The 71,845-nt window shown below is 45.1% G+C and overlaps 5 long non-coding RNA genes across 8 annotated transcripts in view; 2 read left to right on the top strand and 3 right to left on the bottom strand.

Annotated features, from left to right (window-relative positions):
- The window catches only part of LOC308472754, a 2,204-nt gene extending 1,251 nt beyond the window's left edge, over window positions 1–953 (top strand). Inside the window, exons 2-3 of the long non-coding RNA XR_013983710.1 lie at window positions 221–341; window positions 779–953. This is a non-coding gene — a long non-coding RNA (uncharacterized lncRNA). The remainder of the gene's footprint in view (window positions 1–220; window positions 342–778) is intronic.
- Window positions 954–7,182: 6,229 nt separating this feature from the next.
- LOC308474073 lies at window positions 7,183–11,909 on the bottom strand. The gene is made up of 3 exons (XR_013984484.1): window positions 11,660–11,909; window positions 9,993–10,119; window positions 7,183–7,368 (listed from the first exon to the last, which is right to left on the bottom strand). It is a non-coding gene; the product is annotated as an uncharacterized lncRNA (long non-coding RNA).
- A 7,012-nt stretch (window positions 11,910–18,921) lies between these two features.
- Window positions 18,922–28,835, bottom strand: LOC308474719. Of its 4 annotated transcripts, XR_013984889.1 has the most exons (4): window positions 28,467–28,835; window positions 26,202–26,446; window positions 24,272–24,401; window positions 18,922–19,143 (listed from the first exon to the last, which is right to left on the bottom strand). It is a non-coding gene; the product is annotated as an uncharacterized lncRNA (long non-coding RNA). The 4 variants fall into 4 exon arrangements; XR_013984890.1 differs by lacking the exon at window positions 26,202–26,446; XR_013984891.1 differs by lacking the exons at window positions 26,202–26,446; window positions 28,467–28,835 and adding an exon at window positions 28,002–28,238.
- A 100-nt stretch (window positions 28,836–28,935) lies between these two features.
- LOC308474706 lies at window positions 28,936–34,861 on the top strand. The gene is made up of 2 exons (XR_013984875.1): window positions 28,936–29,052; window positions 34,683–34,861. It is a non-coding gene; the product is annotated as an uncharacterized lncRNA (long non-coding RNA).
- Window positions 34,862–53,756: 18,895 nt separating this feature from the next.
- Window positions 53,757–55,325, bottom strand: LOC308474723. The gene is made up of 2 exons (XR_013984896.1): window positions 55,222–55,325; window positions 53,757–53,934 (listed from the first exon to the last, which is right to left on the bottom strand). It is a non-coding gene; the product is annotated as an uncharacterized lncRNA (long non-coding RNA).
- Window positions 55,326–71,845: the final 16,520 nt, after the last annotated feature.

The raw sequence follows: 71,845 nt of genomic DNA, 5'->3' as shown, positions 1-71,845 counted from the left end.
CCATGAAAAGGAGCACTCTGAACTATAAGCACTTTGTTGAAGGTCCCATTTCTGATGAAGTGATTCTAAAGCAGGAATGGGGAACAACTTCAGCTAATGGCTCAACATCCAGAGAGTCGCGGAATCCCCCATTCCTGAACTTGTGCCTCCCTTTCTTCCTCTTCTGAATTTCCTCTCCTCTCCGCAGTGGACAGTAACTTATTTTTCTTCCTCTGTGTAGGATCTGCCCAGCTAACACCAGGGAATAGTCAACAATGCGGTGGTGTTTGCAGATTTGGAGGTTGTATCTATCCCTTCATTCAGAGGGGGAGATGTGGATTTCTGAGGATATGTTGCGTAAGGTAACTTCAGCTTACCAGACAAGAGATCAAATGAGTAGCCAGAATATAAGTGTCATCAAAGTTTTTTTGATGCTTCCTAGACTTAACCAGACGTTTCTTTAGATGTCTGAAGGCAGCCCTGTTTAGGGAAGCATTGAATGTTTAATAGAATATTTTATTTTAATATTTTGTTGCAAGCCACCCAGAGTGGCTGGGGAAATCCAGCAAGATGGGCGGAGTATGAAGATATTATTATTATTATTATTATTATTTTGTGTAAAGTATGCATGTTTGCATGCATTACTGTTGGCCCATCAAGATGACTTCCCCCAGGGCAACTTCCAAATGGCAATAAAATTCTATACATAAAGGGATAAAATATTAAAATGGTTCGTAGTGCAAATGCTGCCTCTGAAATGGGAGTAACTCTGGTATTTTTGCGTTTCCTGATTTCTCAGGAAGAAATGATTGCTGCCTGCTTACCCAGGATCCTTTGAAAAATGGGAGATGTTCCCTCACCTTGAGAGCCACTGGATCCTGCTTAATCCCTTGCTGGGGACACCTTCTGCTTATTCCCCAAAGCATCCAGATAAAAATTAAAAAATGAAGACTTCAGAAAAATTCCATCAATTGTATGAGCTTGTTCCTTGCAAAAAAAAAAAAAAAAAACACAAACAAAATAAAACACTCCATCCCCTCTGTTTCCTATTTTCAGGTATGAGTGCTGTTGCTTTTGAAGCCAAAATGGCACATTTCACCTATGGGGAGGAATCCCCCCAAACAGCTCCAAGAGAAGGACTGAATGACAAGGAGGAGAAGAAAGGAGGAGGGAATGGGAATTAAGGAGTAGCAATTTTATTCAGTTCACTTTTAAAGGCATTCCAACCTTATTTGCACTTTCTGAAGCAGCAGGTGAACTGAAACAGAATGTGAATACAGTGGTACCTCAGGTTAAGTACTTAATTCGTTCTGGAGGTCCCTACTTAACCTGAAACTGTTCTTAACCTGAAGCACTACTTTATCTAATGGGGCCTCCTGCTGCTGCCATACCGCTGGAGCGCGATTTCTGTTCTCTTCCTGAAGCAAAGTTCTTAACCTGAAGCACTATTTCTGGGTTAGCGGAGTCTGTAACCTGAAGGGTATGTAACCTGAAGCGTATGTAGCCTGAGGTACCACTGTACTCTGTGCTCTGAATTTTTCAGTGCAGTTCTCCAGCCACACAACTTGGGGGGAAATGTGTACAATTGGGGAAAGTGTGCCTAAATAAGCATATATTAATGAAAACAAATGTGCATTATATCGGGGAATGTTTCTATATTGGGGAATATTTATTTGCAGAAATATGTATTTTGGGCAAAGTTTCATACAAAGAGGAAATTGCCACTGAAATGTTGATTTTTTTATATTAAAAATGCAAGTTTATGTGGAAATGCGGAGAACTGGATTTAAGACTGGAAAAATGAGAAGCCGAAAGAAACCACAAGGGAGAGATTCTCCCATCCCTAGAAGGAAGAGATGAAAGGGAAAGTCCTAGAGACGGACATGGCTGGCTTGTTGAAGCAGAGAACAAAGGCACTGCTCCATAGCAACATTTTATTTTGCATGTTGGTCTCTAATCCATCTCTAACCCACTCTTCTTCTCTTATATACGCTGGAGTATGGAGAAAGTACGAAGCAGACAGTGGAGTCTCTCCCAATGCTTGGGAAATGTTCTTGCTTTCTGTTTCTTTACACTTCCAAGCCACAGTTTCTGGGTTCTCCAGTAAAGATAAAGGTAAAGGGACCCCTGACCATTAGGTTTAGTCGTGGCCGACTCTGGGGTTCCAGCGCTCATTTCGCTTTATTGGCTGAGGGAACCGGCGTTCAGCTTCCGGGTCATGTGGCCAGCATGACTAAGCAGCTTCTGGCGAACCAGAGCAGCGCACGGAAACGCCGTTTACCTTCCCGCCGGAGTGGTACCTATTTATCTACTTGCACTTTGACGTGCTTTCGAACTGCTAGGTTGGCAGGAGCAGGGACCGAGCAATGGGAGCTCACCCCGTCGCGGGGATTCGAACCACCGACCTTCTGATCAGCAAGTCCTAGGCTCTGTGGTTTAACCCACAGCGCCACCCACGTCCCGGGTTCTCCAGTACGGACTGACAAAGACTTCCTTGGCCCAAGGTAGATGATAGCCAGCTTGCTGATATTTGTAGTTTTGCCTTCCTTCCAAGAGGTGGAGGCAGAGACTTGCTTTCCTTTGCGAAAAAGGCAGAAGCAGAAGGAAAGGAAAGGTTCTCCTTTGGTGGGTACATTTCGGTAAATGGTAAAAAAAGAGAAAAAGAGAAAGAGAGACAGGGACAGACAGAAAGCAGAGGAGCTCTGGGGTCTGGTTTTATTCTCTGTGTTACTCAGAGATGTTTAACTTGAACAACAATGAGTCTTTTAAAGGCTTGAGTTCTTAATATGGCATAAGCCAGGCTTCCCCAAGCTAGTGGCCTGGGTGGGCCTTATCATCCAGGAATTTATTTATTTATATAATAATAATTTTATAATAATTTATTATTTATACCCGGCCCATCGCACTAGATTTTTCCCAGCCACTTTTGGCGGCTCCCAACAGAATATTAAAAATATGATAAAAGACCACACATTAAAAGCTTCCCTAAACAGAGCTGCCTTCAGATGTCTTCTAAAAGTCAGATACTTCTTCATTTCCTTGACATCTGACGGGAGGGCGTTCCATAGGTTGGACACCACCACTGAGAAGGCCCTCTGCCTGGTTCCCTGCAACCTTGCTTCTCGCAGGGAGGGAACCACCAGAAGACCCTCAGAGCTGGACCTCAGTGTCCAGGCTGAATGATGGGGGTGGAGACGCTCCTTCAGGTATACTGGGACAAGGCCGTTTATATTATTAAAAGTGCAGGTAGGTAGCCGTTTTGGTTGGCCGGAGTCGAAACAAAATATAAAAATTCCTTCCAGTAGCACCTTAGAGACCAACTAAGTTTGTCACTGGATTGAGCTTTCGTGTGCACGCACACTTCTTCAGATAGAAGAAGACACATCTTCAGTATCTGAAGAAGTGTGCATGCACACGAAAGCTCATACCAATGACAAACTTAGTTGGTCTCTAAGGTGCTATTGGAAAGATTTTTTTTATTTTGTTTATATTATTAAAACAGTGGTTTGTTTTAAGAAAACAGCAACAACCAAGCAACACAGTAAACAATTTACAACATTAGAGTGACTTTGATAAAAGCAAACCTGAATTGATTTGAAAGCATTTATAAACCACTTAACATTTTAAAAATCTGTAAGCAGCACACAATATTCTAAACAACTAATGCCATTAAAACAGCAAAACATCCCAGAACCAATTAAGTATCAGTATAAAAAGATCTTTGGGGGGGTGTTTGAAATTAAATGAAACAAAGCAAAGCAAAACAAAACAAAATCATGGGATTCCAGGAGAGAAAGAAAGGGTTTTTTTAAAACACAAACACCTCAAAGCTGAATTACAAATATGTGAAAAACAAGGGGAAAATGAGAAAAATCAGTCAAATGGGGGGACCCCCATAAAACGTTGTCTTATGTGAACAATTTCAACGTAATCCATGGATTGACTATGCAGCCAACCATTTGATTTAATCTCATGGTATTTTTTAAAAAGCATTTTACAAGAACAATTTATCTGATAATCCAGAATTTCGGCATCTTGTCAAAGATATTATTGCTCTTTGTTGCCTACCTTAAGATGGTTAAACAATGGTACCTGTCAGGGCTGCCTCAAGTCTCAGCTCACAAAAGACCAACGCCTTTCTTTTCTTATATACAAAAGTGTTTATTGCAGTTCATTGTTTGCTTCAGATCCGAGGCGCGCAGCCCTACGTCTGCTAGGCTTAGACCGCTGAAGTCCCTTCTGAATCTGTCCCTGCCCTGCACCAGTTTAAGAGGCTTGCGCTGCTCCTCCTCTTTCTCTCTTTCCTTTTCCGCAGGGTCTTTCTGCCCGCTGGGGTTTCGCCCCTCCTGGATTCCTCCGACGCGGAATCAGACTGCTCTTGCCCCCTCCTGCGGGCTTTGGGACCTGGCCCCTCCTCCGGGCTCCCTGTACTTCCGCGCGCCTCTACATTTGAACTTGGCGCGCGCCCCCAACCTCTAACTTTCCTTTTGACAGCTACGCTACTCCCTTCACTACTCCCCTCCCCTTCCGGGAGGGTGGCTTGCTCCGACCTCCCTCCTTTCTCTACTGCCGGAGCCGCCTCCCCTGATACACTGGAACCTCCACCCCCTTCGCTGCACTCTGGCGGGGAGGCTGGTCCTGACGCCCAGCTGCCACTTTGGGATCCCCCGCTGGCCCCCTGCTCCTGACAAGTCCCCCCTGGGGCTCCCCTGGCCTTGACCACCGGCGCCCCCTTCTGGGAATCCTCTGATTCGCTGGAAAGACTCATGGAATCTCTAGAGTCATTGTCATCTTCTTCCTCGCTGTCCTGGGATTCATCCCCATCGCTCTCCATCTCCTGCCTACCCTGTGCCTCTGTCCCTGAACCCCTGACAGTACCTTTTTACGATGAAAATTACTTACTAGTTCTATTGTGTTGTCAGGGAACATAGAAACAAAGGACACTGATCATTTCGGATCGGTCTATCTAACTAAGTCAGTACAGTTCTACCTTGTTGTCATACTAAATAATAATAATATAATAATAATAAATTTTATTTATATCCCGCCCTCCCCAGCCGAAGCCGGGCTCAGGGCGGCTAACAACAATAAAACAGTACAAAAGTACAGCATAAACAACAGTCTAAAATCATTCGTTATAAAATTAATTAATTCAAGCCACTGGCAACTATTGGGCCAGAGCTCCGCGAAGATTGCCGAGGGAGGGAGTCAGGCTGTGCCCTGGCCAAAGGCCTGGTGGAACAGCTCTGTCTTGCAGGCCCTGCGGAAAGATGTCAAGTCCCGCAGGGCCCTGGTCTCTTGTGACAGAGTGTTCCACCAGATCGGAGCCACAGCCGAAAAAGCCCTGGCTCTAGTTGAGGCCAGCCTAACTTCTCTGTGGCCTGGGACCTTCAAGATGTTTTTATTCGAAGACCGTAAGTTTCTCTGTGGGGCATACCAGGAGAGGCGGTCCCGTAGGTACGAGGGTCCTAGGCCGTATAGGGCTTTAAAGGTTAAAACCAGCACCTTAAACCTGATCCTGTACTCCACCGGGAGCCAGTGCAGCTGGTATAGCACCGGATGAATGTGGTCTCGCAGCGAAGACCCCGTAAGGAGTCTCGCTGCAGCATTCTGCACCCGCTGGAGTTTCTGGGTCAGTCTCAAGGGCAGCCCCACGTAGAGCGAGTTACAATAATCCAGTCTGGAGGTGACCGTCACATGGATCACAGTGGCTAGGTCAGGGCGAGAGAGGTAAGGAGCCAACTGCTTAGCTTGGCGGAGATGGAAAAATGCCGCCTTTGTTATAGCTGCAATCTGCGCCTCCATGGAAAGGGAGGTGTCGAAGATTACACCCAAACTCTTAACGGACGGTGCTGGCACTAATTGCGCCCCCGCAAGAGATGGGAGTTGCCCCCCCAATCCCATATCGCCCCGTCCCAGCCACAGGACCTCTGTCTTCGAAGGATTTAGCTTCAACCGGCTACCACGTAACCATCCAGCCACAGCTTCCAAACATCTGGTCAGTGTGTCTGGGGCCGAGTCAGGATGGCCATCCATCAACAGATAGAGTTGGGTGTCATCGGCATACTGATGGCAGCCCAGCCCAAAACTCCGAACAAGCTGGGCGAGGGGGCGCATAAAGATGTTGAAAAGCATCGGGGAGAGTATCGCACCCTGAGGTACTCCACACACCAAGGAGTGGCGCGATGACAATTCCCCTCCAAGCGCCACCCTCTGTCCCCGACCAGAGAGAAACGAGCGCAGCCATTGAAGGACTGTGCCCTGGATCCCCACGTCGGCAAGGCGGTGGTCCAGAAGTTCATGATCGACCATGTCGAAAGCTGCTGACAGATCTAGAAGAATCAGCAGCCCCGACCCGCCTCGATCCAGCTGTCTACGAAGATCATCTGTTAGGGCAACCAGAGCCGTCTCGGTCCCATCCATTCCGGAAGTCCGTTCAACTTCCAAAACATTCGGAAACCAAGTTGCGGAAGCATATCAACCTACTCTCACTTGCTTCTCTCCCAATCCTACATTGTAACACTGTTTTCTCAGAGCATCCTCATCCCACTCCTGCTTTTAGAACCTTGGGAAAGCAGCCAATGAAAACAGAGTGACGCTGACTTACAATTTTATTCTATAGTAAGAGATAGAGCAATATCCTGTACCTCCTGTGAAGTACGACCTTTCCTCCTGACCCCATCTTATCTTCACAACAACTTCAAGGGTAATAATAATAATAATAATAATAATAATAATAATAATAATAATTTTATTCCTTGCATCCCACCCATCCGACCAGGTTGCCCCAGGCTCTTGGGGCGGCTTCCAACAAATTTATTGCACCATTCCCCCACTGAGCTCAAGGCACTGTACGTGGCTGATCCCCAGCTGATATCCTCACAATGTGCTGGCTGGGTTGAGAGATGGCGACTGTCCCAAGGTCCCCCCAATGTGCTTCATGGCTGGGCAGAGATTGTAACCTGGATCTCTGCAGCCCTCGCTTCTCATCACCATGACACAGTAGCTCTGGTAGAGAATGTGCATGGTCCAAAGTCATCTAGTAAATTTCATGGCCATGTGTGGATTAGAACACAGGCCTTCCTGGTCTAAAGCACCCTGGCCATAGATCACCATGCCCTTGTGATCTCTGGAAAGTATAAATAAAGATAGTACATTAAAGTCCTAATAAAAAGAAAAAAAAACTGGAAAGAGAGGGAACAGGACTTTTTAATTTGCTTTTATTGAAAGGGGCAAGCTGTTATAATCATGGAACATTTTGTGGTGGCTTATTCTTTTGATCCAGATGTTTTGGTGAAGAAGCAGAAGGTGTCTCTAACTGGGGATGAAGCAGCAATCCAGTGGCTTTTAAAAGATCCCGGGTAAGCAGGCCTCCTCCATCAGTCTAACCTGTTTGGAAACAAAACAAAATATACAGTTATTTCCATCACACCTGGAATCAGATGTCAAAATGTTGAATATAGGAAGGTGGAGCACTGCGGGGAATGAATGAGCTAAGGCAATCAACAATAAGTATTGAAGGGAAATGTAAACTCCTGTGGACAAGAATAAAGATCTTGTCATGGTTTTATGTATATATTTCCATTGTGCTAGTGCATGTCCAGCTCGTCTGAGAACTGGACAACACTACAAATGACAAATGAAGGACAATATAAACAGGTAAAAGAAAAGAAAAGAAAAGAAAAGAAAAGAAAAGAAAAGAAAAGAAAAGAAAAGAAAAGGGAGACATGCCTAGGACTCTACTGTCAGATTCTGATGAACAAATGAGGACAGATTCCAGTTACAGAATCAACTCTGAGTCTGAACAAATTCTTTAGAGATATTAACATGAGTGGAACAAGCTCCCATCAGATGTGAAGGTGATAAACAACTACCTGACGTTTGGAAGACATTTGAAGGCAGCCCTGTTCTGGAAGTTTATAATGACTGATGTTTTAATGTATTTTTAATCTTTTATTGGAAGCCACCCAGAGTGGCTGGGGAATAAATTATTATTATTATTATTATTATTATTATTATTATTATTATTATTTAAGAGGAGGATTACAGAGATCTTCCTTAGTTATAAAGAGAACCAAAAGTAGACAAAATTACAGTGGTACCTCAAGTTACAAACACTTCAGGTTACAAACTCCGCTAACCTGGAAGAGTTACCTCAAGTTGAGAACTTTGCCCCAGGATGAGAACGGAAATCGTGTGCCGGCGGCACAGCAGCAGATAGATGCCCCATTAGCGAAAAAACGCCTCTAGTTGAGAACAGTTTTAGGTTAAGAACAGACCTCTGGAACGAATTAAGTTCGTAACTCGAGGTACCACTGTACAGATCTAAAAGAAAAGGGAGACACGCCTAGGACCAGTGCTTTTTTGTGGGGTGGGGTCGCAGGGGTACAGGTACCCCTAAACATTTTTGTTGACATGCTTTCTGCAAAGAAGCAAAGCCTCTTCCAGCCACAGGAAGAGGCTTCTTGGGATCTGGCGTGATTGTCTATGCCATTTCCATTGGCAGCAACAGCAAAGACAGGAGGGGGGAGAGGCACAGCCCGGGTTTCCTTGCTGCTATGGGAACCAATCACAAAGCAGAGCCTTCCCAGCCACACGCTGGTAGCTCCTCTCCTCTTCCCTCAAGGCCCATTCGCGCTTGGAAAACTCCGCAGGGCTGCCCTGGAAACACCGTGTAGCTGCAGCTATAGACGCATTTTTAAAATATAGATTGAAAGATTCAGCACCGCGACAACGGCCGCGAGAGTTCTAATAGCACAAGGATGGAAGACTGTAGAAACCCCAAATAAAGAATTATGGCAAGAAAAATTGACGGATTATGCAGAACTGGCAAAACTGACATATAAGCTACGGGACAAGGATAACTGTGATTTTAAAGATGAGTGGGAACCCTTTACAAAGTATCTGAACAAAGCAAACTGGACTCCTTGGCTGGCTTTGAATAAACATTCACAAACTTTTTATTGATAATAATCAGCTGAATAGTTTGAGGGTCTATACAACTTTGTAACATGCAGAAAACAGCATTCTCAGAGAAACCAAACACTGGAACTGAGGGAAGCTGGGGGCGTGGTGGTGGGTGGGTTTTTTGGGGGGGAGGGAGGAAAAATGGGGGGGGGATAAGGATGATATGTTTTTGGATAATATGTTTTGTTTTAATTTTGAATAAAAAAAATTTTAAAAAAGAAAAGAAAGAAAGATACAGCGCCAGTTTCCCATGTGGTTCACCCCTCCCTCACACACACAAAAAAGTCGTAGCAAAGGCAAGGTGCTCATGCTGTTTTTGCACGTGGGTTTTATTAGCGTTTTGAAAGGCCCTAGACTCGTTATATGTGAGCTGTCAGCTGTGTAATATGAGGTCATGCATGTCCATTTACTGTATTTATTTCCCCCTATTTGACCTATAAAATGGTGATTTTCTTGAGTCAACATGAGACTACCCCTAAACATTTTTTTAGAAAAAACAAACCGCACGGCCTAGGACTCTACTGTCAGATTCTAATGAACAAATGATGGCAGATCCCAATTACAGAATCAACTCTGAGACTCTACAAACTCTTTAGAGATATTAACATGAGTTTTCAAAATGTTCAAAAGAGTTAGTTGTGTGAGGAATATGGGGAAATCCTAGTACTAAATTTGAGTTGGACCTTGAAGCAAAGAATGGCACCATGATTTAAATGATATGTTAATGAAGTGAGGAATGCAATGCATATGGCAATTTCATTAGCCCTAAGTGTTAAGTATATCTGAGCAAGAGCTACAACACTAGAAGATAAGAAGAGGCTGTAGTATTTGCAAAAGGATATGGGGCAAAACCCAAGTGTGTTTCCTTGGCTGTAACTCCCATTGTGGTTCACAGAAATGAGTCATTAGTTAAGGGCCTGAAGACCCTGAAATCAGAGGCTCCCTGACATGCTCAGCCTGGAGGGTTTGGGCCGTGGATGCTATTTGTGAAATTACGCTTATCTCTCATAGCTTGTTTGATCTCTTGTTTGGCAAAACAAGATTACTTTTTGCAACACTTCATCTTCCCCTCACAGCTTCCGATCTCAGTAAGATGGAGACACGTCACAAGTACGCATTTACCACCTTCAGCCTTGCATGCTTCCTTACTCTGTGGTGTCTCCCAGGCAAATCCTGCACAAAGAGAGAGAGAAAATATCACTGTTCACTGCAGAGAGCAAAATAAGGTTATGAGTTTTCAGGGGGCAAAGAAAATTCAGAAGAGGAAGGAAAAGGGGGTCCAAGTTCACTGGCACCTCAGGGTACGGTGGCATTCCAGCTCCCAACCCCAACCATTGACCACACATATTGTTAGATGCCGGTCAGCAGAAAGAAACACTTGTCAGTGAAGTTTAATTTTTATTCAAGGAATCGGCATACAACTCAAGTCACACGTCCCAGTAGCTCTTGTCCCTACTGAGCAGTTACCAGGACTGAAGTCCACTCCTTCTAAGGCTCCTCCTCTTTCAAACATTTCCCAAGCCTTATCTAAAGTCGTCTGACCACCTCTGACCTCTGTTCTGCTTTTCTCAGTGCCCTGCACATTCTTGGGGACCAGTGGTCAGGGGATCTTGTCACAACCGGAAAGGGAGACTCCAGGCATTCTTCAGCAGCCTCTTCACCACCACCCCTCCTCTGCTTCTGCCTTGGAGTGTGAACTGCTCCCTGCCACAGGTTTGTCCTGCTCACTAAACCCTGTTGCCCCTTTGGCACACTGCACCTCCTCCCAATCTTCTCCCTCTGAACTCTCCTCAGTGTCCCACCACCAATCCCCATTATCTGAGCTTTCTTCCTCTGGGATTTGCATTTGGGGGTTCCCAGCTGTCACCTCAACACCACTCCTCCTCGTCCAGCCAGTCCCTGACACATGTTCTCCATCCCTGCTTTGGAATCCATAGAAATGGCACCTTCAAGGTTACTGCAACACATTATACGTAAGCTGCCTCGAATGACAGTTTGGAAACTAACTGATGCAGAATTTGCTGGTCTGGTTGCTTACCTGGCCAAGACGGCCCAAGCATATTATACCATTCTTGGCCCAACTGCACTGGCTACCAGTTAATTTCCAGCCCCAATTCAATGTTCTGGTTTTGACTTATGAAGCCTTAAATGGCTCAGGGCTGCAAGACCTCAAGGTCTGCCTCTCTCCAGATGAACCAGCCCAGACACTGTGATCATCATCTAAGACCCTTCTTCATTTGCCCCCTCCATGTGAGGTCTGGAGGGTGGTAACACGAGAATGGCCCTTTCTGTGGTGCCTCCCTGTTTGTGGAATGCTCTCCCCAAGGAGGATCACCTGGAGTCATCATTACATATATTTGTGCAGCAAGTCAAAACTTTCCTTTATAACCAGGCTTTTGACCTTGAACTAACAAATTCAATAATAAAACAAAATAAGGAAGTGTTTATAGTTCTGAGTAGTGTTCTCCTCTCCATTCCATTCTCCCACCCCAGTCTCTCTCTCTCTCTCTCTCTCTCTCTCTCTCTCTCTCTCTCTCTCACACACACACACACACAGCACCGTCAGTTAGTTTACACAGTATTAAGCTAGGTGGACTTGGTAGAAAGCAGAAGGGTTAAAATACTGAGCTGTTCTCAAAACCTTTGAATAGTGCTGTTTCCCAGCCCCACTATGCAGGACCTGAAGACAACTGCCTTCTTCTGTATCACTTACCAGATGTAGCCAGGAGCAGCAAAGACAGAACAGCCAAACATAGCTGGAGGATCTTCATGGCTCTGTTAGGATAGACGGTGCAGTGAGACTCGGTGCAGGGCTACAGGCCAGAAGGTTGTCAGGAGAGAGCCGAGTAGTTCATATTTGCAGGATCTTTGGGATGCTGTTTCCTCCCACTTCCTTGCAAAGTCCAGCAAGTCGTCACTATGCCCTGAAGGAAAGTAGGGCTGCTGGTTCAGCCATCAGCACACTGTCTTCCCCAGAATGACATGTAGAGATGGAAAGATTAGAGGTTTTGGCCCATTGTGAGACGTGGAGGACGCTAAAACCAGAAGAAGCACCCAGGTGAGTCACAGAGCACCTACTGTTAGAACAAAAGCCAGTTTACTGGAAGAGGCAAAGGTCACCAGTGTGATCGCCGAAAAATGGGAAACACTGGGCTGTGAGCACTCCAAGTAGGATCTTCATGGCTCTCTTAGGATAGACGGTACAGGGCCACAGGCCAGAAGGTTGTGAGGGGAGAGCCGAGTAATTCATATTTGTAGGATCTTTGGGATACTGTTTCCTCCCATTTCCTTGCAAAGTCCAGCAAGTCATCACCATGCCCTGAAGGAAAGTAGGGCTGCTGGTTCAGCCATCAGCACACGGTCTTCCCCAGAATGACATGTAGAGATGGAAAGATTAGAGGTTTTGGCCTGTTTTGAGACCTGGAGGACGCTAAGACCGGAAGAAGCACCCTGATGAGTCACTGAGCACCTACTGTTAGAACTAAAGCCAGTGTGATCACCAAAAATTGTGAAACACTTGGCTGTGAGCACTCCAATGGGAGAACAGCCTTTACCAAAGGCCTCATGGGCTTTGAAAACTCTTAAACTCATGCCTAAAATAAAGTTATGCTTGTGGGAACCTGGGGGGGGGGGGGACCAGTGGCTGCACAGATGGTGAACAAAACATGATGTGCCAACCCAACAATTGCCACTTCTGCTGGGTGGGCTTGGGGCACAGAGGTTTAATGGGGCCACTCTGCAATGTCTGCCAATGCAGAGGGCAATCCAGTCGGCTGACATGACCCTTGGCACACACACCCTTCCAGTGCTGGCCAGGCAGCCATTCAGTGAGGCACCCAGGGTCAAGGCAACAAGGCCAGACTGCGTTCTGGAGCCTAGAGACCCCCAGCTGCAGGCAGGTTGGGGATCCTTACATGGGGGTGCCTGGCTCTCCCCTCCTCAAATTTATGCACCCAGGGCTATGGCCCCCCTGGCCTTCCCCACTCTACAGCCCTGCTCCAACCACTACCCATTCATTCAGAACACAAGCCCACTCTGTCAGACTTGTGTTCAACCGAGCTGGAAAAGCTCATCCTCCGGTCAAGTCCTCCGAAATCTCCTCCGACGATGATTAACGACCTGAGCCTTTGATAAGGCTCTAGGCATGTTCCCCATTCAGTAGAGTATCAAAGCAGCAGAAGAGACAAGAAATATGAGCTACATTACTAGGTTTTATTTCAAACTACACAGACAGAAAATAAATAAAACATCCCCTCTCTGTGAAAATCAGAGAGCAACTGGATACAAAGAAACAGGAAACCAGTAATATCAACATCTGTCTCCTGCGAGACTTCCAACAGTCTGGGATGTCTGGAATGCAAAACAGAGTCTTGTGACTCCAAGCACTGCACAGTGGCAACACACAGAAACCTAACACACTCACCCCTTTATGTGAGGCGGCACTGAGGGACAGAGGAGGCTTATCTTGGTCCTCAACATGGGAATTCAATCTGCTATGGCCTTCTTGATAGGCAGAGGAGGCTTGAACCCCCAACGCCCATCAGGAACTGAATCTTAGCTTGCCTTGGCAAATGGGGCTATGCCAGGGGCAGCGCTGATGGAGCCGAAAGTGGGCTTCCCTCAGATCCACCCTTGCCCATTTAAGTAGCCAGTACCTGGAGCTCAGTCTGTTTGTTCCTCCACCAGGTTTCCCCATCCGCCCGCCCTCAGTTTAAGCTGATACTCAGTGACTTTGCTATGGCTGTGGTGGCTGCCGTCCTTCTAGGGGCCGGGTAGGAAATTGCCCACCAGGGTAATTGGCGCTGACCTGGTGGTTTCGCCTAGCTCATAGCAATCATCACAACTGGTTGGACATTGGGGAGGGGAGGTTGTAGTCTCCGCCTGCCCCTTCAAATGCTGGGGTATCCTGTTAAAGGGATCCGGGGGAGTGGCCATGTCCGTGTGGTCAGGGGGGCCAGGGCCAAAAGCACTCTCTCAAACAGCTGTCCCTGCAGGGGTCACCCTATTGGATGTAAGTCTTAGGAACCCCAGCCTGGATTGACCACACGTCACTTCTGGCCGGCCCAAGCCAAACCTCTTTCATCTGTATTCAGTAAAGTTGTGGCCTGTTTTGACCCCATACCCATTCTTAATTTTTTATTTCAAAATTTATTTTTATTTTTTTTATTCAAAGTTATAACAAAACATATTTTCCAAAGCTACACTGCTGGAAAAGCTTAAAGGCTTGGGGATCCCACAGCAGACCCTGATAGCGACAGGCTTCGAGAAAGCTAGGACTACAATTCGCCAGCGTATCTGGGACGTAGAATTACAATGCCACATGAGCGAAATGATCAAACATCCAGCAATAAGGGACCATGGGAGAGGTTTCTCTCCAGCTAACTATCTGTCAGGTCTTCAGGTACCCAAATACAGACGGTCTTTTACCCTCGCCAGATTCAACGTTCTCCCTTCTGCCTTACTTCAGGGCCGATTTGAGGGTAAACCATACACAGCACGGGTCTGCCCCTGTGGCTCGTTGGAAGTTGAAACTGCTTCACATGTACTATTACGCTGTTGTCTTTATGAGGATATACGTTTGACTTTTATTACACCTGCTTTGCAAAAGTCCAGGAAAGAATCGGGACACCATAGTTTAAAACTACTGCTAGAGGACAAGAATCCCAAGACTACATTAAATGTAGCCAAATTCTGTGCGTCTGCAATTAATCGCAGGAAGCAAGTGGTATCCCATAGTGACCAAACCCCCAAATGTTAATTATAGGGGGCACGCTAATAATTAACTTAAATTTTTTATATTTAAATCCTTGTCATATTTATATTGTCCTCTGTATTTCTGATTTTTTTTTATTTTTTATGATCTGTGATATTGTGTGTGTTGACGCTGGTCTGTGACCGTACTAATAAATTCAAAATTCAAATTTTCCAAAAACATATCCTTATTCCCCCCCATTTTTCCTCCCCCCTCCCCCCACAAAACCCATCCCCCCACCCCACCCCCCGACTTCCCTCAGTTCCAGTCTTTGCTTTCTCCAATAATGCTATTTTCTGCATGTTACAGAGTTGTATTAATCCTCCAACTATTTAGCTAATTATTATCAGTAAAAAAAAAATAATTAAAAAATTGTGGATGTTTATTCAAAACCTGCCAAGGAGTCCAGTTTGTTTTGTTGCGTCTTCAAATACTTTGTGAAAGGTTCCCATTCATCCTTAAAGTCACAGTTATCCTTGTCCCGTAGCTTATGTGTCAATTTTGCCAGTTCTGCATAGTCCATCAATTTTTCTTGCCATGATTCTTTAGTTGGGATTTCTTCAGTCTTCCATCCTTGTGCTACCAGAATTCTCGCTCCTGTTGTCGCATACATGAAGATGTTTTTCAACTTTTTTGGCAGGTCTTTCCCAACAAAAATGCCTCGGGTTTTTTAACAAATGTTAAATGCTTAATGGTCTCTTATTATATGGGTTTGCTGGAGGAGACTCTTGAGAGTCCCATGGACTGCAAGAAGATCAAACCTATCCATTCTTTAGGAAATCAGACCTGAGTGCTCACGGGAAGGACAGATCCTGAAGCTGAGGCTCCAATACTTTGACCACCTCATGAGAAGAGAAGACTCCCTGGAAAAGACCCTGATGTTGGGACAGATGGAGGGCACAAGGAGAAGGGGACGAGAGAGGACGAGATGGTTGGACAGTGTTCTCGAAGCTACCAGCATGAGTTTGACCAAACTGTGGGAGGCAGTGGAAGACAGAAGTGCCTGTCGTGCTCTGGTCCATGGGGTCATGAAGAGTCGGACACGACTAAATGACTAAACAACAATAACAACAACATTATACGGGTTGGGGTATGGGGAGTTCGATGCCTGGTCCTGCAAGAAGAGTCTACTGGATCTGGCCATCTAGCATTCTATTCTCACAGTGGTCAACCAGATGCCTGCAGGAAGCCAGGATTCGAGCGCAAGAGCACTCCACCAACTGTGGCTTCCAGCAACTGGTATTCAGAAGTATTGCTCTCTCCAACTGTGGAGACAGAGCACAGCCATCAGGGATAACTGCTCTCATTAGCCCTCTCCTCCACGAAGGTTGTAGGCTCAGTCCTTGACATCTCCAGGTAGGGCTTGGAGAGACCCCTGGAGAGATGCTGACAGTCAGCTTAGACAGCAGAGTCGTACCTTGGATCTTGAATGCCTTGCTACTCAAATGTTTTGGCTCTCACAAACCGGGAAGTGAGTGTTCCGGTTTGTGAACGTTCTTTGGAACCTGAACGTCTGACACGGCTTCCGTGGCTTCCGATTGAGTGCAGGAAGCTCCTGCAGCCAATCGGAAGCCATGCCTTCATTGTCAAATGTTTTGGGTAGTTGAACGGACTTCCGGAATGGATTTGGTTCGACAACAAGGTACGACTGTACTGAGTGAGATAGACCCATCTGGCATGATCAGTGTCCTTTGCTCCTATGCTCTGTAGTAAGTCATTTTCATCATAAAATGGTACCATTGTTTAACCACCTTATGGTAGCTAACAATGATATCTTTGACAAGATGCAGAAATTCTGGTTTGTCAGATAAACTGTTGCCCTCTGTTAAAATGCTTTTAAATAAATGCCATAAGATTAAATCAAATGGTTGCCTGCATAGTCAATCAATGTATTAGCAAAAATACGTTGAAATTGTTCACATAAAGCTTTGCCAACCTATTTTCTTGCCTATAGGTTATTGTAAGACAAAGTTTTATGGGGGGGGGTTCCCCTTTGACTGTTTCCCCCCCTCATTTTTGTATAGTTTTTGGCATATTTTTAATTCAGCTTTGTGGCATTTTCTGCTTGATAAAAACCCTTTCTTTATCTCCTGGAATCCCACGATGTTTTGTTTGTTTGTTTTGTTTGATTTCCCCCCATCCAAACCTTTTTATACTGCTACTTAATTAGTTTTTGATATATTGCTGTTTTAAGGGCATTATTTGCTTTTAGTATGGTGTGCTGCTTGCAGATGTTTAAAATGTTACGTGGTTTATAAATGCTTTTAAAATCAATTCAAGTTTGCTTTTATCAAAGTGACTCTAATGTAAATTGTTTACTGTCATGCTGGGTTTTTTTAAAAAAATAAAAAAGCAAACCACTGTCTAGAAATATTTTTAATAACAAACAAACAAACAAACAAAAACAAATTCCTGGATGATAAGGCCCAACCCGGCCACTAGCTTGGGGAAGCCTGGCTTATGCCATATTAAGAACTCAAGCCTTTAAAATAATCATTGTTGTTCAAGTTAAACATCTCTGAGTAACACAGAGAATAAAACCAGACCCCAGAGCTCCCCTGCTTTCTGTCTGTCCCTGTCTCTCTTTCTCTCTCTTTTTTTCTGTTTACTGAAATGCACCCACCAAAGGGGAACCTTTCCTTTCCTTCTGCTTCTGACTTTTTCGCAAAGGAAAGCGAGTCTCTGCCTCCACCTCTTGGAAGGAAGGCAAAACTACAAATATCAGCAAGCTGGCTATCATCTACCGTGGGCCAAGGAAGTCTTTGTCAGTCCGTACTGGAGAACCTGGGGCGCGGGTGGCACTGTGGGTTAAACCACAGAGCCTAGGACTTGCTGATCAGAAGGTCGGTGGTTCAAATCCCCGCGACGGGGTGAGCTCCCGTTGCTCGGTCCCTGCTCCTGCCAACCTAGCAGTTCGAAAGCACGTCAAAGTGCAAGTAGATAAATAGGTACTACTCCGGCAGGAAGGCAAACGGCATTTCCGTGCGCTGCTCTGGTTCGCCAGAAGCGGCTTAGTCATGCTGGCCACATGACCCGGATGCTGTACGCCGGCTCTCTCAGCCAATAAAGCGAAATGAGCGCCTGAACCCCAGAGTCAGCCACAACTAGACCTAATGGTCAGGGGTCCCTTTACCTTTATCTTTACTGGAGAATCCAGAAACTGTGGCTTGGAAGTGTAAAGAAACAGAAAGCAAGAACATTTTCCAAGCATTGGGAGAGACTCCACTGTTTGCTTCCTACTTTCTCCATACTCCAGCGTATATAAGAGAAGAAGAGTGGGTTAGAGATTTCATGACCAACATGCAAAATAAAATGTTGCTATGGGGAGGTGCCTTTGTTCTCTGCTCCAGCAAGCCAGCCATGTCCGTCTCTAGGACTTTCCCTTTCATCCCTTCCTTCTAGGGATGGGGGAATCTCTCCCTTGTGGTTTCTTTCGGCTTCTCATTTTTCCAGTCTTAAATCCAGTTCTCCACATTTCCACATAAATTTGCGTTTTTTAAATAAAAATAAACAAATCAACATTTCAGTGGCAATTTCCTCTTTGTATGAAACTTTGCCCAAATTACATATTTCTGCAACTAAATATTCCGCAATATAGAAACATTCCCTGATATAATGCATTCTTGTTTTCATTAATATATGCATACTTAGGCACACTTTCCCCAATTGTACACATTTCCCCCCAAGTTGTGTGGCTGGAGAACTGCACTGAAAAATTCAGAGCACAGAGTACAGTGGTACCTCAGGCTACATACGCTTCAGGCTACATACCCTTCAGGTTACAGACTCCGCTAACCCAGAAATAGTGCTTCAGGTTAAGAACTTTGCTTCAGGAAGAGAACAGAAATCGTGCTGCAGCGGTATGGCAGCAGCAGGAGGCCCCATTAGATAAAGTAGTGCTTCAGGTTAAGAACAGTTTCAGGTTAAGTAGGGACCTCCAGAACGAATTAAGTACTTAACCTGAGGTACCACTGTATTCACATTCTGTTTCAGTTCACCTGCTGCTTCAGAAAGTGCAAATAAGGTTGGAATGCCTTTAAAAGTGAACTGAATAAAACTGCTACTCCTTAATTCCCATTCCCTCCTCCTTTCTTCTCCTCCTTGTCATTCAGTCCTTCTCTTGGAGCTGTTTGGGGGGATTCCTCCCCATAGGTGAAATGTGCCATTTTGGCTTCAAAAGCAACAGCACTCATACCTGAAAATAGGAAACAGAGGGGATGGAGTGTTTTATTTTGCTTTTATTGCAAGGAACAAGCTCATACAATTGATGGAATTTTTCTGAAGTCTTCATTTATTAATTTTTATTTGGATGCTTTGGGGAATAAGCAGAAGGCGTCTCCAGCAAGGGATTAAGCAGGATCCAGTGGCTCTCAAGGTGAGGGAACATCTCCCATTTTTCAAAGGATCCTGGGTAAGCAGGCAGCAATCATTCCTTCCTGAGATATCTGGAAAAGAAAAATACCAGAGTTACTCCCATTTCACCTAGAATCAGATGTCGAAATCGAAAAGAGAGTAAAGGAAGGTGAAGCACTCAGAAAAATATGAACTGATGGTACGGGGAATCAATGAGCGAAAACAATTACAGGAAAGTACTGAAAGGAAATGGGATGCAGGTGGCGCTGTGGGTTAAACCACAGAGCCTAGGGCTTGCCGACCAGAAGGTTGGCAGTTCGAATCCCCGCAACGGGGTGAGCTTCCATTGCTCGGTCCCTGCTCCTGCCAACCTAGCAGTTTGAAAGCACATCAAAGTGCAAGTAGATAAATAGGTACCACTCCGGCGGGAAGGCAAATGGCGTTTCCGTGTGCTGCTCTGGTTCACCAGAAGCGGCTTAGTCATGCTGGCCACATGACCCGGAAGCTGTACGCCGGCTCCCTCGGCCAATAAAGAGAGATGAGAGCCGCAACCCCAGAGTCGGCCAAGACTGGACCTAATGGTCAGGGGTCCCTTTACCTTTACTGACAATGAACTTTGAGATAAGAAGATATTGTATTGGTTTTTTGGTATCTATTGCACGGAGAGGTGGAGACCCCCCCGACCCTGGGCAACACTCGCGTGGAATAATGACTCAAGACAATGTGTTATGGGATTAAAATTTGGTCACAACTTTATGAAAACTTCAGATGTAGGGAGACTTTGGCTTAAGCATTGGGCATTTATCCCTCCCAGTCCCCGGCTGGGGATCTGGGGAACATCAGGGTTATCCAGAATATGTGGGGATTGGGCTGCCTCTGGAGAACGTCTGTTCAAGCAGAGAGCCCACTCCCCATTTCGCCACTGACGCAGGGGAGAGCAATGACAACCTCTTGGCGTATGGCCAATGCCTCCCCTCAAAACAACCCCTTTAATGGGGAACCCTGGGATCACCGCCACAAGGGGGGCGTGGGTCATTGCTTCAGCCCCCCTCCCCCATTTAGGGAAGATAGACTAAAAGATTCCACCCAAGGCCTGAAACAGCCAAAGTTGTGACGTTTTGCTACGGGGAAGGCAAAACCTGCCAATGCAGGAAAAATCATTTCCGGCCCTTCAACAGCGACCCTGACATAGCAGCACCCGCGTACCTGTGAAGAAGAGGTTAACCTGCAAAAGGAGGCTTAAGTAAGTGTTATGTACTGAGTTGAATAGGATCCAAACTGCAGCAGTCTGATTGGTCCTAGAACAATAGGATCCAAAAGGCAGCAGTCTGATTGATCCTAGAACAATAGGATCCAAAAGGCAGCAGCCTGATTGGTCCTAGAACAATAGGATTCAGAATGCAGCAGTCTGATTGGTCCTTTTTAAAAAAAAATAATATTTATTAAAGTTTCAAAGGGGAAAAAAATCACATTAGTAAAAAAAAAAATTAACAATGAAAAAGAAAAATACAAAGTAGAAAAAACAGTTAAAAACAATTCCATCTTTTCCTCACTTCTTTTACGTTTACTTGTTTCCCGGACCTCCTCATACCTCCCTCTTTTGTATTCCAATTAAGTTTGTTAATCCAACAATTCCTTTCCCTCCTTTTTAATCCTAATCTTTAATCTTGATATATTATAACTTTAAATTTTTACATATTAAAAACCAATTTTTCCATATTCTTTTGTACCTGTACAGCTAGAAACCACTTAATTTCAATCCAACATCATTCTAACATTCATTAATTTTGCAATATTTCTGTAAATAGTCTTTAAATTTCTTCCAATCTTCTTCCACCGACTCTTCTCCCTGGTCACGGATTCTGTCAGTCATTTCCGCCAATTCCATGTAGTCCATCATTTTCATCTGCCATTCCTCCAGTGTGGGTAGATCTTGTGTCTTCCAATGCTTTGCAATGGGTATTCTTGCTGCTGTTGTAGCATACATAAAGAAAGTTCTGTCCTTTTTTAACACCGATTGGCCGACTATGCCCAGGAGAAAGGCCTCTGGTTTCTTCAGGAAGGTATATAAATACCTTTTTTAGTTCATTATATATCATCTCCCAGAAAGCCTTAATCTTTGGGCACGTCCACCAAAGGTGAAAAAATGTACCTTCATTTTCTTTACATTACAAAATACCTTTCTTTACATTTCCAACATTTATTATCAGGCAAATGGTAGATTTTTGCAAGCTTGACTGGGGTTATGTACCACCTGTATATCATTTTCATAATATTTTCTCTTAAGGCATTACATGCCGTAAATTTCATACCTGTGGTCCACAACTGTTCCCAGTCAGCAAACATAATATTATGTCCAACATCTTGTGCCCATTTAATCATAGCAGATTTCACCGTTTCATCCTGAGTATTCCATTTCATATACATCAAAGAGTATACATCTTTGACAAAATTTTAGTTTTGGGTTCTAACAATTCTGTTTCTAATTTTGATTTTTCCACCTGGAAGCCGATTTTCTTGTCCAAATTGTATGCCTCCATTATCTGATAATAATGAAGCCAGTCTCGCACTTTGTTTTTTAGTTTTTCAAAACTCTGCAATTTCAATCTATCTCCATCTTGTTCCAAAATTTCCCAATATTTCGGCCATTTGACCTCCATATTGAGCTTTTTCAAGGCTTTCGCTTCCATCGGTGAAAGGCACCTTGGGGTTTTATTTTCCAATAAATCCTTATATCTTATCCAAACATTAAACAATGCTTTCCTGACAATATGGTTTTTAAATGCTTTATGTGCTTTGACCTTATCATACCACAGATATGCATGCCATCCAAATACATTATTGAAACCTTCCAAGTCCAAAATGTCAGTGTTTTCAAGAAGCAGCCATTCTTCCAACCAGCAAAAAGCTGCTGATTCATAATAAAGTTTGAGGTCTGGCAGGGCAAATCCACCTCTTTCCTTTACATCTGTTAGTATTTTAAATTTTATTCTGGCTTCTTGCCCTGCCAGACAAATCTAGAAATATCTCTCTGCCACCTCTTGAAACAGTCCATTTTGTCCACAATTTGCAATGTTTGAAACAAAAACAACATTCTAGGCAATACATTCATTTTAACCGCAGCAATACGGCCCAGCAGTGAAAGCTTCAAATTTGACCAAATTTCTAAATCTTTTTTCACTTCAGCCCAACATTTTCATAGTTATCTTTAAATAAGTTCCCATTTTTTGCTGTCAAGTTGATCCCCAAATATTTAACTTTCTTAACCACTGTTAAACCTGTCTCATTCTGAAACCTCTCTCTCTCTATTGGTGCTAAATTTTTCTCTAAAACCTTAGTTTTTACCTTATTCAATTTAAATCCTGCGACTTGACCAAATTCTTGAATCAATTCTAAAACCCTTTTGGTACTAGATTCTGGCTCCTGTAACGTCAGTACTAAGTCATCTGCAAATGCTCTCAGTTTGTACTGTTTAGCTCCGACCTGCTGATTGGTCCTAGAACAATGCAGCAGTATGATTGGTTGGCGGGAACCACCCAATCATGCTCCAGATAGAAGTGAATCCACAACCTGATTGGCTTACAGTAGAATTCCGGAATTAGCCAATCATGTGCAGCCCATTGTGTAAATAATGTATATAAAGCAGATACTTTGAGGGGACATTCATTCATTCCTCCTCACCACTATGAGCTGAATAAAGAGCATATTTCAGTAAGGGAGGGCAGGGTGGGAGAAGCTCTGAAGCCGACTGAGAACTCCCAGGTAAGTTCCGCCCACTGTTGTGTGGGCTGGTCGATCCCTCCCCCTACCTGGCCAACTCTATCCTGGGAACCCCCCCCCCAGCTGGGATTGGGTAACTGAGAGGTAGCAGAGGTAGGCAGCTAGCTCCAGGTGTACAGCCTGGGGGGGGGGGCATATCCAGGCTCTACTACCACATGGGATGGGGGGGCCGACTGTGTGCAACTGCGCAAAAGGCACCCCCCCTTTTGGTCTTGGGAGCGGTCATATATATAGCGCAGGGCAGGTCCCACCTCAACTTGACACAATAGCAAAACAGAACTGAATGGGAAGTGGAAAATTGAAGATAAGGGAATTAAAGGGGAAGGGTAAAGGGACCCCTGACCATTAGATCCAGTCGTGACCGACTCTGGGGTTGCAGCGCTCATCTAGCTTTATTGGCCGAGGGAGCCGGCGTACAGCTTCCGGGTCATGTGGCCAGCATGACTAAGCCGCTTCTGGTGAACCAGAGCAGCACACGGAAACGCCATTTGCCTTCCCGCCGGAGTGGTACCTATTTATCTACTTGCACTTTGATGTGCTTTCGAACTGCTAGGTTGGCAGGAGCAGGGACCGAGCAACGGGAGCTCACCCCGCTGCAGGGATTCGATCCGCCGACCTTCTGATCGGCAAGCCCTAGGCTCTGTGGTTTAACCGACAGTGCCACCCGCGTCCCGCTATATGGGCATTGGGAGTAGGTAAAATAGAATTAGGATCATAGGCCTAAAAGAAGAAGTAGAAGGGGAAGTTTTAGGATGTTATTTCCAAGATTTCCTAGTGGTATAAACTCAATATACTATGCCAGCACCCCGCACTGGTTGCAGATAAGAAATTGGGCAGGTGGGGTTGGAAGATTGAGGTTAGTGGGACAGGCATCCATTTCCTCCAATAGATGGGCTTCCACAGTCTTTTAGCTGTTTTTTTTAATCTGGGGAATTGTTTTTAAATGTTTGTATTATTTTTATATATGGCATTATCTTGGCTTTGCAAATGGGCTGGATCTATGGAACTATATAGGATCGCTGCCAGAGGCAGCACTTGCACCACGAACCACTTTTAATATTTTATCCCTTTATGTATAGAATTTTATTGCCATTTGGAAGTTGCCCTGGGGGAAGTCTTTTTGATGGACCAACTATAAATCTTAGAATAATACCGTAAACATAATAATAATAATAATAATAATAATAATAATAATAATAATAATAATTTATTATTTATACCCCACCCATCTGGCTGGGTTTCCCCAGCAGCCACTCTGGGTGGCTTCCAACAAAATATTAAAATAAAATAATCTATTAAACATTAAAAGCTTCCCTAAACAGGGCTGCCTTCAGACATCTAAAGAAACGTCTGGTTAAGTCTAGCAAGCATCAAAAAAGCTTTGATGAAACTTATATCCTGGCTACTCATTTGATCTCTTGTCTGGTAAGCTGAAGTTACCTTATGCAACATCTCCTCAGCCATCCACATTTCCCAAACTGAATGTAGGGTGGGCGACACCTTCTAAATCTGCAAAAACCACCGTTGCCTCTGCATTGCCGACCATTCGCTGGTGTTAGCTGGGCAGATCCTACACAGAGGAAGAAAAATAGGTTACTGTACGCTTGGGAGAATCATAGCATCATAGAATCATAGAGTTGGAAGAGACCACAAGGGCCATCGAGTCCAACCCCCTGCCAATCAGGAAACACCATCAGAGCACTCCTGACATATGGTTGTCAAGCCTCTGCTTAAAGACCTCCAAAGAAGGAGACTCCACCACACTCCTTGGCAGCAAATTCCACTGGGAGAGGAGAGGAAATTCAAAAGAGGAAGAAAGGGAGACACAAGTTCAGGAATGGGGGATTCCTGGACTCTCTGGATGTTGAGCCATTAGCTGAAGTTGCTCCCCATTCCTGCTTTAGAATCACTTCATCATGTAAAATTAATGAGTGTTAGAAGGATGCGGGAATGAATTAACATGGTTTTAGTAGAAATGCAACAAAGAATTAAGTAAAAGTTGATTGATATTGGGTTAAATTGAAAAAATTTAAGGTTAGATCGTTAAAACTATAGAATCAAAATTGAGAAAGATGGGAAGAACTTGCTGAAATAGTGAATTGAACTAGAATACAAAAAAAGGGAGGTGTGAGGAGGTCGATGAAATAAGTTAAGGAAAGGCAAAGACATGGAATATTGGATGTGTTTTTTTAGTTTCTTTTTTGTCTGTTTTTTTTTTGCTGTATTATTGTATGGTTTTTATATGTTTTATGTGTTTTGTTATTGGTTTTTTTCTACTTTATTGTTATTTCTTTTTTTCTTCTGTAATTTTTAAACTTTTAATAAATATCACTTAAAAAAAAAAATCACTTCATCAGAAATGGGACCTTCAACAAAGTGCTTATAGTTCAGAGTGCTCCTTTTCATGGTCTCAGCTGCCCATGCCCTCATCCATGGTACACCATTCCATGCCCCTCCTCTCCAGTCCCCACCCCCACAAATAGACAATGTCTATTTGTCTATTTGTGACCCTTAAGAGTTTTTGAATATCTGCTGTGTTTGAGGTCCCCCCCAAAGCATCCCTTTTGTGCAAGGATGGCGTTGTTTTGCCTTCATGGAAACCAGGATTCCGAGTGTGTTTCCTATTGGTTTATAGGAAAGGATGGAGGACATCACTAGGTCATCTACTCCACCCTGTGAACAATGCAGAGAATCCAGAACATGAGCATCCCCCAACAGATGGCTCTTCAGTGAGCGAGAGCCCACCACAGCTGCTCTTACCATCAAGAAGGTTTTTCTAATGTTCAACTGAAACCTATGTATCACTTGATCCAAATAGTCCTGCCCTCTGGGGCAGCAGAGAGCAAGTATTTTCCCTCTTCAGTGGAACAGCCAAGCATCAACTCATCATCTCCAAGGAGGGTTTGGGGAGACTCTTGCCTAGCACCCCAGAGAGCCACTGCCAGTCAGTGTAGACTGTATTGAGCCAGTTAGACCACTGACTGGGCCATGCTTCTGCCTGAAATTTAGCTAGAAGGCCACCGGTGCTTGTTCAAGCTTGTTCTGGCTGTCAGTGTCCACTAAAGAAACATCTCTGGCTATTTGTATTTATTTTATTTATTTAAAAGCATTTGTAAGCTGCTTAATGGTTTAGAAATCTCGAAACGGAACACGAGCTGCTACAGTTCTGCGCAAGTGTGCAATGGGAGTTGCAGCGCATGGCGCAGGGTGCAGCTTCTGGGGAAACACATTTCTGATGGAAGGACCAAGCTAGTTTCCTTCTATGGAATAAAAGTTAGAGAGAAACGCTTGTTCCCTTTGCAGTGCCACAGAAGGACGCCTTGATTCCTCTTACCCTTCCCATTGGCTGACAAGTGTCCCTCTCCCTTACCTGAGGAAGACAGGAGCAGCAAAGAGAGAACTGCCAGGCACAGCTGGAGGATCTTCATGACTCAGCTGGGATGGAGCAATGCGGGAAAGCTGGATGCAGTGTTACAAGCAAGGCCAAGTCTCAAAGGTTTCCAGGGCAAGACGGAGCTTTCGATATTTATAGGATCCTTCGGACGTTGTGACACCGGGAGCGGTTGAAGGGAAACTTGCCGAAATCAAAGGCCGTTGGAAAGGTATTGCTACAGTCTGTCAGTCAGAGCAGTGTCCACAAAGACAGCATCCCAGTTACAGACCACAAACGTTAAGGACAGTTTCAAGTTGCCTCTCTCAGCATTTCCTCATTCTTACAAAACAAAAACTGCCTACCTTTCTTAGGACAATGTGGAGGTTTTGTTAATTTTTAAATAGAAGTATTTAAAACAAGCAATAGAGCAGGAATGTACAGTGTAGGAACAACAAAAAAGTTGGGAGATTTAAAACACAAACTGAAAAAATGAATAGGCTCATAGTGTACATTAGGCACTTTGAAGATGAAGCAAAGGGGGTTTCAAACTACAAATTAATCCAGAGATTAGGATACCATCAAGCTAAAGAGAAAAACAGATAATTGGCTGCTGCAGAATGCTTTAGTGTTTTTCAAGACATCCAAAACCTGGAGTAGCCAATGTGGCTACAGTTCCCATCATTCTGTAGCCTTCCTTTCTGAAAGCTAGTATTCTACATGCAAGGAGGTTTTGTGTTGACAGTGGATCAGTCTGATGTGGGAGGTCTTCTCTACTAGAGGTATAGGTAAAAGGTAAAAGGTAAAAGGTAGAAGACCTCTGGACGGTTAGGTCCAGTCAAAGACGACTATGGGGTTACGGCGCTCATCTCGCTTTCAGACTGAAGGAGCCAGTGTTTGACCACAGACAGCTTTCCAGGTCATGTGGCCAGCATAACTAAACTGCTATTGGTGCAATGGAAGACTGTAACAGAAACCAGAGAGCACAGAAACTCCATTTACCTCCCCGCCACAGCAGTACGTATTTATCTACCTGCACTGGTGTGCTTTCGAGCTGCTAGGTTGGCAAGAGCTAGGGCAGAGCAATGGGAGCTCCCCTCGTCACGGGGATTTGAACCGCTGACCTCATAGGGAAGCCCAAGAGGTATAATCAGAGGCTGAATAGTTACCTCTTAAGGATGCTGCAGTTCCAACCTGTGCTGGAGATTCTTCCCTGAGCTTAAGGTTGGACCAGGCTGCCTCCAATATCCTTTCCAGCAATGAGTTCTGAAATATATCAAGTTACTATGGGAGGATTTCCATCTCTGGGTGTTTGAGACCCGCCATCTTTTTCCAAAGGAGGCCAGAGGTAGGGTGTGTGTTTTAGAACATAGGAAGCTACCCCATATTGAGTCCATTTAGCTAAGCATTGCCTAAAAGTGTCATAAACACTCTCCTTCCGTTCCAGTCTTTCCTTTCAACCTCCCTCAGCCACTTACCACAGACATGACTACCATCCAGAATCTCCCTCCCCCTGACCCACAACCTAGTTTCTTTCATCCTAGTGCTCCATCTTGCTTATCCACAGCACTGCAAATGAACCCTTTACCCCCAGCCCCTTCCCCCTCCTACCTCCCCAGTTCCTCCTCTTCTGCAGCATTCTGCCCTACGTCACCAACATTGGGGACCTAACATTACCACACACCTCTCTGCTCCCCCATCCCTCCAAATGCCCCCTAGTGAGGTCCACCTGCCCTCCCAAGTTCCTTCTCTTTTCCTCCTGCTAACCACCAGAGGGCTAAAAAGCCTGTAGCAACCTACCCTCATTTGCTTCTCTCCCAAGACCGCATTGACACACTGTTTTCTCAGAGCATCCTCATCCCACTCCTGCCTTTAGAACCTTAGGAAAGCAGCCAATGAAAACAGAGTGACGCCGACTTACAATTTTATTCTATAGTAAGAGATACAGATATACTGCACCTCCTACAAAGTATGCCCTCTCCTGCTGACCCCATTTTAACTTCACAACAACTTCATGAGATAAACCTAATTACTACTACTACTACTACTACTTAATTACTTGTATCCCACCCATCTGACTGGGTTGCCCCAGCCTCTCAGGGCAGCTTCCAACAAATTTATTGCACCTTTCTGTTAGGGAACATTCGGCACAGAAACATGTGTGTATACCTTTAAGAGGTTTCTGGGATTAATTGGCTGCAGCTGGCCGTTGCTATAAAGGAAAAAAGCTGAGTTTTGTAGCCTGCCTGCAGGAATAACACCCACCAGAGTTTGTGTTTATTGTTTAGTAATAAAGTCTTCGTTTTAGTTTGGGTTTTTACACCTATGTCTCCTGGAGTCACTCTGTCCTCTGCCACCAGCTGGAAATCCCCCTCCAACACTTTCCTCCAATGGGCTCAAGGCACTGTATGTGGCTGATCCACAGCTGATATCCTCACAACAACAGAGTGTGCTGGCTGGGTTGAGAGATGGCGACTTTCCCAAGGTCACCCCAATGTGCTTCATGGCTGGGCAGAGATTGCAACCTGGATATCTGCAGCCCTCGCTTCTCATCACCATGACACAGTAGCTCTAGCAGAGAATGTGCATGGTCCAAAGTCATCTAGTAAATTTCATGGCCATGTGTGGATTAGAACACAGACCTTCCTGGTCTAAAGCACCCTGCCCATAGATCACCATGCCCTTGTGATGTAATGGAATAAACATTGCAGTGTTCCTGTGTGGAGTGTGTCGTTGGAGATCCCTTGGAAATTCCAGCTGGTTCAACTGGTGGCCTTCAGCTGTGTTGTTCTGCAGCTCCCTTCAGCCCCAACCAGCATGACCTGGAGTCAGAGATAATGGTTGCTGTAAGGTAAAGGTAAAGGGACCCCTGACCATTAGGTCCAGTCGTGGCCGACTCTGGGGTTGTGGCGCTCATCTCGCTTTATTGGCAGTGGGAGACAGCGTACAGCTTCCAGGTCATGTGGCCAGCATGACTAAGCCCCTTCTGGCGAACGAGAGCAGCGCACGGAAACGCCGTTTACCTTCCCGCCGGAGTGGTACCTATTTATCCACTTGCACTTTGATGTGCTTTCGAACTGCTAGGTTGGCAGGAGCAGGGACCGAGCAACGGGAGCTCACCCCGTTGCTGGGATTCGAACCGCTGACCTTCTGATCGGCAAGTTCTAGGCTCTGTGGTTTAACTCACAGCGCCACCCATGTCCCTAATGGTTGCTGTAATGCAAAAATAAAAATAAAAATAAAATTATGGAGAGTGCACCAGGTTGGCAAAGACAAAAATGTCAAGAGGGTATTATTTTGGGTGGACATCTAAATTAGCAAAGGATTTCTTGGAGTTGATATATAATGAAATGAAGAAAATGCTTAAAAAGACCAGAAACCTTCTTATTAGGAATATTAGGTATGGATGTCCCCACATTTTTATTTCTCTACACAACCATAGCAGCGCAAATGGTTTACACTCAGAAATAGAGAGAAAATAATACCAACAGAGGAGGAGCGGCAGGTGAAAATGATGGAATATGTGGAATTAACAAACCTAACTAACAGAATAAGGGCTCAGGAAGATGGAATCTTTAAGCAAGGATGAAAAATGTTTTCAGAATAACTGAACAATTATCTTAAATCAGTTAAAAGGTTAGCAGGGTTGGAATAAATTCAGGAGATTCAAGTATTGAAGTTATAAGGAGCAAGGAGAAAAATGAAACATAAAGAGTAATTAGAATATGCAGATGTAATGCATAAATAAATGAAATCATGGAAGAGGAGAAGGGACGTGGTTATATTGACTGATTGATATGAAAAAAATTGTAATGGAAAGTATCAATAAAAAGATTACATTAAAGTCCTAATAAAACTCAAAAAAGAAAAAAAGTGGGTATTGTTCAGGAGTTGTTGCTGGGGCAAGATGTATCTTTGGAGGTGATTTTTTGTGTGTCTTGTCCTTAATCTGGGTTCAATTCTTCTTTGTCTATTGCCAGAACTTACTGTCAATTTTCTGTGGAGATTTGTTAATATGAACTGTTCCCATTGTTTCGTTTAAATTTTGTAATGCCCTGTAACTGTTAGTGTAGTCTGCAAAACGGCTTGATGTTGCAAGGAACTTTAAATTTTGTAATGCCCTGCAGCCGTTAGTGTTTTCTGCAAGATGGTTTGATGTTGTGAGGAACTTTGATCACACCAATAAGAGATGCTTATCCCCTGTGGATTTGTCTAATTCATTTTTAAAGGCTTCCAGGCTGGCGGTCATCACAGTGACTTGTGGCAATGAATGAAGTGCTGTGACCCACACTGGATGAAAATGGACTTTCCTTTGTCTGACCTGAACCCCCCCACCATTCCCCAACATCCAGCTTCATTCAGTCCACATTGGGTTCTAATATTATGGGAGAGGGAGAAACCATTATGGGAGAGGGGTGCTCAGTCCTCCTCATTGGCCTATTTTTGGGGGTCCTCCCTCTCTCCCTTCAGGGTTTGCCTTCTACTGATGGCAAGGTAATATTATTCAAGCAACAACACCCATGCCTGAAAACCAGACATTGAGGAAATGGAGTTTTTGAATTTGCTTTTATTGCAAGGAATAATCTCATATACTCAAAGTGCAAGCTCATCGTGATGCTTGGGTGAAGAGGGTCAGAGTGGCCAGGAAGTGGGCCAGAGCCAAGAGAATGGCTGGGGCAGATTCCACAGGGTGCGTGTCTGTGTGTGTGTGCGCGCACACAAGCTGGAACACCTGATCTTGGTGATCACTGGTAGTAGGAGGAGTTATGCTAAGACCAGACCATGTCATTACCAAGGAGGCAGGTTTAGTCATTGTTTGAAGACTATTCCTGCCTCCGGGTCTGGTCTTGACCGGATGGATACTGGAATCAATAAGGGAGACCCACATGACCTGAAGGTGCTGCTGTGCAATGCCAGGTCAATGATTCATAAGACCACTGCCATCCACGACTTTATCATGGATGGAGGACTTGACCTGGCATGTGTAACAGAGACTTGGTTGGATGAAGCAGATGGGCCTGTCCTTGCCACTGCTTGTCCACCAGGTTTGTTGTACGCACAGCAACCCAGGTCATGTGGGCGTGGGTGGAGGTTGCAGTGATTTTTAGGAAGTCACTAGTTTACACCAGGCGCCCTGTTGGGACGATCCAGTTTTCTGAGTTCATGTTCTGGAAGTTGGGCAATAGGAGCAGTACAGGATTCCTTTTGGTGTACCGACCTCCCCACTGCACCAAGGATTCCCTGCCCGAGCTGCTTCAGGTCGTGGCGGATGTGCTACTGGAGACACCTAGTTTGGTTGTCCATGGGGATTTCAACATACAGATCTGCTGCACTCATGTTTCAGAAGGAGATAGCTTAGATCAAATGAAAAGAGCAATCTCCACATGTCTCCTCCTCCTCCTCCTCTTCCTAACTCATCACCACCATATACCTTCCTATATACCATATACCTTCCTAACTCATCACCATATACCTCAGATACCTTTTCAAACAGGACTCGCATTTTAATACTGGAGGGGCTCTGCTTCTCTGCTCCCTCCACCTGCCATTTCCCACTCTGCACCCCATAATAATTGGCCAGCCTGTCCTTCCCTTTCTCCTTTCCACCCCAGAAGATGACAAATCCCCCTTTCTCCTCCCCAACCCTGTTTCTGAAGCCGCTTCACTCTTCTGTTCAAAACCCCCTGGAGTCACTGTCAGTATGGTTGTAGATTGGGGGTGATGGCATCTCCAGATCAGAAACACCCAAAGGGCAATGGGTTAGAGTCCAGTCCTGGTACTTTCATGCCAAAGGTGCTTGGAACTGAAAGTGGGACACTTTACATGAAATATATGGGACCGAATCCTGAGCTATTTAAACAAGGTGGAGGGGAGACATTTTATGCCTCTGCACAACCATGCCTGCTGACAACTCCTTCTCATGGGCATAAGGTCCCATTTTGGCTTCATTAGCAATGACGCTCATGCTTGAAAATAAACAAGAGAAGTAATAGGGCTTTTGGAGCTGCTTTTATTGCAAGGCACAACTCATGTAAGCCTTGAAAATGTTGCTTTTTTATAATCTGGATGCTTTGGGGAAGACGTCTCTAGCTGGGGATGAAGCGGGATCCAGCGGATCTCAAAAAGAGAGGGAGCATCTTCCATTTTTCAAAGTCAGCCATTTCTTATCTACGTCTGAAACATAAAAACCAGCAACAAAGAGACAACACTTAACTCCGTTTCATAGCAAGATGACTATGTTTGAGACATGAAAATACAAAGCAAGCCATGTTGGTCCATAAGAAGCATTTCAACAACAACAACAACAAATCTTTATTGCGTTCGTAGACCAGCATAAGGAGGGAGGGATACAATCATTTAAAATCTTTTTTTAAAAAAATGTTTTAAAAAAGTAAAAGAAGTTCAAACAAAGTATATATAAATGTCTATAGGAATCCAAAAGAAGATAAGAGAACATGAGACAAGCCTGGAAGAGCAGAAAAGGTTACTAGTATATAGCTACTATAGCTATCAGTCTACAGAGCACTCTAATACGAGTGCTCATTATATCTAGTTTGTGGTACAGGCCATCATCTGACGAATTTTGAGCACTGCTGTGCAGAATCTGGCAACGATGTCTGTTGCAGCAGGGTTTGTATCTGAAGGCAGCAGGGAGTTATTGGATTGTCCTGTGCACTGGCAATAACAGTTGGGGTCCTGGCTAGATCCAATTGGCGCTCAGTGTCTACAACACGTTGTTTTATGAGAGCTTTGGCTCTCATGACCATTGGGTAGGGATAGGTCTCAGTTTCAGTTTTTCATTTTCAGAAACTAGGAATTCAGTAGATTCACCTTTCAATGAGAACTGAATCCAATATCTTGCCCATCCTTACCCCAGGGGGACATCCTTACCCCAGGAGCAATTAAAAATGCCACAAAAGACTGAGTGAGCTTTCAAGGTCTCCGAAATTCTCCTGCAGACTGGATGTTATGCAGGGCAGGAATTTGTTGTCTTTGTGGCCCTGAGGAAGAGTTCTGGGGAAGCAGGAAGCTTGCACACCATTTTGTGACAGTGTTTTGAGAAACACAGGAGGTACTGGTACCCTGGGGTTCCTTCAGTCTAGTTGTTGTCTTGGGCTCGGTCTTATTCAACATCTTTATCAACGACTTGGATGATGGACTCAAGGGCATCCTGATCAAATTTGCAGATGACACCAAACTGGGAGGGGTGGCTAACACCCCAGAGGACAGGATCACACTTCAAAACGACCTTGACAGATTAGAGAACTGGGCCAAAACAAACAAGATGAATTTTAACAGGGAGAAATGTAAAGTATTGCACTTGGGCAAAAAAAATGAGAGGCACAAATATAAGATGGGGGACACCTGGCTTGAGAGCAGTACATGTGAAAAGGATCTAGGAGTCTTGGTTGACCACAAACTTGACATGAGCCAACAGGGTGACGCGGCAGCTAAAAAAGCCAATGCAATTCTGGCCTGCATCAATAGGAGTATAGCATCTAGATCAAGGGAAGTAATAGTGCCACTGTATTCTGCTCTGGTCAGACCTCACCTGGAGTACTGTGTCCAGTTCTGGGCACCACAGTTCAAGAAGGACACTGACAAACTGGAACGTGTCCAGAGGAGGGCAACCAAAATGGTCAAAGGCCTGGAAACGATGCCTTATGAGGAACGGCTAAGGGAGCTGGGCATGTTTAGCCTGGAGAAGAGGAGGTTAAGGGGTGATATGATAGCCATGTTCAACTATATAAAAGGATGTCACATAGAGGAGGGAGAAAGGTTGTTTTCTGCTGCTCCAGAGAAGCGGACACGGAGCAATGGATCCAAACTACAAGAAAGAAGATTCCACCTAAACATTAGGAAGAACTTCCTGACAGTAAGAGCTGTTTGACAGTGGAATTTGCTGCCAAGGAGTGTGGTAGAGTCTCCTTCTTTGGAGGTCTTTAAGCAGAGGCTTGACAACCATATGTCAGGAGTGCTCTGATGGTGTTTCCTGCTTGGCAGGGGGTTGGACTCGATGGCCCTTGTGGTCTCTTCCAACTCTATGATTCTATGATTCTATGCCAATTTCTCTGTATGCACCCAAGACAAAAGCCTACTGCCTCAGGTTATTTCTTTAAAAAATAAAATAATAATGAAGCTGCTTGGAATTGAATGTAGGAGACTTGCATTCACTCTTCTGTTTAAAACCCTCTGGAGTCGCTGTCAGTATGGCTGTAGATTGGGGGTGATGGCATCTCCAGATCATCAAGATCCAAAGGACAATGGGTTAGGGTCTAGTCCTGGTACTTTTATGCCAAAGGTGCTTGGATCTGAATGTGGGATACCTTACATGGAATATATGGGACCGAATCCTGAGCTATTTAAACAAGGTGGAGGGGGAACGTTTTATGCCTCTGCACAACCATGTCTCAAACATGGTCACTTTGCTATGAAACTGAGTTAACTGTTGTCTTTTTGTTTCTGGTTTCTATGTTTTAGACGGAAGGAGTGATAGATGCCTTTGAAAAGTAGAAGATGCTCCCTCTCTTTGAGAGCCACTGGATCCCGCTTGATCCCCAGCTAGGGACTTCTTCTCCAAAGCATCCAGATTGAAAAAAAGCAACATTTTCAAGGCTTACATGAGCTTGTGTCTTGCAATAAAAGCAGATCCAAAAGCCCTTTTCCCTCTGATTTTCATTTCTAAGCATGAGTGTTATTGCTAGTGAAGCCAAAATGGCACCTTACTTCCATGAGAAGGAGGTGTCAGCAGGCATGGTTTGTGGAGAGGCCCAAAACATCATTAGAAAGGAAGACTAAAAGGGGCTGAGGGTCCCCCAAAACAGTCTAGTGAGGAGGACTGGGCCACAATGTGGAAAATGAAGAGTGACAAAATATGGAGGGTAGAATGAGAGGGAGAAGAAGTTCAGTTCTGTTTCCATTTAAATGGTAACCAACCTGAGTTGCACTCTTTTAAAAAGTATGCCAATTGAAATATAGTCATCCTTCCAAATTCTCAGGTCTCTGAATTTTGGGGTTATTAAACTGACCAGACCAGATCTGGAAGTTTCCTCTTATAGATTCTAGGCCCCTCCAGCCACAGGATTACAGGATGGGAAGTAGCCCTGGCTTTTACAGAAACTAGCTCCACAAAGCCCACTCATTACAGTATGTTGGGCATAATTGCATGCACATGTGCCTACCAGGAATAATTCTTCATCCTAGGATCCCACGGCATCCAGTTGGGTGAGATAAGAGAATGCACATCCATTCCTCTCTATGGCAACAGAGCTCACTCTTTTAAGATGTGAATGGTGGGTACTTAGCTGAATGGCTCCAGACATAATTTTATTGGAGTGGTGCCTTTCCATAGTTCATACCATGCTTAAGGCAGCTTGCAAGATGGAAAATAATAATAACATAAAAATTTAGTCTTAAATCATTCAAAAACACACATACAGTGGTACCTCTGGTTAATTACTTAATTTGTTCCGGAGGTCCATTCTTAGCCTGAAACTGTTCTTAACCTGAAGCACCACTTTAGCTAATGGGGCCTCCTGCTGCTGCCGCACCACCGGAGCACGATTTCTGTCCTCATCTTGAAACAAAGTTCTTAACCCAAGGTACTATTTCTGCGTTAGCGGACTCTGTAACCTGAAGCGTCTATAACCGAAGTACCACTGTACTGAACAAATTAGACATAAATTATGGGATCTGAAATAAAGATACTAAAAGGTTTGCTTCTGGAGATCTGCAGACATCCTGACTACACTTAAGATGGGTGCGGCATAAATACAATGGTACCTCTAGTTACAAACTTAATTTATTCGAGCGATCCATTCTTAACCTGAAACTGTTCTAAACTAGAGGCGTGCCTTCGCTAATGGGGCCTCTTGCTGCCACTGCCCTGCCGGCACACGGTTTCCGTTCTCATCCCAGGGCAAAGTTCTCAACTCGTGGTAACTCTTCCAGGTTAGCGAAGTTTGTAACCAGAAATGTTTCTAACCTGAGGCGTTTGTAACTGGAGGTACCACTGTAGTAAAATTATTATTCATAATAAAACAGGATGTCCCTATTTTCATGGAAGGAATTTGGGAGGATTTCTTGAGAACAGCAAGGGACCCTATATGGAGAAAGCAATGGGGAGACTGACCAGATTCAGACAAAATTACTCTGTAGAGACCCTTTTCATAACCCACAAAAATGCCTCTAGCATTCTTTACTCCACCTGGAGCTTCAGTCTTCACATGAGACCCAAAAACCTTAAAATGGGCAACAGAAGGTTTTCTGTGGAATAGCTTTTCAAAAGGAGAACATCCTAAACCTTTTGAAACTTTTCTCACCCAACTGTAACAATAACACAATATCGACTCCGCCCAATACTCATGTGGCAAATGTGAACTCAGCAATTGTGCCTTCATGCCATTTTGCAATTCTTTGTTCACTTGTACACAGATACTTCTGTTCCATGCTTCTGCAGAAACAGCAGTCTTGTGCCTTATCCCTTTCTTATCCAGGAAATCCTGAAAATCCTGCAAAAGAAAAACTGGCTTTTCATCTGTGAAAAGACAATCAATGTTAGCATCATGAACATTCTTAACCTTGTCACAAAACTCTTTAAACCTTTCTAAGGCTTCTTGTGGTTTCTGCAATATATATACCCACACATAATGAGAGAAATAATCCACACACACAAGATAATATCTTGCATTGCCTCTAGACGGTGCTAGAGGACCAATCACATCAGCATACACTCGCTGAAAAGCTTTGGTTACTTGCGTCGTCTTCTGGACTTTTTTCGACACACCTGCGAGAGAAATCATGTTAGACTCAGATGCATTACAACTTACGCAATCACTTTGATCAAAAGTCAACAAATACAGTCCATCTTTCTCTATGGCAGAAAGATACAGCTGATAACTCAGTGATAACTCAGAGAGCTCAGTTGACACAGTCATTGAGAGGAAATCTCACACACTGGATAGACCTTCACAGGTGAAGGATGAACCACTGTTTACTATCGGAACTGGTTCTCCAAAGAGTCCTGAGACTGAACCAGTGAGCAGAGAGGATCAGCACCTCATACGCAGGTCCGGGAGAGTTACAAAGGGTGTACCACCCAAGAGGTATTCAAAAGAGTTTGCTAACTCAGCTGTAGCATGTGTTACTGTTGTTGACAACTCAAGACAGGTTGAAGCTGTATCTAAGTCAGAGACAAAGACACAACAGAGAGTTGCTAAGCGTAACACTACATTCCCTAGCCAAGGTAATGCAGATGCACTCATTCCTCGGAAGACAGACAACCAGAGAGGTACACTGGGGAAACCAGTGGCGGGTAGTTCCAAGGGTGGAACTGAAACAACAGGGGAGTGTTATATGTATAACAACTGTTTGTTTTCTTCTCTGGATCATGCTTTGCTCGCAGCGCACATTGATTCATATGGGGGAGTATGTTACGATATAGAAGCAATGTGGCCGCAAGCTGGTAGCTTGAAAGCAAAACATAATGGGAATGTTGGGACTGTTCCGTGGGAAACAGAGGGACAGTCAATTCACAGTGCAGAGGGCACCGGAATTAGCTCAGAGTGTAATATGAGCTGTACAGGAAGTACAGGAGGAGTTTGTCTCTCGACTGCTGAAGCTTGAAGAGAGCAGACATGATTTTTTGTAACGCTGCAAAGACAGAAATAAAGGAATGTAAATACGTTTCTGTCTATCTCTCTCCCCTGCCCAGGGGGGGCAGGAAAGAGGGGGCGTGTTCTTCTCACGCTGAGGAGGATCGCCTATCGCGACCTAGCCTGTATCCTGCTGGGGAATGCAGACAGGGAGGTCAACAGGAGATCAAGCCGGGTGCCTGGAGAGTGGCCAGTTTCTCCTGATAAAGGCTTGAATCCTAACAGAGACTCCATCTGTTTCTCTTCTTCCAAGAATCACAACTATAATTCAGTGTCCCCAACTCTTCCCCCTTGTGTCCTGCCCTGAAGGCCACAGCCTGCTGGCCTCTCTTGCCCATCTGTGCTGTGGCTGGCCTGTTTCTCCTTTGATCTCCTAGCGTAGAGTTTGGAGGTGACTTCTAATCCTAAAGTCCAAGAGAGACAAGTGTGAGGAGGAGCAGGAAGATGTAAAACAGGGTGAAAGCTAAGGCGTATCAGCCTAAACAACAAAGAGATTCAGAGGTCCGCTGAGAGTGGAGGAACTACACCACTCTAAGGGTGAATCTACACACAGGGGGAGAAATGTCGGGAAATCTACTGTTGAGAAGTGGAACTGTTATTTTTTCAACTCTGAAGCACATTTTTTCAACCTCTGAAGCACATCTTTCATATGATGTATATGCTGTTCTTGATTCTCTGAATAAATCGAAATGTTATCAAAACAGTTCACCAGGACTCTGAGTATGTAGCTGATGAAATCTTAGAACGTTGCTGCTCCTGACTGAAATGTTATCTCCCTCTCTCTCCCTGCCTTCTCTTGGCAACCTTTGGGGCTCCATTTGGCTTAAAAGCTGGCATTCAGCTTTGCCACGTCAACTCATCCTGAACCATGAAGATCCTTCACCTATGCTTGGCAGTTCTCTCTTTGCTGCTCCTGGCTTCCCCAGGATTTTTAGGAAGTCGTTAGTCTGCACCAGGCGTCCTATTGTGAAGACCCAGTTTTCTGAGTTCATGTTCTGGGAGTTGTGCAATAGGGGCAGTACAGGATTCCTTTTGGTGTACCGACCTCCCCGCTGCACCAAGGATTCCCTGCCTGAGCTGCTTCCTGGAGACACCTAGTTTGGTTGTCCTAGGGGATTTTAACATCCAGATCTGCCGGAGTCATGTTTCAGAACGAAATAGCTTGGATCAAATGAAAATTTTATGAGGAGGATGCAATGCCCAGGGGATGTATCCCTCACGTAAATAACTCACGCTTCACCTGTCCCCACCAGATTGCTGGATCCTTGCAGTTACCTGAAGGAAGAGCATTTTCACAGGCTCATATCCCAAAATTATTATTAGTTGTAGTCATAATAGCATCAAACAGTTCTTAAAAAAAATAATCCAAGTCGACCAATTGAAGAGGTTGAGTGGGCACATGCAGGGCAAGGAGATTTCAAAGGTGAATTGATGGACTCTTCAGCTTACTTGAAGGAAGGGAAATTTTCACATGTCTCCTCCTCCTCCTCCTCCTCCTCCTCCTCCTCCTCCTCTTCCTAACTCACCCCCACCATATCTCTCAGACACCTTTTTCAAACAGGACTCAAGACAACTTAAAAAATAATTCAAAACTGGAGGGGCTCTTCTTCTCTGCTTCCTTACCTGCCATTTCCCACTCTGCACCCCATAATAATTGGCCAGCCTGTCCTTCCCTTTCTCCTTTCCACCCTAGAAGATGACAAATCCCCCTTTCTCCTTCCCAACCCTGTTTCTGAAGCCGCTTCACTCTTCTGTTTAAAACCCCCTGGAGTCGCTGTCAGTATGGCTGTATATTGGGGGCGATGGCATCTCCAGATCAGAAACATCCAAAAGGCAACGGGTTCAGGTCCAGTCCTGGTACTTTCATGCCCAAGGTGCTTGGAACTGGAAGTGGGACACTTTGCATGGAATATATGGGAGCTATCTTAGATCCTGAGCTATCTAAACAAGGTGGAGGGGGGACGTTTTTGTTGATTTAAAGCAGAGTCTCGTGCCCAGCGGAAGGATGAGGAGTACGTGCTGCATACTCTATATTGCTTTATTTACAGTTCAAAGCTGGTATATTACAGAAAGACATCTTGCCTCTGCTGGAGCAGAAATGCATCCTCTCTCCCTGACAGCTCGGAGAGAATCACACAGTGAAAAACAGGAAACCAGTGTACGTCACATCCAGCCTCCCTTTCCCGTGAGAAACTCCAACAGTACAGACTGTGGAATGTAAACACCTGTCTCGTGACAAGCCCTTTCGCTGCACAGTGAAGGAAAGCAGAAACCAACATCCTCCCCCTTTCTGTGAACATCACTGGGCAGCGTGTTCGTACAATATCAGTACAAACCCAACTTCTGCACATAGGTACAGTGTTGATCCCTTGATACAATCTTGGACAATACATCAGCAGGAATTTCATTACCTGGCATATAGGGCACCGTTACGAGTCCCTTCTGAATACATTCCCTAGCATGCTGCAACTTTAATTGCAAGTGCTTTGTGCTTTGCTTACAACCTTCAGACTTCAGCAAAGCCAAACATGCTTTGTTGTCCTGGTAAACCTGGATTGGACATTTGACAGGAATTTTCATATCTTTGCACAATTGTACTAACCATTCACAATCCTTAAGTGAATACGATAGTGCATTCAGTTCGGCTTCACAAGTACTTAAACTAACTGTTGTTTGCTTCTTGCATGACCAATCAAACAGACCTTGATTGTACATGTAGCAAACTCCAGACGTACTTTTCCTGTCTGTAGTGTCACTTCCAAAACTTGCATCTGCAAATATCTCAAGACCACCAGACTTCTGATTGTTAAATCTCAGTTTGTAATGCATAGTGCCTTTCAAATACCGCGCTATGCGTTTCAGAGCTTTCCAATCCTTGACACTAGGATTGTTGACTTGTCTGCTTAGCAAATTACAGCTAACAGCAATGTCTGGTCTTGAACATCTGGCAATGAAGTTTAGCTTGCCTAGCACACTTCTGTACAGTGTAGTGTCAGAAAATGCTTCTTCAGTGTCATCTACCTGATAACCTGTTGTCATCGGTGTGTCTACAGGGTTAGCATCCATCAGATTTAGTTTGCTTAACACATCAGCAATTTTCCGTGACTGGTGTACTAGAATGTTACCATCTTGATCTCTCTCTATTTCCAGAGATAGGTAGTTGTTTACCTCACCAAGATCTTTCATGTCAAAGTGCTCTTTCAGTTGAGCTAGGGCGTTATTGTACATTGCGACATCTTTCCAAAAGAGTAATAAATCATCAACATAAAACAAACAGTACAGTTTCTTTTGCCCCTCCTCTTTGACAAATACACATGGATCAGCTTTCCCTTGCTGAAAACCTAGAGAAAACAATACTTCAGTGAGTTTTGTGTGCCAACACCGTGCACTTTGTTTGAGACCATAAAGGGATTTCTTCAGAGCACAAACAAATCCCTGTTTTACCTGTACGCCATCAGGTGGAAGCATATAAAGTGATTCATCTAGAGATCCGTACAGAAAAGCTGTATTAATATCATGGTGACTAATGTGTAGATTTTCCTCTGCAGCTAGCTTGAGCATAAGCCTAATGCTTTCATATCTCACTGTGGGTGAGTAGGTCTCGTGATAGTCTTCACCTGGTACCTGTGCAAAACCTCTGGCTACCAATCTGGCTTTGTGTCTGACTATCTTGCCATTTTGATCTGTCTTCGCTTTGAAGACCCATTTGCTTCCAAGCAGTTTCATTCCTGGAACTACTGGAACTAGCTCCCATGTTTTGTTCCTTTCTAAGGAATCAAGCTCAGCCTTCATGGCATTTAACCATGGCTCAGCTTCCTTTGAATCCAAACCCTGGATTTCTTGGAAACTTGAAGGTTCAAATACCTTCTTGGAGCTTTTAACAGCTGTTACTGCTATCGTAGCAAACTCATCAGCAAATCTCTTTGGAGGTCTGCCTTTTGTGGCTCTCTGTGACCTACGAATTAGCCTTAAGTCTTCAACACTCTCCTTTTCCTTCTTAGGAGAAAAACGACCTATTGTGAACAATGGTTCCTCCAATTCTTGATCAGAGCTTTCAGAGGGTCGCATAGAGGCTTTCGCACTCTTGAAATCCTCTGAATCACCCGATTCAGTTTCAGATTCAGACTCAGAACCTTCATCAGTGGGTTGTTGTGGTTGCTTTTGACTATCCTCAGTCTCATCACCGTCATCAGGATAACATTGGAAAATTCCCACATTCTCCCCCCACCTTGCATTGTACTCAACACTTCTCGTGAGCTTAATTGTCTTAGAGTCAGTCATCATTATTCTGTATGACCCTTTCTGATAACCTAGAAAGATACCATGCAATCCACGCTTGTCTAACTTGGAGTTTTGTGGTGAGTGAACCCACATGTCAGAACCAAAAATTTTCATGTGTTTGATGTATGGCTTCTTGCCAAACATCTTCTCATAGGGGGTACAACCAATCGCTGAAGATAACCTGCGATTGTAACTGTAAACAAAACACGAGAGAGATTCGGCCCAATAACTCTCTGGAAGATTGGCATCATGCAGCAAGGTTTTTAACCCTTGAAGCAATGTCTGATTTGCCCTTTCCGCAAGTCCATTCTGCCATGGCGAGCGAGGACTAGACAAATCGTGTTGAATTCCTTTCTCAGTCAGAAAAGCTTCAAACTGCTGAGAAGTGAATTCTCCCCCGCGATCAGTGAAAAGAGTCTTTATCTTCTTACCGTGCACATTTTCCAACCAAGCACAGAATTCCTTGAACCTAGGAAAAGCCTCTGATTTCTGCTTGAGATTGTACACAAAAATATATCTAGAAAATGCATCAATGAGAACCATGAAATACCTATTTCCACCCAAAGAGGGCGCTAGTGGTCCAACCAAATCTGCATGAACAACCTGGTATGGTTCCGTAGCTTGCCTACTAGACACCTTACCTTTCGCAGCCATTTTCACCTTGTTTGCTGCGCATGCTTTGCACTTCATGTGGTACCTGCAGGGTTTAATAGTCATACCTTCAACCAAGGCAGGCATTTTAGATACTGCCTCAAAATGCAAATGACCAAATTTTCTATGAAAATCGTGAATACATTCTGCATGCAAACTTTTGTTAGAACCTGCAATGCAACAAGTGTCATCTTGCACAACATCATCATAATACAAAACAAACAAACAAACGATCAACATATTCTGCATGCAATACATAATCATTTTTCTTTGTGATGATGCACTTCTTGTTCTTGAATGACACGTCAATGTTCCGCTCATTCAGCTGTCCAACGCTGAGCAGATTATGTTTGGCGTCTGGCACGTAAACCACATTCTGTATCGATAAGTCCAAACTGTGAAGAACAACAGTTCCGTAGCCTTTACTGGGAATAGTGTGGTCATCCGCCTGGTGAATCGCACCTTCCTGCGGTGTAAAAGACACAAACAGTCTCTTATCATTGCACATGTGGTGGGTTGCCGCTGAATCAACAACGAAGAAAGATCTAGACGTCTTCTGGACCTCTGCAACCTTTGGAGTGAAGCGTGAAACCATAGCCTTGTGCTGCGTTGTCCTAGACACCGGACCTTTGCCTTTGCCTCGGCCTTTTCCGCGCGATGAGCTTTCGCTGCGCTGCTCTGTCTTGGCCCTGGGATATCTGCATTCCCTCTTCATATGGCCTAGACGTCCACACGAGTAGCATTTCACTGCCTTCAAAGCTTTGGCGCCATCTGGTGGTTCCACTGCACTATGGGACGACGTCTGTGAAGACTCCCCCTTGCCCATGCAGCTAGCACCCCGGCGATCTGCTTCATTTAAAATCACGGCAGTAACAAAGTCCACTGTCAGCTGAGCAGTTGGTTGCACAGCAATCTGGGTTGCAACAGACTCCCAACCTGAACCCAAAGATTGTAGTATCATGAAAGAATACACAGCCTCTGGAAAGTTGAGTCCTCTCTGTTGCAGCTCATGTCTCAGATTTTGCATCTCCATCAGATGTAAACGCACATCTCCACCTTCAGCAAGAGCCATATTATGCAGCTTGTTAAAGTAAAACATAGTGGATCCAGCTTCTGTCCTTAAGTGAGCCTCTCTCAAAGCGTCCCAAATTTCTCTGGCTGAGGTCTTATCACGCAATAGACAGAGCTCTTCCGGGGATACTATCAATGTAAGAGTTCCCCTTGCTTTGGAATCCTTAGCTTCCCATGCATCTGTAACTGGAGCTGGGGGGGTTTCTGTAATCACCTCAAACAAACCCTCTTTCCGCAGAATTGCCTCTGCATACAGAACCCAGTCCGCGTAATTTTTCTTGTTGAGCTTAGGAATCCCACAAGCATCCTGAAGGGCCATCATGACTCTGGCATTAGCCTTCAGCATCATATATGCTGCTTTAAATCTTGCTGCGTCACTGCTGCAGCTGCCTTATTCCAAAAGCGCACTTAAAAGTTACTTTCGATTTCCCCAGCATAGTAACTTGTGCCTGGGAGCCTTTTGCCTATTCCCGGCAAAACGGCTTTGAAAGTTCAAAGTCCAGCCATAAAGCCATTAACTAGAAGCTGGCAGGCTGCCCGGAGCAGTAGCACATACCTCATCAATCACCTCTACGCGCAGAGCAGATTCCGATCCGATCTGTCGGCACTCCGATTCGACTTCTGGAGCCCATAACCACGTGTTGATTTAAAGCAGAGTCTCGTGCCCAGCGGAAGGATGAGGAGTACGTGCTGCATACTCTATATTGCTTTATTTACAGTTCAAAGCTGGTATATTACAGAAAGACATCTTGCCTCTGCTGGAGCAGAAATGCATCCTCTCTCCCTGACAGCTCGGAGAGAATCACACAGTGAAAAACAGGAAACCAGTGTACGTCACATCCAGCCTCCCTTTCCCGTGAGAAACTCCAACAGTACAGACTGTGGAATGTAAACACCTGTCTCGTGACAAGCCCTTTCGCTGCACAGTGAAGGAAAGCAGAAACCAACAGTTTTATTCCTCTGCACAACCATGCCTGCTGACACCTCCTTCTCTTACAAGAAGTGAGGCATGCATGGCTTATAAGTTATAGAGAAACGAAAGCCTGTAATTGTAGTCATCAGAAACTCAAGGACTACCCAGAAAAAAAGGCTCTATATTGCATCAAAAAACCTTTCTAAAATCAATTCATTGTAAAATCAGTTCAAATCAAATTAATGGCAATCATTGGGCTAGACTTCTGTGAGGATTACCAAAGGAGGGGGTCAGGCTGTGCCTTGGCCAAAGGCCTGGTGGAACAGTTCTGTCTTGCAGGCCCTGCGGAAAGATGTCAATTCTCTTGTGACAGAGCGTTCCACCAGATTGGAGCCACAGCCGAAAAAGCCCTGGCTCTGGTTGAGGCCAGCCTAACCTCTCTGTGGCCCAGGACCACCAAGGTGCTTTTGTTTGAAGACCGTAAGGTCCTCCGTGGGACATACCAGGAAAGGCGGTCCCATAGGTACGAGGGTCCTGGGCCATATAGGGCTTTAAAGGTTAAAATTCCTTAAAATCCAAAGAAACTGAGGAAAAAAGAGGCTACCTTTGGTTTTCCTTACCAGTTTTACATGCAATGCAGTTTTCCATATATTGCTGCACCTTAATGGTCAATATGTGAACCAAAGGAGAGCCATCCTTTGAAAGGCAGTTCTCCCTCCAAGTAATGCGTTTATAAAATGTACAGGGAAAAGTATAACTTCATGAAAATAGCATGAAAATATGGGTTATATTAGGGGAAATTGCATAGCAATGATGGGCGTAATGGGGAAAATTCAGCAACACAGTGCATATTTCCATTAATAGACACACTTTTGTTGGCAATTTTGTCAGATATATACATTTTTATGCAAAGAATTCCCACTAAAGAGATTTCCACTAAAGAAACGTCTCTAGAAAGAAAAGTGAGCTTCCTTTGCAAGGCCACAGAAGAGCAACTGGACACCTCTCCTTCTTCCGCCCCACAATTGGCTGGCAGATGTCCCTCTGTCTTCTTCCTCTCCATCCCTTACCTGGGGAAGCCAGGAGCAGCAAAGAGAGAACTGCCAAGCACAGGTGAAGGATCTTCAGGGCTCAGGATGAGTTGATGTGGCAAAGCTGAATGCCAGCTTGTAGGCCAATTGGAGCCCCAAAGCTTGCCAAGAGAAGGCAGGGAGGGAGAGGGAGATTAAATAATTGTAATTTCTTTGGGACGTTGTGTCTTAGGCTGACGTGGAAGAGAACATGGCCAAAATCACATGCCTCTCCCTTCAGTCTGGTAGTCATAGCAGTTTTCACCGAAATGAGATCCCAGTTACAGATCACAAACATTCCTTTCCCTTTTCAACCTAGAAGATGACCAAGTCCCCTTTCCCCTTCCCACCCCTGTTTCTGAAGCCGTTTCCCCTACCCCGTACAGCAACACTCAAGGCTGCAATCCTCCCTTAATATACCTGGGCGCATGCTCCATGGAAACCAACAGGAGTTCCTTCTGAGTGGGCCTGTTTTAGGACTGCACTTTAAGATGCCACAACCAGAGATGGCACTCCTGCCTAAACCACTGTCCATACAAATCCTTTCCTTAAGTCACATAAGCCAAGCAGGGTCCCAGGGAAGGCAGCAAGGCCACCAGGAGGAGAGGGCCAGGGATGTGGCAGTCCTTTTGTCAAGGCAACGACCTTAAACATCTTGGGAGACCTTCTTGGCTGTGAGTCCTGGAAGCTCTGCTCTCTGCTCACAGGTCTTTCCTCACCTGAGTTCATTCAGCCCAGCTGCTAGTTACTATGTAAAGACCCAGAGCAAAAGCCTGCAACCTCAGATTCGTTTTTTATTTATTGAATGTGGGACACTTTGCATGGAATACATGGGACCGAATCCTCAGCTGTTCAAGCAAGGTGGGGTGGAGAAGATCACACTGAGCAAATGCCCAGCAGCTATTAAAGCTTCAGGATGGACAATGATAGTGATCCCTTATCCACTAAGAAAAACATTGGATGAAACTGCATATTAATCTAAGCATGCAAATAAAGTGTGATTTAAGGATTTGAGCAAGAGGAATTGGCAAAACCTCACAGAGTAAAACAACCAAAGACAAGGCTGATTCTGGAATGAATTAAATTTGTAACCTGAGGTACCACTGTATACTGGAATCATATAAATTATCATCAGCCTGTACATATAATTTGGAAAACTTTAGGATGCTTGTCATGATTAACTATTGATTAGTCTGCATGTTTACAGTAATTAGACCACAAGTCACCTCTATTCAATGTCAGAAGTAGAGCTTTGAGGGAATTTCTGGAGAAGAACCTGGCAAGAACTTCGAAGGTACCAGGTGGCGCTGTTCATAAAAAAAGTGAAATACTGCTGAATTGAGGATGTGTCGTCTGGATATAGGAAGGTGAACAAAATAATGTTGACAAACCGCTATCCTCTACCACAGATTGGGGATTTGTTGGAAAGGATGAGGCCAGCGAAAGTCTTCACAAAGTTGGATTTGAGGGGGGAGTATAACTCAATTTGAATCAGAGAGGGAGGTGAGTGGAAAACTATATTTTCCACCAGGTATGGCAGCTTCAAGTTTTTTGTCATGCCCTTTGCATTCCACTCAGGAGCAGCAACGTTCCAAGATTTCATCAGCTACATACTCAGAGTCCTGGTGGACTGTTTTGATAACATTTTGATTTATTCAGAGAATCAAGAACAGCATATACATCCTATGAAAGATGTGCTTCAGAGGTGGCGAGAACACTGGCTGTATGCCAAGTTGGAAAAATGACAGTTCCACGTCTCAACAGTAGATTTCCCGACATTTCTCCCCCTGTTTGTTGATTCATCCTTAGAGTGGTGTGGTTCCTCCACTCTCAGAGGACCTCTGAATCTCTTTGTTGTTTAGGCTGATACACCTTAGCTGTCATCCTGTTTTACATCTTCCTCCTCCTCACACTTGTCTCTCTTGGACTTTAGGATTAGAAGTCACCTCCAAACTCTACGCTAGGAGATCAAAGGAGAAACAGGCCAGCCAAAGCTTGCAGGGCAGCAGTTGAAGAAGGAGCAAAAAGGGTTTTCTTGTGTGTGTGTGTGTTTCTTTGTGGCTGATTGGCTGCTCTCCCTGTGCAAAGGTGCAAAGTTTGATCCATCTTTTAGATTTAGGGGAGCTAGTCTCACACGTTTGTTGGGGGAGACCTAGGTTTTTTTTGTGGGGGGAGTTATTTTTCCTGTCTTCATGCTTTTTATGATGGAGGACCGCTGTAGCCACCCCCAACGACACGTTCTCAAGATGGAGGGGGAGGGAACAGCTGCAGTCGCCTGCGGTTCCTGCACAATGTTTGCCATCTTGCCAAAGGTTGCAGGCAGCTTTACCTGCAGCAATTGCATGTTGATTGCCCTCTTAAAAGACAAAGTCCAGCAACTGGAGGAACGTGTAGCTACGCTCCAAAGAATTAGAGAGCTGGAGCTCTTCTTGGAAGCAACAGAGCACACCGTCTCCACCAAGGAGGAGACAGGGGACTCCCCTGAGAAGGACGCTAGTTCACCAACACAGGAGCCAGATATATGGAGAAACGTGACTCAAAGAAGTAGGAGGCCCAGGGTTCGCTCTGATTGTTTAGAAATACACAATCACTTTGAGGTCCTCTCCCCTAGCATGGAAGACGAAGAGCAGACTCCATTTGAGGATCTCTCCCTCATTACAGTCAATCAGGTATATGAAGACGAGCAGCAAAGTCAGTCCTCAGTGAATGTGCAGGCGACCTTGGAGCGGACAGCTCACGGAAGAACCCCGACCAAACCTAAGAGGAGGCGTGTAGTGGTGATAGGGGATTCCCTACTGAGGGGAACAGAAGCAGTGATCTGTGGGCCTGACAAGATGTCTCGGGAAGTGTGCTGTCTCCCCGGGGCTAAGATCCAAGATGTAACTGAACGACTGCAAGGAATCATAAAACCCACTGACAAATACCCCTTCCTCTTGGTTCATGTGGGAACCAATGACACAGCAAGCAATAGCCTCCAGAAGATCAAAAGAGACTACGAGGCTCTGGGCAGGAAATTGAAGCAATTAAATGCACAAATTGTGATCTCATCTGTCCTCCCAGTTGAACGACGTGGCCCAGGGAGAGAGGGGAAAATAGTGGAAGTGAACAGCTGGCTTCGCAAATGGTGTAAACAGGAACGGTTTGGATTCTTAGATCACGGACTGCAGTTTCTTGAAGATGGACTTCTGGCAAGCGATGGGCTGCACCTCACAACGGTTGGGAGAAATGTTTTTGCCAAAAATCTCAGAAACCTCATCAGGAGGGCTTTAAACTGACTAATGTGGGGGAGGGAGACAGTGCTCCTGAAGGTAGGAGTCTATCAATTGATGAAGATGATCATCCAAATGTCATAGACCAAATGGAGCAAACAGCACACAGACCTAGTGGTGGGAGGAAAAAATCCTTAAATAAGAGTCACGGGGGAATGATTAATGGACTTCAATGTCTGTACACTAATGCGCAAAGCATGGGAAATAAACAAGATGAGCTTGAGCTCTTGGTACAGCAAACTAAATATGACATAATAGGCATCACTGAAACCTGGTGGGATAAGTCCCACGATTGGAATGTAATAATGGGGGGATACAATCTATTTCAGAGAAACAGACCAGACAAGAAAGGAGGAGGAGTGACGTTATATGTCTGGGATGTGTATACCTGTGAAGAGATCCAAGATTTAGAACCTCAAAGCCAAAGTGAGAGCATTTGGGTCAAAATTAAGGGAGAGAAGAATAACAGTGACCTCATTGTGGGAGTTTACTATAGATCCCCAAGCCAAACGGAGGACATAGATCATGCCTTCCTGGAACAGATGGCCAAGCATGCAAAAGGAAGGGAGATAGTAGTAATGGGGGACTTCAATTACCCGGATATTTGTTGGATGTCAAACTCTGCCAAGAGCATAAGGTCAAAGAGATTCCTCACTGGCCTTGCAGAAAACTTCATTGTCCAGAAAGTGGGAGAAGCAACAAGAGGAACAGCCATTTTAGATCTGGTCCTAACCAATGTTGATGACCTGGTTAGTGGGGTAGAAGTGGAAGGATCATTAGGCGCGAGTGATCATGCTCTTCTGAAGTTTACTATACAGCGGAAAGGAGCAGCCAAGCATACTAGGACTCAATTTCTTGACTTTAAGGAATTCATAAAACTTAGGGGAGTGCTGGGTGAGATCCCATGGACAGTAATACTAAAAGGAAAGGGAGTTCATGATGGCTGGGAGTTTGTTAAGAGGGAGATACTAAAAGCACAACGTCAGGCAATACCAATGAGACAGAAACATGGAAGGTGCCTAAAGAAGCCAGGGAGGCTATCCAAAGAACTTTTAACTGAGTTAAGATGAAAAAAGGATGTGTACAAAAAATGGAAAAGGGGGGAAACCACCAAAGAGGAATTCAAACAAATAGCCAGCACGTGTAGACACAAAGTCAGAAAAGCTAAAGCACAGAATGAACTCAGGCTTGCTAGAGAGGTTAAAAGCAACAAAAAAGGCTTTTATGGGTATGTCCGTAGCAAAAGGAAGAACAAAGAAACAGTGGGGTCACTCAGAGGAGAATATGGTGAAATGCAAACAGGGGACACAGAAAGAGCTGAACTCCTCAATGCCTTCTTTGCCTCAGTCTTCTCCGATAAAGAAAACAATGCCCGACCTGAAGAATTTGGAGCAAATGATTCAGCAAAGGAAACACAGCCCAGAATAACTAAGGAGATAGTACAAGAATACTTGGCTAGTTTAGATGTATTCAAGTCTCCAGGGCCAGATGAACTGCATCCAAGAGTATTAAAAGAACTGGCAGATGTGATCTCAGAACCACTGGCAGTCATCTTTGAGAATTCCTGGAGAACAGGCGAAGTCCAGGCAGGCTGGAGGAGGGCAAATGTTGTCCCTATTTTCAAAAAGGGGAAAAGAGAGGACCCAAATAATTACCGCCCAGTCAGTCTGACATCAATACCAGGGAAGATTCTGGAGCAGATCATTAAGCAAACAGTTTGTGAGCACCTAGAAAGGAATGCTGTGATCACCAATAGTCAGCATGGATTTCTGAAAAATAAGTCATGTCAGACTAACCTGATCTCGTTTTTTGACAGAATTACAAGCCTGGTAGATGAAAGGAACGCAGTGGATGTAGCCTACCTTGATTTCAGCAAGGCATTTGACAAGGTGCCTCATGATATTCTTGTAAAGAAGCTGGTAAAATGTGGTCTTGACTATGCTACCACTCAGTGGATTTGTAACTGGCTGACTGACCGAACCCAAAGGGTGCTCATCAATGGTTCCTCTTCATCCTGGAGAAGAGTGACTAGTGGGGTGCCACAGGGTTCTGTCTTGGACCCGGTCTTATTCAACATCTTTATCAACGACTTGGATGATGGACTCAAGGGCATCCTCATCAAATTTGCAGATGACACCAAATTGGGAGGGGTGGCTAACACCCCAGAGGACAGGATCACACTTCAAAACGACCTTGACAGATTAGAGAACTGGGCCAAAACAAACAAGATGAATTTTAACAGGGAGAAATGTAAAGTATTGCACTTGGGCAAAAAAATGAGAGGCACAAATACAAGATGGGGGACACCTGGCTTGAGAGCAGTACATGTGAAAAGGATCTAGGAGTCTTGGTTGACCACAAACTTGACATGAGCCAACAGTGTGATGCGGCAGCTAAAAAAGCCAATGCAATTCTGGCCTGCATCAATAGGAGTATAGCATCTAGATCAAGGGAAGTAATAGTGCCACTGTATTCTGCTCTGGTCAGACCTCACCTGGAGTACTGTGTCCAGTTCTGGGCACCACAGTTCAAGAAGGACATTGACAAACTGGAACGTGTCCAGAGGAGGGCAACCAAAATGGTCAAAGGCCTGGAAACGATGCCTTATGAGGAACGGCTAAGAGAGCTGGGCATGTTTAGCCTGGAGAAGAGGAGGTTAAGGGGTGATATGATAGCCATGTTCAAATATATAAAAGGATGTCACATAGAGGAGGGAGAAAGGTTGTTTTCTGCTGCTCCAGAGAAGCGGACACGGAGCAAAGGATCCAAACTACAAGAAAGAAGATTCCACCTAAACATTAGGAAGAACTTCCTGACAGTAAGAGCTGTTTGACAGTGGAATTTGCTGCCAAGGAGTGTGGTGGAGTCTCCTTCTTTGGAGGTCTTTAAGCAGAGGCTTGACAACCATATGTCAGGAGTGCTCTGATGGTGTTTCCTGCTTGGCAGGGGGTTGGACTCGATGGCCCTTGTGGTCTCTTCCAACTCTATGATTCTATGATTCTATGATTCTATAAAGCACAGATGGGCAAGAGAGGCCAGCAGGCTGTGGCCTTCAGGGCAGGACACAAGGGGGAAGAGTTGAGGACACTGAATTATAGTTGTGATTCTTGGAAGAAGAGAAACAGATGGAGTCTCCCCATTGCTTTCTCCATATAGGGACCCTTGCTGTTCTTAAGAAATCTCCCCAAATTTCTTCCATGAAAATAGGGACATCCTGTTTTATTATGAATAATAATTTTACTATTTATACCCCACCCATCTTAAGTGTACTCAGGATGTCTGCAGAACTCCAGAAACATACTTTTTAGTACCTTTATTTCAGATCCTATAGTTTATTTGTAATTCGTTCAGTTTGTGTTTTTTTGAGTGATTTAAGACCACATTTCGTATGTTGTAATTATGTTGCCCCCCCCCCCATCTTGCAAGCCATCTTAAGCATGGTATGAACTATGGAAAGGCAGCACTCCAATAAAACTATGTCTGCAGGTATACAGTGGTACCTTGGTTCTCAAACGCCTTGGTAGCCAAACAACTTGGAAACTAAACAATGCAAACCCAAAAATAAGTGTTCCAATTTGCAAATGTTTTTCAGAAGCTGAATATGCTCCATTTTGAGTGTTACGCTTGCGTTACGAGTGTTATGCTGAGGACTGTCTGTTTTTCCTATTTATTTTTCCTTTTTGTTTTTGTGGCTCTTCTTTGTATTGTTTTTCTGACTGTTTGGAACCCAGTTCAGCCACTGATTGATTGTTTGTGGGTTTGCAGTACATTGTTGATTGCTTTCACTTTATGGGTCAATGGTCTCATTAGATAGTAAAATTCATGTTAAATTGATGTTTTAGGGGTTGTTTTTAAAAGTCTGGAATGGATTGATCCATTTTGCATTCATTTCTATGGGAAAGCGCACCTTAGTTTTGGAATGTTTTGGTTTTGGAACGCACTTCCGGAACGGATTAAGTTATATGTATAGCCATTCACCTAAGTACCCACCATTCACATCTTAAAAGAGTGAGCTCTGTTGCCATAGAGAGGAATGGATGTGCATTCTCTTATCTCACCCAACTGGAAGCCATGGGATCCTAGGATGAAGAATTCTTCCAGGTAGGCACATGTGCATGCAATTATGCCTAATATACTGTAATGAGTGGGCTTTGTGGAGCTAGTTTCTGTAAAAGCCAGGGCTACTTCCCATCCTGTAATCCTGTGGCTGGAGGGGCCTAGAATCTATAAGAGGAAACTTCCAGATCTGGTCTGGTCAGTTTAATAACCCCGAAATTCAGAGACCTGTGAATTTGGAAGGATGACTATATTTCAATTGGCATATTTTTTAAATGAACGCAACTCAGTGTGATTACTATTTAAAGGGAAACTGAACAGAATTTCTTCTCCCTCTTGTACCACCCTCCATATTCTGTACCACTTGTACCACCCTCCATATCACTCTTCATTTTCCACATTGTGGCCCAGTCCTCCTCACTAGACTATTTTGAGGGATCCTCACCCCCTCTTAGTCTTCCTTTCTAATGCTGTTTTGGGCCTCTCCACAAGCCATGCCTGCTGAAACCTCCGTCTCATGGATGTAAGGTGCCATTTTGGCTTCACTAGCAAGAACACTCATGCTTAGAAATGAAAAACAGAGGAGAAAAGGCTTTTGGATCTGCTTTTATTGCAAGGCTCAAGCTCACGTGAGCCTTGAAAATGTTGCTTTTTTCAATCTGGATGCTTTGGAGAAGAAGTACCTAGCTGGGGATCAAGCGGGATCCAATGGCTCTCAAAGAGAGGGAGCATCTTCCACTTTTCAAAGGCATCTATCACTCCTCCCGTCTAAAACACAGAAACCAGAAACAAAAAGACAAGAGTTAACTGAGTTTCATAGCAAAGTGACCATGTTTGAGACACGAAAATACAAAGCAAGGCATGTTGGACCACAAGAAAGATTTCATGATAATAAACCGTTGGGTAGGGATAGGTCTGTTTCAGTTTTTCATTTCCAGAAACTATGAATTACATAGATTCACCTTTCGATGAGAATTGAATGCAGTCTCTGAGACACCCCTACCCCTGAGGGACTTTCTTTTCTAGGTACAATTAAATATGTCACGGAATAGTGAGTGAGCTTGCAAGGTCTCCAATATTCTCCTGCAGACTGGATGTTATGCAAGGCAGGGATTTGTTGTCTTTGTGGCCCTGAGGAAGAGTTCTGGGGAAACAGGAAGCTTGCTCACAATTTTTGTGACAATGTTTTGAGAAACACGGGAGAACTGGCACCCTGGGGTTCCTTCAGTCCAGTTGCTAATTTCTCTGCCAGGACCCAAGACAAAAGTCTACTGCCTCAGGTTCTTTCTTTAAAAGATAAAATAAGAATGAATCTGCTTGGAATTGAAAGGGGGAGATTTGCATGGAATGTATGGGATGTGAAACTGAGGTAGTCTTAAACGGTGGAGGGCAGGACACCACACAGAGTAAGTGCCCAGCATCTGTTAAAGCTGCAGAATAGACATCCCTTAGGCACTGAGATAAACAATGGATGAAGCTGCACAACAAATTAAATGTGCCCATACGGTGTGGTTTAGGGATTTGGCAAAGGAGATCTAATAAGCTCACAGGGCAAAGGGGCCAAAGACAGCTGGCCCAGCTATGAGGTAGGTAAGGACCCTGCTTCTGGTGGCAGAAGCCCCTCAGACAAAAAACCCACTGGTGCCCCTCCTGCCCCGCTGGTTCTGCCTGTGGTGAAAGAACTCAGCACCATCTTGCTTAAAATGGGCAACAATGGTAGTGCCGCTTCTGTGCCTGCAACCAACAGGGTATGGTGTGTGTCAGTGGCAGATCAGGCCATGGCAGGAGGAGCAGGTAGATGGGCTTGGGAGCCGTCCTGGCAGAATGGCAAAGCAGCAATTAGCATTTTGCATCAAGCGGCAAAATGGGATGTGCCACCCTTGGCTGATTCTGGCATAGGTATTTTTATTTTTATTTTTGCAATGGAGCAATTGAGCTTGCAGGCAAAGGATGATCAGTTTAGGGGACGCTGCCTTGGGTACTTAAAATGATCAATCCAGAGTGTAATGGCAGAAGGGCAGGAGGTGTAATTCTCTTTTGGTAAGCTGAAATTACCTTTTGCAACAGGGATAACTAGGAAAACACTCTCCAATCTTTTTATGAGTATCGGGACAAAGCATAGGGTAGCAATCACCACCTTTGGCCTTAAGGCATTGCCTAGCCTTTGTGGCCTGTGCAGATCCTGTGCAAAGAGATAAACAAACATAAGTTGGGAGAAGGAAGTTAATTCACAATAGAATGAAAGAGAGGAACAACTCCACAGCCCTTTGAACAGGAGTGGCTCTGTGACTCTCTGGGTGCTGTGGGATCCCAACTCCTACCCCCCACCCCACCTCTGCCACTGGCCACTGGTGTTTACCACCCTTTCTACATTCACAAGAAGAAATGGTAGATGTGCTTATCCAGATATTTGCTCATGAGTGGAGGGTGTCAGTCCACAAAACACGACAGCAGGAAGTGAGGCACACATGGCTTATACGTTATAGAGAAACTAAAGCCTGGAACTGAAGCCATCAGAGCCCCAAGGACTACCCAGAATAAAAGGCTCTATATTACATCAAGAAACATTTCCCACTAATTAGAAACTATATACCCCAAGTTTATTGGCAGACCTGTGGAAGAGACAAATCAAAATTTTATTTTGTAAAACATATTCCATAAATCTGCATAGAATTCCATAAAATCTAACCAAACTGACAAAAGAAGAGGCTACTTTTGTTTTTCCTTACCAGTTTTACATGTAATGCCATTTTCCATATATTAAAAAAAAGGTAAAGGACTGTTTTGACAGTTAAGTCCAGTTGCAGACAACTCTGGGGTTGTGCGCTCATCCCGCTTTACAGGCTGAGGGAGCCGGCATTTGACCAGAGACAGCTTCCGGGTCATGTGGCCAGCATGACTAAGCTGTTTACCTTCCCGCCAGAGCGGTACCTACTTATCTACTTGCACTTTGATGTGCTTTTGAATTGCTAGGTTGGCAGGAGCTGGGATCGAGCAATGGGAGCTCACCCCGTCGTGGGGATTCAAACCGCCAACCTTCTGATCACCAAGCCCAAGAGGCTCAGTGGTTTAAACCACAGGGCCACCCACGTCCCTTTTTCCTTATATTAGTGTGCCATAATGAAGTCAACATGTGAACATCAAAGCACAGTTGTCCTGTGAAAGTCAGCTCTCCCTCCAAGTAATGTGTTTAAAAAATGTACCTGAAAAAGTGTAATTTCATGACAATAGCATGAAAATATAGGTTATAATAGGGGAAATTGCATAGCAATGATGGGCATAATGGGGGGAAATTCAGCAACACAGTGCATATTTTCCCTAGTAGACACACTTTGGTAGGCAATTTTGTCAGATATATACATTTTTATGCAAAGAATTCCCACTAAAGAGATTACCACTAAAGAAACGTCTCTAGAAAGAAAAGTGAGCTTCCTTTGCAAGGCCACAGAACAGCAACTGTACTCCTCTCCCTCTTCCACCCCAAAATAGGCTGGCAGGTGTCCCTCTGTCTTCTTCCTCTCCATCCCTTACCTGGGGAAGCCAGGAGCAGCAAACAGAGAACTGCCAAGCACAGGTGAAGGATCTTCATGGCTCAGGATGAATTGTGGTGGCAAAGCCAGGCAAAGCCAGCTTTTAAGCGAAATGGAGCCCCAAACCTTGCCAAGAGAGGGCTGGGAGGGAGAAGTAGATTGCATAATTTTAATTTCTTTGGGACGTTGTGACTTAGGCTGATGTGGACGAGAACGTTGCCAAAATCACGTGCCTCTGGAAAGGCACTCCTGCATTCGGTCAGTCATAGCAGTTTCCACAGAAGTAAAATCACAAACATTCAGATGTGCTGTATTCATGTTTCAGAGGGAGGTAGCTTGAATCAAATGACACATTTATGAGGAGGATGCAATGCCCCACATAGGCAGTGCTAGGGGGATGTATCCCTCAGGTAAATGATTCACCCCTCACCTGTCCCCATCACATTGCTGGACCCTTGCGGTTACATGAAGGAAGGGCAGTTTTCACATGCTCGCCTCCTACAATGATTATTCTTAGTAGTAGCTTGTGCTTTCCCCCCCTAAAAAATGTTTAGGGTTACTCTCATTTTCCTACTCATGTTGAAATACCGCTCCTCAATCTGGCCAAACTTAGATTCACAAAATGTTTAGGGGTATGCGTACCCCTGCATCCCCCCCGGAAATAGCACTCGTAGTAGTAATAGCTTCAAACAGTTCTTCCAAAAAAAAAGAGATTCAAGTCCACTGATTGAAGAGGTTGAGTGGAACATGCAGGGCAAGGAGATTTCAAAGCTGAAATGATGGACTCTTTGCTTACTTGAAGGAAAGGCAATCTTCACATGCTGTCTTGTCCTTTTTCTCATTCTTGCAATCATCATCATCCTTTTTCCCAAACACCTTTTTCTTACTAGACTCAAAGCAACTTATAAAAATATTTTCAAACATGAGGGGCTCTGCTTCTCTGCTTGTTCCACCTGCCATGTCCACTCTGCACCCCATCATAATTGGCCAACCTGTCCTTTCCTTTCCCCTTTCAACCCTTGAAGATGACTAAGCCCCCTTTCCCCCTTCCCAACCCTGTTTCTGAAGCCGCTTCACTCTTCTGTCCTGCGCTCCATGGAGTCGCTGTTATTTGTGGCTAAAGATCAGGGGTGATGGGATCTCCAGATCAGAAACATCCAAAGGCCAATGAGTTAATCTTCTCTGCTTTGAGTTTTCATTTGATATTTCATTCTCAGGCCTGGTGCTTTCATGCGCAAGGTGCTTGGAACTGAATGTGGAACACTTTGCAAGGAATATATGATACCTAATCCTCAGCTAACGGACGTGGGTGGCGCTGTGGTCTAAACCACTGAGCCTTGGGCTTGCCAATCAAAATGTTGGCAATTCAAGGTCTAAGATTTACTGCATGTACAACTATAAAAGAAAATGTGATGAAAATGATGTATCGATGGTATGTAACACTGGTGAAACTAGCAAAAATGTATAAGACAAGTAATAAATGTTGGAAATGTAAAGAAAAAGAAGGTACATTTTATCACATGTGGTGGGAATGTAAGAAGGTAAAAAGCTTTTGGGAAATGGTATATAATGAATTGAAGAAAATGTTGAAATATACATTTGTTAAGAAACCAGAAGCATTTTTATTAGGCATTACAGGCAATGAGATAAACAAGAAAGAAAAGAAGTTATTTTTATATGCAGTGACAGCAGCAAGAATACTGATGGCCCAGAAATGGAAACAGGAGGAGCTACCTACGATAGAAGAATGGAGAACAAAAATGATGGACTATGCAGAATTGGATAGAATGACAGGAAGGATCCGAAATCGACGAGATCAAAGATTTACAGAAGATTGGGGAAAATTTATTGAATATTTGCAAAAACTAAGTGATAATCATATTACGTTTGTAAGTTTTAATGAAGCTCTGTGATGGGAAAATGTCAAAATAAGTATTTAAAAAATGGATGGAATTTACAGTAATAATATAAACAATAAGGTAGAAATGTGCGAAAAGTAAAAATATGAAGGATTTGCAGACAAATTGAGGGAAGTCAAAAAAGAGAAATAAGATGCACTTAAGATGTATGGAGTGTATAATTTTGTTTTGTATTTGAAAACACACACACACACACACACACACACACACACACATATATATATATATGTAGGTTGGCAATTCAAATCCCCATTACAGGGTGAGCACCCCTTGTTCAGTCCCAGCTCCTGGCAACCTAGCAGTTCGAAAGCACGTCAAAGTGCAAGTAGATAAATAGGTACCGCTCCGGCTCAAAGGTAAACGGCGTTTCTGTGTGCTGCTCTGATGTCGCCAGAAGCGGCTTAGTCATGCTGGCCACATGACCCAGAAAAACTGTCTGCGCACCAACATCGGCTCCCTCGGCCAGTAATGCGAGATGACCGCCGCAACCCCAGAGTCGTCCGCGACTGGACTTAAACAGTTCTTCCAGCTTCAAACAGTTCAAACAGCTTCAAACAGTTCTTCCAGAAAAAAAGATTCAAGTCCATTGATTGAAGAGGTTGAGTGGGACATGCAGGGCAAGGAGATTTCAAAGGTGAAATGATGGACTCTTTGCTTACTTGAAGGAAGGGCAATCTTCACATGGTCTCTTGTCCTTTTTCTCATTCTTGCAATCATCATCCTCATCCTTTTATCTTTTTTAACTGGACTTAACTGTCAGGGGTCCTTTACATTTACCTTTTAATCCTCAGCTATTCAAACAAGATGGAGGGGAGAAGATCACAGTGAGCAAATGCCCAGCAGCCATTGAAGATTTAGGATGGACAGTTATGGTGATCCCTTTCCACTGAGATAAACAATAGATGAAACTGAATATTAATCTAAACATGCAAATACCGTGTGATTTAAGGATTAGACCATATGGATCTGGCAAAACCTCACAGAGCAAAGCAACCAAAGACAGGGCTGATCCCAGAGCCGGACAAGCCTTGAGGCAGGTGAGGATGCTGCTTCAGGTGGCAGAAGCCCCCAACCAGGCACAATGCCCATGGGTGCCCCTCCTGCCCTGCTGCTTCTGCCAGTGGAAGAGAAGCATCAACATCATCAGCACTGATTTTGGAAAAGATCGCTGCCATTTGGGGAAAAACGGGAAGTGCCGCCCTAGGCTGATTCTGCCATAGGTGTCTTTTGCAATGGACAAAGTATGAAAACAACTGGCTGCACAACCAATTAAGCTTGCAATCAAAGGACGATGTATTCAGGGACCACTTAAGTAATTGATGCTTTGTGTAACTAATGGAACAGGTAGCTGGTACTCACTGCTGTATGAAAATGACATTCTGTGTAATAAAAAGGTTGCATTAGAGATACGTTGTACTGCCAGTGGTTGTTTAATTAATGAAAAACATAATTAAGACAACTGTAAATCTTGCAGGCTGTATAATCAACCTACATAATGACTATAATGAGTTTTGTTTTGGTTAATTCTGTTTCTGAAAGAACAGAATGGCTCTAAGACACAGAAGGGAGGGAAGAGGGAGGGAGAAGAGATGAGTTTGTATCGATGCAGTTTTTACATAATGGATGAAATAATAAAGTTTTAATGGAAAACTCAAATGGATATAGCAGACAAATGCTATATTAAATGAGGTTAAACTGGAATCAAATAAATGGTCATCAACTTGTAAAGAAACCTATTGTTCATGTTAGCAGGCATCATAAAAGTTTTCCAAGTTTTATGTAATGAAACTATTTTCTCAGTTCACTGCCTCCCTTTGCCTAAATCCGAGAAGGGATGTCCATTTAGGGTGGTAGCCTAGAGCTACTCAGATCAGAGGCTCCTCAAAATGATCAATCCAAAAAAATGCTACAAGAGGGGCAGGGCGTGGGGAGGAGAAATGATACTTTCCTCTGGACACTTGTTTGATTCTCCTTTGCTAAGCTGAAGTTCCCTTCTGCAACAATTATACAGTGGTGGACAGCTCCCAATGTCAGTGAAGACAGCAGGACAAATGAACGGGAGGCAGATACAATCAGTTTGTGACAGGCCAAATCCTGTGTAGAGGGAGAACAAATACCATGGTCCACAAGTGAAAGGAAAGTTCATTCAGAAGAGCATGAAATGGAGGCACAACTTCGTAGGCCCCCCTAAAATAAATCTTGGCTGCACCCATGCTTCCCATCATTTTAATTTATTTGGGACGTTTTGACTTAGGCTGACATGGAAGAGAATTTTGCCAAAATCACATGCTTGTGGGAAGATATTGCTGAAATCTGGTAGTCATTGCAGTTTCCACAGAAGTAAGATCCCAACCACAGATCGCAAACATTCAGATCTGCTGCATTCATGTTTCACAAGGAGATAGCTTGGATCAAACAAAAAGTTTATGAGGAGAATAGGCAGTGCCAGGGGGATGTATCACTCAGGTAAATAACTCACCCCTCACCTGTTCCCATCACATTGCTGGACCCTTGTGGTTACCTGAAGGAAGGGCACCTTTCACAATAATAGTTGGCCAACCTGTCCTTTCCCTTTTCCTTTCTATCGCAGAGGATGACTAAGCCATTATTATTATTATTTGTTTGTTTGTTTGTTTGTTTATTATACCACTTTATAACTGGGGGTCTCAGGGCAGTTCACAGAATAAAATTAAGATATAATACCACAAAATACCTAATAAAAATAAAAAGCAGCTCAATACCCCCCCCCCAAAAAACACATAGTCAAATAAAATGCAAATAATTAACAGGAGAATACAATATTATTTCAAGCTGGCTGACACATTGTCATTAGAAAACAGCCCAGACCCTCCATCTCCCAGAACCCGGAGGGACTTAAAAGTAGGAGAGCAAAGACTTCGAAGACAGAGGACACTTAGCAATACCCGTAGAGGAGATGATGTTGATGATGACAAACGAGGAAGTGGGAGAGACAAGAGGTAGAGATTCACTGTGGACAACATAATTATCCAAGAGTCTGGGTTCTATACCCTCCCTCTGTAAAGTCTGAAATAAAAAAGGATTCCTTGTCTCTATGGATTCCTGGGGAACCAGCAAGGAGCTGCTGACAGTGTCCTGACAGATTGTCCCGAGTCAACATTAGTTGCCGGTTAAGTTATAAATCATGACAGACTGTGCAGGATCTGCCGGGGGGAGCCTCCCAACACTGATAACTGGCAAGAACAATTATCAAAATGCCGAAATCTCAAGGGCAGAGGCAGAAACACAGAAATGGTCAGGAAACACACACACACACACACACACACACACACACACACACATGATTCCCCCATCAAAGTTCAATGGAGAGTCTCCCCTGCATGAATGCTTAAGGACCCCGTTCCTGCCATTCACCACCTGGCCCAGGACGGGGCCTGACAGGCCTCATAAGGACGGCTACCGCTGCTGCTGTTCCTGCCCAGGAGGACTCAGAACAGCGCAGAGTTCTTTAATAAACAAACAAACAAACAAACAAATAAAAATTACCTTTTATTTTATTGGGGGGGTGGATGTATAATCAGGTTTGGGAATTTGTTTAATTTTGGCATGTTTGTAATTTTTACTGTTTTTGGTTTGTATTGCTTTATTGTTTTAGTCTCTCTCTCTCTCTCTCTGTGTGTGTGTGTGTGTGTGTGTGTGTGTCTGTTTTAAGGGTTTTATTTTGTTATTAAGCGAAGGGGTCAGGGCTGCCTGGGAGTGGGTCCCAGCCAACAAAATGGCTATAAGTTGGGTCAGCCTTATTCAGGGACAGCCCCATGGAGGCCATGCTTTCCACGAAGTCCTGAGTGGCCCCTTGTAAGGTTGTGTTGGCATGGATGTTAAAATCCCCTAGAAAAACCAAACTAGGTGTTTCCAGGAGAACATCTGCCATGACCTGAAGCAGCTTGGGCAGGGAATCCTTGGTGCAGTGGGGAGGTCAGTACAGCAAAAGGAATCCTGTAGTGCCCCTATTGCCCAACTTCCAGAACATGAACTCAGAAAACTAGGTCTCCCCAATACAACGCCTGGTGCAAACTAATGACTTCCTAAAAATCACTGCAACCCCCCTCCCTGCCCACAAGGCCTGGGTTGCTGTGTATAAGAATGTTTTCTACTGACAACCTGTCAGCCAGCTTGAAATAATATTGTATTTATGTACTGAAGTTCTCACCCTGGGCCAGCAGGGGGATACTGTAGATAGTTATGCAAATGAAGGATCGAAAGTGACGTTCAGTGATTGGATAGTTTTAGAAAGTTGCTATAGTTACATTGTTCTGGAGCTCTATATAAGCAGGCTGACTGAGCTCTTCAGCTCAGTTCTGTTCTGGCCTCTGAATAATCAAGAGCGGTTTGAAGATTCGCTGTGTCGTCTGATATGTTTGCCCACAACTTAACACTGGCGACGAGGATGGGATCGATGGACATCAGAGCACAGCCAGATGCGGCCACCCTCTGAACTGAGCTGAATCACTGAGCGAAATCACTGAGCGAAATCACTGAACAGAACCAATTCAGAGCTGACTGTTCTGGCTAGAGCACTGTGTTCCATCCATCGCCCTTCACGTCGGCATTGGAATAATGGCTTCACTTGTGCCTCTACCGCCGTTTGCGCCAACCTCTGAATCATGGGACTCCTACCTTGCTCGGTTCGACTGCTACCTCCAAGCCAACAAGCTGACAGAAGTATCAAAGGAATGGAAGCAGGGCCTATTCCTCAGCCTCTGTGGGCCTGAGGTGTTTGAGACGGCCGGAGCATTGTTTGCGCCTGAAGCAGTACAGGCAACAACATGGGACACGATGCAAGAGAAGCTCCGCAACCACTATGCGCCAAAGCCGTCCAAGATTGCTGCCCGCCATGCATTCTACCACCGGAACGAGTCAGAGGGGGAGTCAATTAACAACTACACTGCCGCCCTCCGATAAGCTGCAATGCACTGCGAGTTCTGAGACTTAGACGATGCCCTGATGGATCAAATCATCTGTGGGGTCTGGGACATCCGTCTGCGTCTCCTTGCCAAGCCAGACCTCACGCTACAGGAAGCCATTGAGGAGGCCGTGGCCTCGGAAGCTGCCGAACGCTCCGCCCAGGAGATCCGCAAGGCCAGCAGCCCGCGTCTTGGTAAGAAGCCAGTTCCAGTGCATCATGAAGAGGCCAGCAGTGATGAGGCATCCTCCAGTGAAGACGATGACGTGCACCAGACAAAGCGGGAGTGCAGGGCGTTCCAAAAGAAGTCCAAGTGCCAATTGGAATGTGCCGACTGCGGAGGCAACCATTCCCGTGCCAAGCGTCGATTCAGAGATGCCATCTGTCGGAAGTGTTCCAGAAGGGGCCACATCGCTAAGGTCTGCCGATCGGTTCCATCTGACACCCCCCCTTCACCGATTCGCAAGTCCAAGTCTTCACTCCAGTCCGCCAAGGAAAGCTGTTTCGCTCTCATCAACTGCCGCTGCCTGTCTGGAACCACGATTGGCCAAACAGACTCGCCTATGCGATGCAAGCTGAACGTCACGGTGCTCATTGAAGGAGCTCCATGTCACATGGAGATCAACATCGGGTCTGCCCTGTCCATCGTGTCTTGGAGCACCATCGAAAGACTGGTACCCAGAGTGTCCAAAAGGCAACTCGACTCTCACTGTGTACACCTGAGAGACTACCAGGGAAAAGATATTCCTGTGGTAGGCGTTGGCCGGTTCCGGATCGCCTTCAAGGATTTTTCAGGCCTGCTCCGACTGGTGGTGGTTGGAGGTCAGTGGCCAAGCCTCCTAGGGTTTGATGCCCTTGGCCTGGAAGTCACCGGCATCAACTGCATGTCTAACGCAGAGACTGAGGGCCTGGTCAAAGACTTTGCCAAGGTTTTTGATGGCACTTTGGGGCAATATACAGGTATGCCCATCTCCTTTAGCCTTGATCCACAAGTCACCCCCATCAAGCTAAAGCCACGCCGGGTTCCCTTTGCTCTCAAGGCTAAGGTGGACGAACAACTGGACAAGCTGATCGCCCAAGGAGTTTTGGAGCCGGTTGACCACACCAAGTGGGAAACCCCCATCATCACGCCTGTCAAGCCAGATGGGTCAGTGAGAATCTGCGCTGACTACAAGTGCACGATCAACAAGGCACTTCAGCAGCATGCTTATCCGGTTCTTGTTGTCCAACACCTGCTGCATTCCCTGGGTGAGTGTAAGGTCTTCGCTAAGCTGGACCTTGCCCAAGCCTGTCAACAACTGCCCGTCGATGATGCCACTGCTGAAGCCCAGACGATCGTCACCCACCGAGGGGCATTCCGTTGCCGCCGGTTGCAGTTCAGAGTGAGTGTGGCTCCTGGCATCTTCCAACGCCTTATGGAGCGTCTCCTGCAAGGGCTTCCGGGCGTGGTACCATATTTTGATGACGTCTTGGTGTCTGCAGACTCACACCAGCAGCTGTTCGAGCGCCTCCGTGCCGTGCTGACCTGGTTCCAGGAGGCCGGGCTCAAGGTAAAGAGGGAGAAGTGCCAGATTGCCGTTCCACAGGTGGAGTTCCTGGACTATCTTATCGACGCCTCCGGCCTTCACCTGACCACATCCAAGATCCGCGCTATCCAGCAGGCCCTCATCCCAAAGAACAAGACGGACTTGCAGGTGTTCCTGGGACTGCTGAACTTTTATAATGTTCCTGCCCCACAAAGCCACGGTGGCTGAGCCTCTTCACCGACTCCTCAGCACAAAGGCACCTTGGTCCTGGGGTCATCGGGAGATGGCGGCCTTCAAGGCGGTCAGAGCCCTCCTTTCATCAGACAGTGTGCTGATACAGTACACTGAAGCCAGGCCACTGGTCCTTGCCTGCGCCGCCTCACCTTTTGGCATCGGCACTGTCCTTAGTCACTGTTTTCCAGACAGAAGAGAAGCACCGCTCGCCTACTTTTCCACGACACTATTTCTGACTGAATGGAATTACAGCCAGCTCAACAAGGAGGCACTGGCACTTGTGGCTGAAGTGAAGAGGTTCAATGAATACCTCTACAGCAGGACTTTTGACCTCATCACTGACCACAAGCCACTCCTGGGCCTCCTCGCCGATGATGGTCCAACTCCACCCGTCCTCTCGCCACGCATGCTGCGATGGACTGTTTTCCTGGCTGCCTACCACTACCGGCTCGCCCATCGCCCGGGGAAATCGATGGGCCATGCCGACGCCCTCAACCGTTGCCCTCTTCCAGCGTTTGTGGAAGACCCGGCTCCTGCTTCATCGCTCCTCCTGATTGAGGATCTTCCAGCAGCGCCTGTATCGGCTGCCTCTGTGGCCTCCGCATCTGCCCAGGATCGCACCATCAACTGTGTGCTTAACTGGGTATGGAGGGGGTGGCCACAAGGGCCTTTTGCATCAGAGTTCCTGCCGTTCACAACCAGACAACATGAACTCTCAGCTCATCGCGGCTGTTTGCTGTGGGGAGACCATGTCGTGTATTCCCCAAAGACTCCGTCAACGTGTCCTGGAGGCTCTGCACGTTGGCCACCCGGGAATTGTCAAAATGAAGGCGTTGGCTTGGTGTTACGTCTGGTGGCCTAACTTGGACGATGCCATCACTGCCTAGGTTTCCACCTGTCAATCATGCCAAGAATCAAGGCCTGCACCACCGGCAGCTAAGGGACACACCTGGGAGACGCCCAAGACACCCTGGTCGAGGGTGCACATCGATCTGGCCGGTCCCTTTCACGGCCGGACCTTTATGGTAGTGGTGGACGCCTATTCCAAATGGCTGGAGGTGGCCCTGATGCCCTCCACCACTACCGAGGCCATCATCCGGGTGCTGCGAGGCCTCTTTGCGACGCATGGGTGTCCTGATGTCCTTGTCTCCGAAAGCGGACCGCAATTCACGTCAGGCACTTTTGAGCGGTATCTTTTGGGACTGGGCATCCGCCATGCCCTAACGGCACCATTCCATCCATCCAGCAACGGGCAAGCAGAGAGAATGGTGCGCTCGGCAAAAGAGGCACCGGTGTGCCTGGACCGGGGAGACTGGCACGAGCGGGTCGCCGAATACTTGTTCGTACTACACATCACCCCTCATGCGGCCACAGGGTGGAGTCCTGCCGAAATGCTTATGGGCTGCTGCCTCAGGTCCCCGCTCACCCGGCTGCACCCGGACTTTGCCGTGGCCAAACCCCCAGGCTGTGCCAACGCGCCATGGTCATTTGTTCCAGGAAACCAGGTCTTTGCCTGGAACTTTGTGGGGATCATTCCTTGGGTGCCAGCCACAGTAGTGGGAGTCACTGGACCTCGCTCATACCAGGTGGCACTCGAAGACGGACGCTTGTGGTGCTGGCACATAGACCAGCTTAGGCGCAGGGTTGGGGACTTGGACACTACCATGGTGCCCCCAACTGCGCTTGTGGCTCCGGAACAGACACTTACAGATGGTGAGGCTCCACCTACACCTCTCTCGCAAGCTGCCGGCGTGGAGCCAAACCAAGCCATTTCAGAGCGTCTGCCAGACTTACCACAGACTCAGAGCACTGCCGTTCCTGACATTCCGCCAACTCCACTTGCGGAGGTTCCACCCACAGCAGCGGATGCAGGGGACTTGGTTTCAACGCCACCTAGGGTCGCACCACAGCCTCAGCAAGAATTGGGTGGGTGGGCCGCCCCCCCCCGGACTTGGCTACCAGTCCCCGGCGGTCTGGCAGAGTTTCCAAGTGCCCAACTTATTTAAAGGACTATGTTGTTGGACATGTATCACTGTTGGTCTAGGTATGTGAAATGTAACCAATATGCTTTTGTGCCTAATTGAACCATTACGTGTAGTGCTGTATATAAGGAAACCATTACGATTATAACTAACGCCTTATCTCGGTGGGGAGGGGTGTTATGTACTGAAGTTCTCACCCTGGGCCAGCAGGGGGATACTGTAGATAGTTATGCAAATGAAGGATCGAAAGTGACGTTTGTTGGCTTTTTGCAGTATAGTAACGCTGCAGAGAGCTTGCTGGGGAGACCATGCATTAAAAAGGGACTCAAAAATAACTTAAACAAGGTTTTAATTACAAAAACAAAAATTCCTTATACACTAAATACATCAACAACAAACCAGACCCAACCACCAACCCATCCCCCAGGGTAATGGGAGAGCTAGGTGCTGCTCCTTATATACTACACCCAATTGCCAACACAGCTTAATCAATACAACTCAGCAGCACTTGCTATGTTTCACAGCTGTAAAGCTGGGTCTCATTATCTTGCTCTGGCCCTTGCTCTGGCCCCTTAAAGACATACACATCGGGTGGAACAGTGATGAACCTTTACATTTAAAGAAACCATTCAACAACGTTCAGTGATTGGATAGTTTTAGAAAGTTGCTACAGTTACGTTGTTCTGGAGCTCTATATAAGTAGGCTGACTGAGCTCTTCAGCTCAGTTCTGTTCTGGCCTCTGAATAAACAAGAGCTGTTTGAAGAATCGCTGTGTCTTCTGATATGTTCGCCCATGATACGGCGGGGGGGGGCATGCCTTCTTCACCTTCTTCTTCGCTACAATATACCCATTTATTTCCGAGTCCAATTGTCAATGTCAAAAGGGACTAAAATCTTTAAAATTCATAGAAAATCAACGTGCCAATTTGCTCAATTTCTCTAGGACTCCATGACACCTCCCCTGTCCTCCATAATCCCTCAAGCGAGGTGTCACGTACTCTCAGGAAGACCCTAATCCTCTCAAATCACTCTGCCAAGCCTTTCCTCCGGGCAATGCCAGGTGGCAGACTATGCATACATGGACCATTGTCTTCTCATCACCGGTACTCAGGATGTGCTTATCTGCGCATATCTCCAGCTCTGCATATTCCACCCTCCCTCCTCCACATGTTAATCCTGTGTAACCCAACCTCTTCTTAATGTATTCATGATGTAATCGGTGTAACCCAACCTCTTCTTAATGTATTCATGATGTAACTGTGATGTATTTTGCACTGTATTCTGGGACATGGAGGGAAGTTTTAAAAGTTCATGTCACCCCTTTCTCGCTGTTCAATCTCGCCTTGAACCTGTTGCGCAATAAACTTGGATCTTCTGCTGCTTGCTCCTGTCTCCGGCTGAGCTCATTTTCCTCCGCAGGGACCCGCGGACTTAGTCCGACAAGCTGGGTGGCAGAGCAGCCTTGCACCCAGATTTTACTGTAACAGCCCACAACTCAACAGTATTCTCCTGTTAATTATTTGCATTTTGTATTTGACTACGTGTGGGGGTTTTTTTTTGGGGGGGGTATTGAGTTGCTTTTTATTTTTATTAGGTATTATGTGGTATTATATCTTAATTTTATTCTGTGAACTGCCCTGAGACCCCCAATTATAAAGCGGTATATTAAATAGGTAAGTAAGTAAGTGACGCGGGTGATGCTGTAAGGGACGCGGGTGGCGCTGTGGGTTAAACCACAGAGCCTAGGACTTGCTGATCAGAAGGTCAGTGGTTCGAATCCCTGCAACGGGATGAGCTTCCGTTGCTCGGTCCCTGCTCTTGCCAACCTAGCAGTTCGAAAGCACGTCAAAGTACAAGTAGATAAATAGGTACCGCTCTGGCAGGAAAGTAAACGGTGTTTCAGTGCGCTGCTCTGGTTCGCCAGAAGCGGCTTAGTCATGCTGGCCACATGACCCGGAAGCTGTATGCCGGCTCCCTTGGCCAATAAAGTGAAATGAGCGCCGCAACCCCAGAGTCGGCCGCAACTTTACCTAATGGTCAGGGGTCCCTTTACCTTAAGTAAGTAAGTAAGTAAGTAAGTAAGTAAGTAAGTAAGTAAATGGCTTAGTCATCCTCTATGGTGTAAAGGAGAAGGGAATGGACAGGTTGGCCAATTGTTATTGTGAAAGGTGCCCTTCCTTCAGGTAACCGCAAGGGTCCAGCAATGTGATGGGAACAGGTGAGGGGTGAGTTATTTATCTGAGTGATACATCCCCCTGGCACTGCCTATCCTCCTCATAAACTTTTTGTTTGATCCAAGCTATCTCCTTGTGAAACATGAATGCATCAGATCTGAATGTTTGCGATCTGTAATTGGGATCTAACTTCTGTGGAAACTGCTATGACTACCAGATTTCAGCAATATCTTCCCACAAGCATGAGATTCTGGCAACGTTCTCTTCTATGTCAGCCGAAGTCAAAACGTCCCAAAGATATAAAAATGATGGGAAGCATGGGTGCAGCCAAGATTTATTTTAGGGGGGCTTATGAAGTTGTGCCTCCATTTCATGCTCTTCTGAATGAACTTTCCTTTCACTTGTGGACCATGGTATTTATTCTCCCTCTACACAGGATTTGGCCTGTCACAAACTGATTGTATCTGCCTCCCGTTCATTTGTCCTGCTGTCTTCACTGACATTGGGAGCTGTCCACCACTGTATAATTGTTGCAGAAGGGAACTTCAGCTTAGCAAAGGAGAATCAAACAAGTGTCCAGAGGAAAGTATCATTTCTCCTCCCCACGCCCTGCCCCTCTTGTAGCATTTTTTGGATTGATCATTTTGAGGAGCCTCTGATCTGAGTAGCTCTAGGCTACCACCCTAAATGGACATCCCTTCTCGGATTTAGGCAAAGGGAGGCAGTGAACTGAGAAAATATTTCCATTAAGTAAAACTTTTATGATGCCTGCTAACATGAACAATAGGTTTCTTTACAAGTTGATGACCATTTATTTGATTCCAGTTTAACCTCCTTTAATATAGCATTTGTCTGCTATATCCATTTGAGTTTTCCATTAAAACTTTATTATTTCATCCATTATGTAAAAACTGCATCGATACAAACTCATCTCTTCTCCCTCCCTCTTCCCTCCCTTCTGTGTCTTAGAGCCATTCTGTTCCTTCAGAAACAGAATTAACCAAAACAAAACTCATTATAGTCATTATGTAGGTTGATTATACAGCCTACAAGATTTACAGTTGTCTTAATTATGTTTTTCATTAATTAAACAACCACTGGCAGTACAACGTGTCTCTAATGCAACCTTTTTATTACACAGAATGTCATTTTCATACAGCAGTGAGTACCAGCTACCTGTTCCATTAGTTACACAAAGCATCAATTACTTAAGTGGTCCCTGAATACATCGCCCTTTGATTGCAAGCTTAATTGGTTGCACAGCCAGTTGTTTTCATACCTTGTCAATTGCAAAAAAGAAACCTATGGCAGAATCAGCCTAGGGCGGCACATCCCGTATTGCCCCAAATGGCAGCGATCTTCTCCAAAATCAGTGCTGATGGTACTGGTGCTTCTCCTCCACTGGCAGAAGCAGCAGGGCAGGAGGGGCACCCATGGGCATTGTGCCTGGTTGGGGGCTTCTGCCACTTGGAGCAGCGTCCTCACCTGCCTCAAGGCTCTGGGATCAGCCCTGTCTTTGGTTGCTTTGCTCTGTGAGGTTTTGCCAATTCCTCTTCGTCAAATCGTTCAATGACATGGTATTTGATTGTTTAGATTAATATTCAGTTTCATCTATTGTTTATCTCAGTGGAAAGGGATCACCATAACTATCCATCCTAAAACTTCAATAGCTGCTGGGCATTTGCTCACTGTGATCTTCTCCCCTCCATCTTGTTTGAATAGCTGAGGATTAAAAGGTACATGTAAAAGACCCCTGACAGCTAAGTCCAGTTAAAAAAGGAAAAAGGATGATGATGATGATGATTGCAAGAATGAGAAAAAGGACAAGAGACCATGTGAAGATTGCCCTTCCTTCAAGTAAGCAAAGAATCCATCATTACACCTTTGAAATCTCCTTGCCCTGCATGTTCCACTCAACCTCTTCAATCAGTGGACTTGAATCTCTTTTTTTTGGAAGAACTGTTTGAAGCTATTACTACTGTCAGTATCAACAGCTCACAGGCAGAGGTACCTGGCCTCCCCCGAGGCAATTGAGCGAGATACTGGATGACCTCTCCGCTGCTTCTCCCGGCAGGCTAGGTCATAAACCGGCGATCCTTCTCATTAGTCGTGAGAAGAACACACCCTCTGCTTCTCTCTGCTTCTCTCCCTCCCTGCATTCTCCCCAGGGAGGGGAAATGAGACAGACAGGAGTCCTTTCTACATGTTTTATTCCTGTCACTCAACAGTACATAGAAATGCGTCTGCACCCTTCAGTCTCCATCAGAAGAGTCACACACTCCTCCCCTGTACTTCCAGTACAGGTCATATGACACACTGAGCTAACATCCGGTGCTCAGTACAGAGAATAGGCTCCACCTTTTCTCCAACA

Source organism: Podarcis pityusensis, assembly GCF_964106645.2.
Source record: "Podarcis pityusensis genome assembly, chromosome: 3".
Classification (NCBI taxonomy): domain Eukaryota; kingdom Metazoa; phylum Chordata; class Lepidosauria; order Squamata; family Lacertidae; genus Podarcis; species Podarcis pityusensis.
Note: the sequence above shows the minus strand (reverse complement) of the source record. Positions and strands in the feature narration are given on the sequence as shown.